General features: G+C 46.5%; 1 protein-coding gene and 4 non-coding genes across 6 annotated transcripts; 1 reads left to right on the top strand and 4 right to left on the bottom strand.

The window, feature by feature from the left end:
* Positions 1 to 34,402: 34,402 nt before the first annotated feature.
* TRNAV-AAC (transfer RNA valine (anticodon AAC)) lies at positions 34,403 to 34,475 on the bottom strand. The gene has a single exon. It is a non-coding gene; the product is annotated as a tRNA-Val (tRNA).
* A 312-nt stretch (positions 34,476 to 34,787) lies between these two features.
* TRNAP-UGG (transfer RNA proline (anticodon UGG)) lies at positions 34,788 to 34,859 on the bottom strand. Its single transcript has one exon. It is a non-coding gene; the product is annotated as a tRNA-Pro (tRNA).
* Positions 34,860 to 38,431: 3,572 nt separating this feature from the next.
* Positions 38,432 to 38,504, bottom strand: TRNAT-UGU (transfer RNA threonine (anticodon UGU)). Its single transcript has one exon. It is a non-coding gene; the product is annotated as a tRNA-Thr (tRNA).
* Positions 38,505 to 39,660: 1,156 nt separating this feature from the next.
* TRIM7 (tripartite motif containing 7) lies at positions 39,661 to 50,851 on the bottom strand. 2 transcript variants are annotated; one of them, XM_063085716.1, is made up of 7 exons: positions 50,059 to 50,851; positions 49,003 to 49,098; positions 45,577 to 45,807; positions 44,878 to 44,900; positions 44,477 to 44,592; positions 43,983 to 44,018; positions 39,661 to 42,198 (listed from the first exon to the last, which is right to left on the bottom strand). In XM_063085716.1, the coding sequence occupies exons 1-7, from the start codon at positions 50,689 to 50,691 to the stop codon at positions 41,687 to 41,689; spliced, it is 1,647 nt and encodes a 548-aa protein (XP_062941786.1). In that variant the 5' UTR covers positions 50,692 to 50,851; the 3' UTR covers positions 39,661 to 41,686. The 2 variants fall into 2 exon arrangements, with proteins under 2 accessions (XP_062941786.1, XP_062941785.1); XM_063085715.1 differs by having other exon boundaries at positions 44,477 to 44,664.
* A 2,135-nt stretch (positions 50,852 to 52,986) lies between these two features.
* TRNAA-UGC (transfer RNA alanine (anticodon UGC)) lies at positions 52,987 to 53,058 on the top strand. Its single transcript has one exon. It is a non-coding gene; the product is annotated as a tRNA-Ala (tRNA).
* The last annotated feature ends 8,941 nt before the right edge of the window (positions 53,059 to 61,999 follow it).

A 61,999-nucleotide genomic window follows, 5' to 3' on the forward strand; every position in this document is an offset into this window, starting at 1 on the left:
TCAAAGAATAAAAGTACAAAGTCTTTGAGATCCATGAGGAACAGGGTAAAGCCTTGCTTATTTGTTTATTTGGTGTCTAGCACATACAAAAAACACACGAAAGTGCTGTGTACATACACCCCTCTAGCAAAATTTGCTACTTTGTGTCACTTTAGTTTCTGTAGAAAGAAAATTGTCTACACTATTTCCCCATTGGAGGATTAAGACTGGAACATTACGACAGAATTTGACTGTTATTTGAAAACTTATTTTCAAATATTTCTATTTGAACTATTTGCATGATTTGTATCCATCTTCTAAGCTCTGTACCAGTCTTTTGTACATATTTGCAATAAATTATCTTTTCCTGGGAAAAATTGTCCCTGTTTATTGCAGAGAGAAAAGAGAGGACAGAACTGGGTTCTTGGAATTAGACTAAACTGCAGGAAGGTGTTTGCTCATTTTCTTCCTTTGAAGATTGTGGAGGGCAGTGGCACTAATAACCACAATTTTTAGGACCATGGTGCATCGACTTTTTTTTTTTTTTTTTTTGGCGAGATTAGATTGTGAATTCAGCTTAATTCTCACAACACAAATTTTGTTGTGAACATCATTATTTCCATCTTACAGATGAGAAAACTGGGGCTCAGACTGGTTAAGTCCTTTGCCCCACTCCCCACTTTTCCTCTCCACCTCCCCATTGGAGGGATTTGTTTGTTGGAGCAGCTAAGATGAGCAGAGAACTTTGCAGGAGGCACCTTTCCCTTGGAGGTTTAATTGCCAGAGGAGGGATCTCCTAAGACTTATGAAAACGGAAGCAAGTTTCCTTAGTCAAAGAGGTGCAACGTTTTTCATTGGGTAGATATAAAACAATTTATTTTTACTAATCCCTTACTGATACCACTTAGGTAGTACCCAATCTGCCAAATTAATGTTAAGCTCTGTAATATTAAATATTTTACTGGTTATTCCTCATTCTTATCCCATCTTTTTGCCCTGTCCAAATTTCAATTTGGCCCAAATTCTCCTCTGTCAGGAAGCATTCTCTGATTAAACCCACACCCACTCAGAACTCTGTAGGATTTTGTATCCCTCAACCCATCAGTTCCTTGAGTGTTTCAGCCAGAACTATGTATCTGTAACCACTGAACTTCTGAAATGGAAAAAAATTCAGAGTTAATCAGCCCCTTTCCAGGGAGGCAGGGATTTGCACTACAATTATACAAACAAAAGTTTTACAGCCTTTGCTTAATCAGCCCAGAGATGGGGGTGTTCCTATTTTATTTTATTTGTGGGGTATTTTTATTTTTTTGTTTTTGGCATAGACTTTGTGTCCTTAATTCATTTCCTGGACAAGGACCAGGTTTTCAGTTGACAAATACCTACTGATCCTTATGAGCACCCAGAAATGTAGTAAATTCTGGATCACAGAAGAGGTCCCACAATATAAAAATTGCTTTACATCTTCAGTTGCAGACTGTGTATGTATTTGTGTAATTTATTAAAGCTAATCTGAAAGCTCCATAAGAGCAGGGATTGTGTCTGTCATGTTCACATTATGTCCCATATTCTGACCCTCCAAGAGTCTAGAAGGAACATCTACTGTTGGGACTTCAGGGGATCGGAGATTATTACCCTCCTCACCAGCAAAACAAGAGGCCACAGGAGGGCAGCAGAGAACCAAGAGTCCAACCAGGCCTGACAATAAGGGATGGGTGCATGTTTGAGTTTCTTTGTGTTTATGGGTTTTTTTTCTTTAAGACACAAGAAATAGTGTGGTGCTAATAACATCAGAGTCAAGGGTTCAGATCCCTATACCAACCAACTGCAAAAAAAAAAGACAAGAAATAGGGATGTTGTTTTCATTTTGGTTTGGTTTTTTAGCTGTTATTATTAAAATGTGGCATCGTGTCATCACTTTCACCTGAAATAGTCAGGGACAGGTGTTTTCATCGAGATTTGAGCTGGGCCTTGAAGAACAGATGTAATGTTAGGTGAAGAAGAGAGGAGTGGAGTCCAGACTATTCCATCCTTCCTATCTGCTGCCCTTGACAAGTTTCTTAGCCTCTCTTTACCTCAATGTTCTCATCTGTAAAATGAGGATAATAGTTGTACCTACTTGAAAAGAGTGACATGACAGTAAAATGAGAAGGTCTAGGAAGGCAAGCACAAGGCCCAGGACACAGAAAGCCTCTATGTTAGTTCTTGCTTATTGTTATCAATATTAGCAAAGGTATAATAGTGAGGATGGGTGTGTTGGGATTTAAGTGGAATAGGCACTGTGGAGGGTAGTAGAAAACATGTGTAGGCAGAGAGGATGGGTCAGATCACAGGGACCTCAAAAATCAGGCAGAGGGGCTTGGCCAGGTAGGCTGTAGAGGAAGGGGCTGGAATAGGGAAGCTGCTGAAGTCCCACCCAAGGACGTCCTAGAGGGCTGAGGTGCTCACCTCTCCATCTGACAACCACCACCGTTCCTGAGTTTCCTGTGATGGCGGCATTTTATGGAATGAAGTATTTGCCTGACTCTAGAATCATAATAAAGCCAATTGAGATCTTTAAATTAAACTTGTTGTAATTTGTCTTATGACACAAGACAAGGGAACAGGAAGAGATGGGATGAAATTGACAAGACAGTGCCACTCCCACACATGACAGATGCAGGCACCCTGCGCATGCATGCACCTGCTGACATGTCAGAAATTTCAGTGGGGACAGGGAGAAGTGAGTGAGCTATGAGCATAACGGAGAATAAATAAATGAATTAATGAAATGAATAAATTTAAGGACTAAAAAAAGGCCTTGCACAGACCAATCCTGAACAGAAATGAACTGAGAAGTCTGACTAACCTGACTACCCTCAAGTCCAAAACAGGTGTGTTTAACCAGGGCCTGGAATCAGGCTTTCAGGAAGAAAAGACCTTTCAGATAAGATCCAGATAAGAAACCTCCTCACCCGCAGAGACTGGAGAAAAGAGGGTGATCTACAGTCAGCCCAGCATTCTACTTCTGGTTTCCCCAATTGTGAAAATCAGAGACAGGGGATGCTGTGGGCATTTGACAAAATGACCTCTGAGGCTCTTTCCAGTTCACCAGGACAATTTATACCAATCTGCACTTTTGCTCCTTGAATTCTTGTCTTTGAGGGCCAGACGATGAGAAAAACTTTTCTGGCAAACTTTCACAGACTCTGTCCTAATGGGAGTGAGCAGGGCCCAGTCTCCCCAGGCCCTCCCTGTCTTCTAGAACATCATGTAGGTCCTCCTGAGACAATGGCCAGCTTTGTCCCAACGGGAGTAGGTAAGCCAGTGGTTGGAATAACTCTAATGATAGATACTTCTCTGAACTCCTGCTGTGTCTCAGGCCCAGGCCAAGGGCTCTGGGGGTCAACAGGTAGGAAGAACAACGCCAGGAGGGGGTACTTGGGAGGCATTTGGGGGTGGGTGCCTCATCACATGTCACATAGGCCACTTCTCCAACTGTATTCAAGAGCAGCCCAGAAGATGGGCTCCTTATCTTGGCCTGATGAAGAGTAGGGTGTTTAGCAGAGACTTTAGAAATAGGACATACTTAAATGCCAGGAAGGCAGGGAATTTTAGAACTAGGAAGGACCTTCTGAAATTATCTCATTCACCCTCTGATTTTACAGATGTGAAAACAGCCTCAGAGATGGGAATGGCTGGCTCATGGTCACACAACAGGTCCCCAAACTCCATGCTTAGGACCCGGGCTCCCACAGTTTGCCAGGCCCGCAGAGCTCTGGAACTAAATTCAAATGGATTTCCAAACCCAGACCAGCCCTGAGAAGGGGCCACCCAGGTGGTGCTCCCCATTAAACAGCTCATCCAGGGCAGAAGTACAGGTGGAAGATGTCCTCCAGGACAGAGTAGGGGCTGCCAGGGGGACATCCCCTCTCCACTCCCCCATCAGTGGAAAGGCCCAGCAGAAAGGGGCAGTTTCTGCTCCTGCAGTGGGGACAGTGGCGCTGCCCTGCACCCTGGAGCTCCTGACAGGTCTACCTGGAGTTGTTGCTGAGAAGATGCAGGGGACACCTGGCTTCAGACCAGTCACTGGTGCTCAGGTGCTCCGGGCTGGGCGTCTCCCAGAGGGAGCAGCCAATTAGCTCAGTCAGTGTCAGCCGGGGTAAGGACTCCCTTAAGCAGACTTGCAGGCTCAGGAAGTTTCCTGAAGCGACCAGGGGATGCTTTATGGTTCCCCAGGGATGCTCCCTCCCCCTGCAGCCCGAGAGTGGCTTGTTGAATGCTCGTTAGAAACTTTCCTGTTAACAAGCCCTGGAGGGAGGCCCGGGGCGTGGGGCTGCGGGAAAGGTGCGGAGAAGCTGCTGTTCCTCAAGCAGGTGAGCCTGAGCAGGCTGCAGAGCGGAGCCGGGGATGACCTTAACCCGTTCTGCCCTGCTCTCCCACCTGGGGATCTACTGAAACAGCTCTGTGAGCACCTGGCCCTGGGTCACATGCTTTTTACGAATGCTTTCTTCCTTAGTTGGAAAACAGCCGTTCAGGCTGCAGGAAATAGGCCAACTCTTAACACTTTTATTCTTCCCTTATCCTTGTTGTTGATACACACGTGCCTCGGCCCAGCCTCTGCCGTTCTGGCCACTGCATCCTCTCAGCACCTCCACCTTCTGTCTTCCAATGTCCATCTGATCCTCCCTGGATACTCCCTCCGGTCAGATCACCTCAGAGGGGCACCTCTCCGTCACAGCGCGCTCTCCATCTCTGTGGGTCTGTAGAGTTGTCTTCTCCGTTGTTCCTCATCCCTGCCCCACCCCCTCTGACTGCAAACCCCAGAGAGCAGGGTCCTTCTGTTCTGATTCCTTCCTGCTGCATCGCCTGGACCTAAAACTGAGCCTGCCCTGGCATGCCTGTTGTTAGTTCAGTAAGCATTTCTGTGGCTCTGCTTGTGCTTGTACATGTATTAATTCCTTTAACTCTCTTCACTGCCCTATAAGAAAGGCACTACTAACATCCCATTTTACAGAAGAGGACCCCCCCCTCCCTCCAAATGATGTGTAATTGTGCCTTGACAGTGAGTGAAAGAACTGACCTCAGCCCAGGTGTCCTTCCAGAAAGCCATACACACTCAACACCACAACTGTTCTGCAACCTTGAGTGCTCATAAACAAAAGGTTTTTTTTCTTAGATTTAAAAAGACATAAAAAATAAAAAGTGAAGCTAGCTCTTCAAGTGCAGTACTTCGCACATCACACCCACAAACACTGCAGTACACATTGACACCTCATGCAGACACACTATTGGGTGGGCATGCTTATTTTTACCATAAACTGGATCATTTTATGGAGCATCATTGCATTTCTGTGGCATGCACTTTTTTCTTAATTGACACGTAATAATTGTACATATTTATGGGGTACAGAGTGATAGCTCAATATGTGTATACAATGTATAATGACCAAATCAGGATAATTAGTATATCCACCACCTCAAACATTTATCATTTCTTTGTGTTGGGAACATTCAAGATCTTGTCTTCTAGCTATTTTAAAATATACAATAAATTAACTAAAGATGTCCTACAGTGCTATGGAACACTAGAATTTATTCTTCCTATCTAGCTGTAATTTTGTACCTCTCCCCATCCTTCCCTCTCCCCTATCCTTCCCAGCCTCTAATAACCACCTTGGCAAATTCTCCATTTTGGCAATTTTGTTTGTTTTTTGGCAGCTGGCTGGTCTGGGGATCTGAACCCTTGACCTTGGTATTATTGGCACCATGCTCTCCCAAGTGAGCTAACCAGCCAACCCCATTTTGGCAATTTTGGATTCGATGGTTTCTATGAATTTTGCAATGGCCACAATCTCCTTCATTTGCTTGGCATTTCATGAAATTTATTTACATCTTTATTATTTATGTAACTACTTTAACTTCACTAAAAGCCATACTATCAATAAATTCAAGTTTCAAAGTGCAAGTTACATGTCTTCTGATACTACATTAAAGCATTGCATAAGTGTGAAGTATGTTCTGGGATACCAGAATCGTTTTGCACACTACAGTTGTCAACTGTGCTACTCCCTGGGAAACTAACTGCTTCATTGTCATGTTTGGGGGTTTGTTTTTATGTTTCAGCATTTTATAACAGCTTTATTTATTTATTTATTTATTTATTTATTTTATTTATTTATTTTTTTAAAGATGACCGGTAAGGGGATCTCAACCCTTGGCTTGGTGTTGTCAGCACCACGCTCAGCCAGTGAGCAAACCGGCCATCCCTATATAGGATCCGAACCCGTGGCCTTGGTGTTATCAGCACCACACTCTACCGAGTGAGCCACGGGCCGGCCTTATAACAGCTTTATTGAGGTATAGTTTACATGTAATAAAATTCATTCATTGTAAGTGTAGAGCGCAATGATTTTTAGCTCATGTATAGAGTTCTGCAGCCATTACCACAATCCACTTTTAGAACAGTTTCATTACCATGAAAATTCTTGCAGACCCATCTGCAGGCAGTCCTGCCTCTCTCCCTCCTTGACAACTACCAGTCTGCTTTCTGTCTCTATTGATGTGCCTTTTCGGGAAATTTCACATAAATAAAATAAATGATAGGAGTGGAACTGATAGGTTGTAAGTTGAACTTTTCTATACCAAAAAGTTAAAATAGGGTTACCATACAACCCATCATTTCCACTGCTAGGGGTATAGACAAGACGATCGAAAACCTATGTCCACACAAAACATTATGCACAGAATGTTTACAGTAGCATTATTTGTAACAGCCAAAGAGTGAAAACAACCTAAATGTCCATTACTGATGAACGGAATGTTATTCAGACATAAGAAGGAATGAAGCGCTCATACATGGCACAGCAGGAATTAACCTCATAAGGCTGTAGCCTGAGATCTGTGCTTTACTGAGCCCTCCAGGTGATGCTGATGTGGCTCCAGTCTGAGAGCTGTTGCCCATAATTAGACAGGCCTTGGGTAGGCTTTGATTCCAGCCATGCTCCGGTAAGACTTGGAAGCACCTGCTGCTCTGCCTTTGCCTTATTTCCAAGCTGTGGACACTCTTCCTTATTCCAGCACAGTGGATCCTGCCGAGGGTGATGCCGTGCCTTATGAACGCCACTGCTGCCAATCTGCCTCACCCTGAGCCTGATGAGGCTGCACAGCTCTTTCTATGTTGATACCTCTGGGTTCTTTTTTCCTGAGAACTTCTATTCCTGTCCTCTGCCCATTGTTTACAAGGTTGTTCAGCTTTTCATACCCCCTCATGTTTTCACAGATGGGTTGCAGAAGGTTAAAACTGAGGTTACAATGGCTTGGAGTGCAGTCCAGGCCCAGCATACAACAGGGGACTCCTGCTCTATCCATACCTCTGCCTCCCTAGGTCAGCTCTGCCAGCCATGGATAGAGACCCAGGACCACACTTCACCAAAAGCCTGTGCACCCAGGCCACCTTTACTAGGAGGGTGCTGTCCACCTGACCTCGTCTCTATCTGCACCTCTCTCTGCCTCATGCCACACTTTCTTCGCCAGCATCTGTGCATCTTCCATGGCTCTCTCCAGCTTCTGCCCCTCTATGCCATCTCTCTCTTTCCCTCCCCTTTCATTTCCAGTTGCTGTGCCTGGAGAGTGTCAAATGAAAAATAGGTCTGGACTTGGGTAAGAAGAGAACATTACAACAGGGGAGGGGGACTATTATAACAGCAAAAACACTCCTCAGGCAGTGAGACCATATGTGTCTCAAAGTTTACACAGAAAGAGATTTTTCATTTGTTTGTTTTGTTTTGTTTTAATAGGGAGAAATAAGGCTAGAAAGAACCGGGTGGGATAGGAGTAAGGATGAGCAGGTGACAGGACGGCTTATCAGGGAGTGTTTTTCACTGGGATCAGTTGATTCTGGGGAGGGACTGTAAAGAGGGTTGCAATGCTGCTCAGGGGTGGGTCAATGTCAAAGGCCTGTGGGGAGAGGAGATGCCTGACTGAAGTTTGGTCAAGTCAAGTTAACAGGCATTTTGTCCAGATTGGTCAGTGTGGACAAACTGTTCAGCTAGTCATTTATGAGACAAACACTTGGAATTTGGAGGGTCCTTGTAAACAAGGGAGTCATCCTTGAGTCTTATCTAAGTCACCTGGGGAAGGGTGGTTCTTTGAAGTAAGCCCTTTCCTGGAACACAGAAGGATGACTGTTTCTTGATAGTCTCTGCTTCCCGGGAGTACAAGGCTCAGGTAAAGTTTAATATTGTCAATATCAGACTTTCTTTAGCCATTCTACCAGAAATAGGCCTTTGAGAAGTTTCCAGTTTAGGTTAGTATAAAGATTGCTGCTATGAATGTTCTTGTACAAGTCTTTTGGTGACTGTAATGGAGTGGATGCTATGGTGCCCCATCTGGATTCCCCCCTCCAAAAAAAAAAAAAAAAACCTGAGGCACCCTTCACTTGGGGAGCATTGCCTGCAGCTGAGACCTGCTGAAGAAATTGCCCTGGGGCAAGGGAGCTGCCTCACAGTTTCACCTCTTCCCTGATAAGCCTCTTCCCTGGGAGCAACCTGAACACAAAGACTGATGAGCACTGGGGCACAAAGGCCTGGCCCCCTCACCTCAACCTCATCTCAGCCCAAACATTCCTGCAGGTTCCTTCCAGATCCACAGCTCCCTGTGGTGTGAGCTGAGGCCTCAGTAGAAACTGCACAACTGCATTGCAGCTCAACTTCTCCTTCTGCCCATTCATGCCTCCCTCCCTCCCTTGAGAGTTTTGATTCCAAGAGCACTCCCCAGAAAACTTCCTGCACACAAATCTGTGCCTCCAAGTCTGTTTGCTGGGAGCTCAACCTAACAGTCACATGTGTTTCGACTGGTCATATTGCAAGGGGTAGCACTGGGACGCCCTGTCCGTTTGAGGTCACCTCTAGTAGCTGCTGTGGCATAGTTAGAGCCAGACCTGGGAGTGGGTCCCATAGTCCCCAACACAATTTGCAGCCTGAGCAGAGTCACACAGCCACTCTGAGTTTCGGTGTCTTCACTGGTAAACCAGAGATAACAGAACCGTGCAATGACTATGATGATCTAGGAGTTGACACCTGCCAGCCCAGGCAAGCCCTTAGGAAGCCCAGATAAGCAGTAGTCAGGACTGCTATGCTGTCCAGCAGAGGCACATGTGCACTGGTCAGGGGCCCTGGTGCCTGGGTGTCTGTCTGGTGGGTTCCTCTCACCACTTCCTACCTGGCCATAACCTTTTCCTGACCTAGTTTCCTCTCCTATAAACTGGAGCTAATCATAGAATTCACTTTCTTGGGCTGTGGTGAGGGTTAAGTGGGTTAAACCAAGTAAATGGCAATGGTAAAGGACTCTGAGGAAAGCAGGTGGGTAGGAGTGTCTCCAAGGGTCTGGAGGGCCTCAGCAATGCAAACCACCCACTTAAACCAGGCCATGGAATTTCAGTTAAGATTGGGGTTTGAATGTTCATTGTGAATACCTGGCATGTAACAGGTGCGTAAGTAAATGGAAGCTAGCATGAAAAAGTATCAGGGATTTTCTATAGGATGAAGATTTTCAGATTCAAATGCCAGCACACTCATTCTTGCCTATGGGACAAAGAAGAAAATATTTCACATTGAGGCTATCACAGGAAATTTAGGCACAGGGACCCAGGGAGCAATCAAGAACCATGACAACTTCTGAGAAAGGAAAATAAGAAGAGCAGCCCCTGACATTTGGAAGCTGGCCTGGAACTCACAGCCAGGCCATGCTCTCCTACTAGACATAAGCAATCCCAGAGAATACCAACCTCAAAGAAGGTTACTCTGACACCATGAGAAAATGGGACAAAGCAAGGCCACTTCATAACTGTGTCCAAGCACAGAGAAAAGCAAGCTCACTATACTGCCCACAAAATACCAAACACCCCCTCCCTCAGCCAAATGAGTGACTGTCACTTCTTTGCCAATTACAACTTTATCTTCACTCTAGTCTTCAGTCCTTATAAACTAGTTAAGATTTACTGAGGCAACCTTATAAAATTGCCCTCACGTTTTGACAGCATTCAATCTAGAGCAAACTCAGACCCTACCCCAAATCACCCAACTAAGCCCAAATCCTGTTAATAACTTCTAACGCCCTCTCACTGAGAGACACCATGCTTCCCAAAGGTGTGTGTTCTGTCTCACTGCAATGAGTGAAAAACCCAACATGTTCAACTTCATCATCTTTGGCTTGAGGGCATCAATACTTCTTAAGCTTCTGGGAGTGTTCTATGTTTGTGGTTTTTAATATCCTTATGTTACCCATTAGTGATCAGTTGTTCAAAACAAAACACAAACACCCTTACACAAGGAAGGTCCATAGACTTGTCCCAGGTGACAGAAGCACTAACAAGGCCATGTCCCCTCAGAAGGGTGGGCAGTCGAATCTGCTTTATTTATTTACTTCCTTACTTACTTATTATTTTTTAAAAGATGACTGGTAAGGGGATCCAAACCCGTGGCCTTGGTGTTATCAGCACCGCACTCTCCCAAGTGAGCCACGGGTCAGCACTTGAGTCTGCTTCTTTAAAAAGAGACAGAAAGCAGGTGGGGGCCCAACAGACACCCACGGAGACTGGCACAACAGGGGCACCCCAGAGTCACCACCCAAGGAATTCTACAGTGAATGAAGCAATTCCTTCCCCTACCAGCCTGCCCCACCTGACTCCTTACATTTTCAGTTTATCTGATTGTCTTAGTCAGCCTATGGCCTCCTAAGTCTCTCTGCCTCTTCACCCCAGAGGAAGGCAACCAACTTCCCTTATCAGTTCAGATGTTGAGCAGACAGCTTGGCTGGTGTAAGAGTAAATAAATTGGTCTCACTCGTCACTTGCTATTCCTCTGAATTTACACCAACTGGGCCATCTAAAACTCAGTCACAGCTTCTGGTTTTTTTGTGGTAGTTATCACTAGGGATAGACAAGCTCTGGTGCTACAATGGTGAGCAGGACAGGCCAGGTCCCCGTTATCATAAGCTTATATTCTAAGAGGAGGAGACAAATGACAAATCAAATGAACTAAGAAGTAAAAAAAGAAGAAAAATAAGGCTAAAAATGTAGAGGCTGTGACAAATCCACAGGGTTTTCTGATAGCTAATCCAGGCAAGAGTGGGATTCAGGAGTTCCTATTTTGGGTTGGTTGCCCAGAAAGAGCACCAAGAGAGAAAGCCAAGGTGCAGAAAGGAAGGGTTTTCTGGGAATAAAGAATAGTAAACAAAGAGGCCTGGATGAAAGAAAGACTTTGCCTTGTTCTAGGAGGTACAGACTTCTGAAGCTCAAAGTGAAGGAAAGTGAGCCAAGATGCCAGGTACCATTCAAGCTTTATTAAAGGAAAAGAATCTGCCAGGCTGTGCTCAAAGTGGGGAACAGCTGGGGGCTGCCCTGAAAATGGGGGACAGCTGCTAACCCATGGCAGTGGGAGCTTATATTGGTATGTTGGCACCAAGAGCTGGCTGATGTAATTCCGGGGTGGGGATTGAGATAGGTCATGGGGATGGAGAGTTCTGCGCATATGGAAATGTCAAAAGTTTCATTTTCTCTGAAACCATGAGGCTTCTTGTAAAAGAGAACGGGAGAGGGGTTTGGTGCTATAGTGGAAGACAAGGCTGATGGCTATTTTGTGCTTATTGTGTGCACAATGGCACCAGTCATGTCCAAGATCCATCATTCCCGCCTTTTAAGTATAAAGAGAAGGGGAAAGGGGTGAAGGTCTCATTCTTTTGAAGCTACTTCCTGCCGGAGATGGGCGAAGATATGGAAAAAAATAAAAGATTTATGTTGGTGGATAAAACAATTAGGTGGCAGGGTACTGGTTTGGTGTGGAGAGGCTGTATTCCTCCAGGGAAGGGTCGCTGGTTCTGAGGGGCTCATATCCTCCTTGCAGGAACAATTCGGCAACCTTTTGGTTGGTGAAAGCGTGCATTCGTTACTGCAAGAAATTAAAGAAACACAAAAGAGACAGGGACCAAAAAGTAGGTTGAGTCCCAGCACAGTTAGGGGTCCTAGTAGGGGCATAAGAAGCCAAGGGTTCAGTGACTGGGGTCACCCCCAAAGTGTGTTTGTGTTTTGTAACCCTTTGCATCTGCGATCAATGCTTGCCTTTAAATGGTTGTTTTGGATCACCCCGGACTCATTTACGTAATAACAGCATTCCTCCCCCAAGAAGAGGCAGGTGCCTTCCTTCTTGACTGTAATGAGGTCAAGGGCCCAGCGACGATGGTTCTGTAAAGCCACTGTCACGAGTGAGGTGACCTGTCACTGGAGGGAGGAGATGCTATCTATACTTAGTTCTTCTGAGAGTTATTGATAGAATTGAGAGGCAGTAGCAGGGCCAGCTATGCCAGTTCCAGTTGCAGGAAGGACCCCTGCCCCAACTAAAAAAGGTACAATTAGTGCCCTACAGGAGTAGGGGCACTTCCTGAGAGGGAGGGGCCAAAGTTAGTCCCAGTCCCGTCTCCATCCCTCCATCTGTCTGGATGGTGATGTCAGGGACGAGCCAAACAAATAGGCAAGAAATGACATTAGGGGGCAGGCAACAGGATAACAAAGCTTTACGAAGGAAATATATTCCGGTTTTAGGGCATGGATGAGAGTTAAGTGAGTGGTAGCGTCTGGTGTTAGTGAGGCAGAGTGTGGGCAGGTCCCATATAACGCTGACAGTCCCCACTGAGGTGAGATTAGAGGAAAGTGAAGAGACGTTTGTGGAAACATTATGGGCTGCATTGACAGGGAGGGGGGTGACCACAAAAAGTTTTTCATGAAGTGGGAGACAGATGAGTAGCTCAGGGACCAGTCTGATTCGCTGAGGACTGCATTGTCCCTTCGGACCTGGAACCTCCACATTCCAGGTAAGGGGGAGCATTGAGATAGGAGAAAAAACACGAGAAGGATGCGGTTAGGGAGCCAAAAGAATTTAAAGGGCACATTGCCACAATGAAATTGCTAAGAAGCGTGCGAGGAGAAATCTTCCTATAATGTTACAGTCTTTTGGGGCAGCACTGGCTAATCCTGTAGTAAGTACTAGAACAGGTAGTATAATAAAGGTTAGGGACACGGGGTGGCATATACTTATCATGTCCCATGGTGGCAAACCCGCAATAGCAGGTTGGGGCCAGTCTTGGAGCAGCTCCTGTGTGAAGGACATGAAGTGGGCCTGCAAGAGTGAGAGGATAATTGCCAGGGGAAAGATCATCCTTCTTCTGGGATTGGGGGAAGAGTGGAGGTCCTGGAGATTTTCAGTTTTGTGGGTCCTAAAATGGATGAAGTGTGAGGAGATGTCCGGTTGAGGGTGGAGCAGGGGGACCCCTCTGGCTTGGTGTTAACAGATCTTTGGGTAAAGTCTCAGGTGCTAGTTTTACCAACGATAAGTGATACCAAGGGGCCTTTCTAGTACTTTCACTGCTGTAGGGGTGGTGAGAAGGACTGTATAAGGCCCTTCCCAACATGGTGGGAGTGGCTTTCAGATTCAGGTTTTAATATACACTTGCTGTCCTGGGCTCAGTTTAAAGTCTGAAAGGGTGGTGGGGAAAGGATGAGGTAATACATGATGGGCCTGTTCCCTAAGAAGATCCCTAATGAGCAAAAGAGTAGGGAGATACTGGCCTAAAAAAGGCAATGAGCTAGAAGGGAGAGGTGTGAGAGTGAAGGGCCTGCTGTACATAAGTTCAAGGGGGCTGAGGCCTGTGGGCTTTTGGGGATCAGCCTGTAGGCGTATGAGTGACTGGTAGGTAAAACAAAACGAGAGATGATTTCTGAGGTGAGAGCATGTGTTACTGCTGTAGCATCCTCTGAAGTGCAGGGAAAAGCCTCAGTCTGTCCTGAAAAGGTATCTGCTAGGGTTAGAAGATAGTGTGTCCTTTTGTGGGGAGGCATGTGAGTAAAGTCAATTTGCCAATCCTGGCCAGGAGTGTACCCTCTGGCCTGGTGGGTGGGAAAGGATTGGAGCAACGAGTACACAAAGGACAGTTTTGAGTGATTTGTTTTAGTATCTTGGCCATGTGTGGAGAGTAATATAAAGGCTGAAGAAGGCATAGTAGGGGTTCATAGCCTATATGAACTGAATTATGGAAATCTAAAAGGATTTGCTCAGCTTGTGTGGTAGGGAGGACACAACCACCAGAGAGAGTATACCAGTTGTCCTTTCTCTGTGCTCCCAACTGTTGGGGGTGTTGTATTTCTTGGAGTGTGTATTGGGATAAGGGCGTAGGGGCTATGAGAAGGGCCTGAGCAGGAGAGGAAGAGTGGGGGGCCTAGTGATTGAGCAGACTGTTTTGCGATTAGATCTGCCAGTTTGTTTCCCTGGGCTATGGGGTCATTGGAGGTTTGGTGTCCTCTGCAGTGTATAACCCCAACCTCCTTTGGGAGTTGTGCAGCCTCAATAGCTTGTATTAGATTTACTATGGCATAACCCACCTGAGGGGCAGGCGTGGAGGTGGCGCTCCCGTCTATGAATGACGTAATGGGATGCGGGGAGATGTGTGGGAAGGGATTGAGAAAGAGGTCTAAAGCCTCCATGCAATTATGTTCTAAGGGTCATGAGTGTTTTGGGATGAGAGTGGCTGGATTTAAGGGAGAGTGAGGTTTAAAGGAGAACTGGGAGTTTTCAGTGAAGTAAGGTGAATAAGTTGTAGGCAGGGAGGGGAAAGAATTGGCTTGACCTTATGGCTGAGAAGGTCTTGACTGTTTGTTATCCAAAAGTTAGTTTAGAGCTTTCTTGTGCTGTAAGAGTGGCTGCCACCAAGGCCCGTAAACAGGGGACCATTCTCAGGCTGTGGTGTCTAGCTGTTTAGAGAGGTATGCAACAGGGGAAAAAATATCTCCTGCCTCTTGTCCCAAAATCTTCACTGCTGATCCTTGGGTTTTGGTGATGTATAGGATAAAAGGATGAGATAGGTTTGAGAGAGATAGAGCTGGGGCTGCGAGGAGAGCGGCTTTTAATCACGGGAAGGGAGAATGAATGGGTTTTGTGGGATCTAAGGGAATGGCAGGATCCCCTTTGGCTGCCCATAAAGTGGCTTTGCTAGCACACCAAAGTTAGGAATCTATAGGCAAAGACACCCTGCAAGCCCCAAGAAAGAAAGGATTTCACCCCTTGTGGTAGGAGTAGGGAGTTCAGAAATTAGACTCTTGTTATCCACCATTATTTCTCTGATGTTGGGGGGGACTCCCAAGTAGGTGACTGAAGGAGAAGAAATTTGGGCCTTCCTGGGAACAATGGATATCCCCTGGTGGGCAGCAGGAAAGTAAGGAGAGCAACAGTGTGGGCCTGTGAATCCTCATAGGAGGGGCTACAAAGGAGGAGGTCATCCACATATTGTATTAAAGTGCTAGAGGTTGCAGGAAGTTCAGATAAGTCTTGAGCTAAGGCCTGGACAGAAAGTGGGGGCTATCCCAAAACTCCTGGGGCAGTACTGTCCAAGTAAGTTATTGGGAACAGCTTATGTCAGGATTAGTCCTGTACTAAATGGTATGAGCTGTTAGGCTTTATAACTGGAAGGATGGGTGTATTAAAATGTGAGTGGGTAGGCCATGAGAGATGAGAAGAAAGGAGTTTGTGTATGATGGTTTTTAAGCCTATCAGGTGTTTGTTAGTGATGGGGTACTGTGGGACATTAGGGGACAAAGAGGGGTTCCGCAGTTTAACAAGGATAGGGGAATGGTGCATAGCAATGGAGGGAGAAGAAGCATCCCATACTAGGGATTAACCTTGTATGAGGGGGAGGAGAAGGTGGAAGCCCCAGGGGCCAGGTCTGGCCAGGAGTATTGTAGCTGGAGTTACAGTGTTTAGGGTAAGAGTAACTTTGAATTTGAAAAGGATGGCCCATCCCAGTAAGGGGGTTGGGCATTGAGGCATTGTTGAGAATTTGTGTGTGAACTGGGTGTGATGTAGGGTGCAGGAAAGGGATTGAGTGATCCATGGGCAGTATTCTGATCCCATGACCCCTACTACTGTGATAGAGGACAGGGCTGTTGGTCCTGCATATTCAGGAAGGATAGAGTGAATGGCCCCTGTATTGATGACAAAAGAGATCGGCTTACCTGCTATGAGGCAAATTACCCTGGGCTCATGTGTGGTGACCTCCATGGGGGCTTCAGGCCCTGGGCATCATCAGTCCTCCACCTAGGCAAAGCCTAGAAGCTCCAGTAGGGACGGCCATGAAGCCAAAGGCTGTGGGTTAGGGACTGGGCCACTCCCTCTCTGGAGAGTGGCACAGTCAGCCCCCCCAGTGACCTGGCTATTTGCAGTGAGGACAGGGCCCAGGAAGTGGTCATGGATTGAGACATGCTCATGCCCAGTGGCCCAGTTGATCACATTTGAAGCAGTTCTCAGGTGGCTTGCCTCTTGAGGCAGCCAGCTTTAGAGTATGTGAGCCACGGATGGCATTAGGCAGGAGCTGGTATTTGACCTGATCTCTTTTATAGTTTTTTTTTTTTTAATATCAGGGGCTGATTGGTTAATTAAATGAGAGTGTAAGAGGGCCATGCCTGCAGGGGAGTTTGGGTCTATACATGTGTATTCATGTAAAGCCTCAGAGAGGTAGGTTAGGAACTCACTGGGATTTTCAGTGGATCTCTGTGTGATTTCTCTAAGCTTGTCATAATTGACTGACTTGTGAGTAGCCTTTTGGAGGCCATAAATCAAGTGTGTGTTCATGTTATCCCAGAGATCCTGATCCCCATGACCAGCCTGGTGGTCCCAATTTGGGTCCGTGCAAGGAACAGCAATGGCTCCCACAGGCCGCCTATTATTTTGAGCATATACCTGAGCTGCTATCCAGGCCTGCTCCCTGTACATGGACTTGGACAATTCCTTCCATCCCAGCCACTTTATGGAGGGGATATAAAGGAGCCAGAGCTGAGGTGGGGTTGTTACCTGATGAAGGGGGAGAAGGAGACAGGTTAAGTGGCTGTGTGGCTGAGGCTGAAGAGAGGGAAAAGTTGGAAGGGCTGGTGAAGGATTTGGAGCATATGGAGGTAGTCAAGATGGCCTGTATGGGTAGCAGAGTAGTCTGATGGATTAAAAGATTAATCTCAGTCCAGAAGGGGAAGTCGAGCATGAGCTAAGAGAATTTGAGACATAGGACAGTTTTGACAGAGAGAAGAACACATTCAGAGATAGGAGAAGGCTCAAACATAAAGGAATCTCTCTGTCTTGCCACTTCAGTGAGTATCTAAATTGAGAGTGTCATCTTTTGGCCATTGGAATCCATTGTAATGAGGTGTTCGAGTTTTAATGTCTCCCTGGAGGCCAAGAAATTGGCCAGAAGATGACCCAAGGGTGTAGAGCATGGAGGTTTGGATCATGAGGATCCTGTGTAGAGGTTGAGAGAGGGTGTGGGCAGTCCTGGTAGAAGAAGCATGCCAACAAAGAGCGTCCTCTTTGGTGCCCATCTTCTTTTCAAGAGGAAAGCCATGACCAGATAATGAAGCATCCTTCAACAGCTGCGGGGCATGAGAAAAGTTCCCTCAGCCAGGCACCTGGGCTTCATAGAGACTGGAGTCATAGAGAGCAGTCGGGGAAACTCGTAGAGACAGGACAGACCCACTGACTCACCCTGAATTGAGGCTGGTGTTGGATGCATTGGTCTGAAACAGCAAAAGTAGAGAGTCCCATAGGCACCTGGTTTCAGCAGGTCCAGGAAGGGTGGCCGGGAGGCAGCAAAGCAACCCGAGAGAGGAGATTGTCTGATGGCATGGCCAAGACCCTTCCCAGGTTTTGGCACAATAATGAGAGAAAGTGAGCCAAGATGTCAGGTATCATTCAAGCTTTATTAAAGGAAAAGAATCTGCTGGGCTGTGCTCAAAGTGGGGAACAGCCCAGGGCTGTCATGAAAATGGGGGACAGCTGCTAACCTAGGGCAGTGGGAGCTTATATTGGTATGTTGGCACCAAGACTTGGCTGATGTAATTCTGGGGTGGGGATTGAGTTAGGTCATGGGGATGGAGAGTTCTGCACATGCGGAAACGGTGAAAGTTTTGTTTTCTCTAAAACCGTGAGGCTTCTTGTAAGAGAGAACAGGGGAGGGGTTTGGTGCTGGAGTGGAAGACAAGGCCAATGGCTAGTTTGTGCTTATTGTGTGCACAATGGGACCAGTCATGTCCAAGATCCAACACAAAGCAGAGGCAGAGAGGAAGCAATGGGGTTAGAGGGCAGGCAAGGCCTTGAAGACATCTATTGAGCCTTCTTTCTAAGTAAAATGTGGATCACTAAAGGGTTTAAAGCAAGGAGGCACCAGGTCCCATATGCAGTGTAAAAAGATCACTCCATGAAAAATCTGTAAAATCCGGATTGTAGAAAACATTGTAGGACAGAGGACCAGGTTTCTACAATAAACTGCAAGAAAAAAGAGAGGAAAAAATTAAACTATGGATTAATAGGCTGGAGACAGGCTAACCAACTGCAATGTGTAGGTCTCTTTTCATTCCTGATTCATACAAACTTTTAAAAGTTTACAAAGTAGTTGGGGAAATTTGAATCATTTTGAGGGGTGGGGGACTGGAAGGCATGATTGACAGCCCTGTGAGGTTTCCAAGTAGTAATGTTCAGTAGGCAGATATTCAGTAAGTAATCAACAGAAATGGGATTCTAGGACCCCAAAATGCCTGCTTGGAGAAACAAATGTCGATTATCAGTAGAGTTGTGATATCTAAAGCCATTACAGTTCGTAAGCAGTGAAGGAAGAGGGTGTGGAGAAGATCACGCCTGACAGTATATCAGCATTCCCAGGAGAATGAGAAGTCGAGGGGAAGGAAACAAGAAAAATGAAGAGGAAGCCAAACCAGACAGCCTCACAAAGTTAGCAGTCATCTGTGCAAGATGCCAAGAGGCCAAGAATGGGGAAGTCTGAGAAGGGCCCATGAGGGTAGCAACCAGGGAGCTGTTAGCAACCTTGACAAGAACAAATCACGTGGAGTGGTAGAGGCAGAAACTAGACCAGAGTGAGAGGAAACAGAGGTAGGGGACAGTGCCCTTAGGAGATTGAGAGATGGGGGACCATCCTATTAGGCCTCATGGCCAGCTTAACATCAGCACAGCCGTGATAAGCAACTTTCCACCCTCTTCTCCCTTGCCCCTCCCTATCTCATGTTAATCAACTTTCCACACCCTACCCCCTTGCTTTCTGAGAAAAACCAGAGTTTTTGCAAAACAGATTTTTATACAAAAATGACCACCCAACACCCTTCCTCTAATTCAAACTTTATAAAACCTTTTTAGTCTGTACAGGGGCAGGAGCTGATCTGACTTGGTCTCCCATCCACGCTGGTGGAATAAAGCTTCTTGGTTAAAATAGCACCTAGCTTGGGTCACCCTTTTCTATGTCTCACCAAACCTAACATTTATTGGCCCCAAGGTGGGTCTGTGTAATTGACTCCCAGACACCCTGGTCACCACAACCCCAGCAAGGTTCGTGCTCTCTCTCTCTCTCCCTGCTTTACCCTCAGGATGGGGCCTGGGACTCCAGGGAAAGACTTTCTCTTGCAACCTGGGAAGCAGTGAGCAGTGGCACCTCATCCCCAGCTTACTCCCAGATCCTGAGTGGCCCTTCATCCCCACCTCCACCTACCCTCAAACCTTCTCTTTCCTCTCTCTCTCTCTCTCTCTCTCTCTGAGATCTCCCATGAAAAGGCGGCATAACTGATGGCAACTGCAGGCCATTGGCAAAGGCTACACCTCGGTACGGTCTAAAGGCCCCAGGATTGTTCACCCCAGTAATCAGTGCCCAACAAAGTGGAAATCTCTCTTTCTCTTCTGCTCCACCTCCACTATCCTGTCCCAAGACTCCAGCCAGCTGCTTTTTGCCACCATACTACATTGCAATTCCTGCATCCAACATAGGCCATTGATCTCTGCTTAGGTGAGTGAATTCTTGTTTCCCTCTCACACGGGAACCCATTCACAGACAGTCCACGACTGTCCTCAAAACTCCAGTGTGAAGGCCGGCCCGTGGCTCACTTGGGTGAGTGTGGTGCTGACAACACCAAGCCAAGGGTTAAGATGGTCATCTTTTTTTTTTTTTTTTTTTTCTTTCTCGTGACCGGTACCCAGCCAGTGAGTGCACCGGCCATTCCTATATAGGATCCGAACCCTCCGCGGGAGCGTCGCTGCACACCGCACTCTCCTGAGTGCGCCACCGGCTTGGCCCAAGATGGTCATCTTTAAGAAAAAAACAACCCCAGTGTGGGGGTGGCAGCTCCCCTCTCAGCCACACTGGTGGTGAGGCACCTCCGCACTTAGGGATGCCAAGTGTCATTGGTTTGCCTGTCACTCTCAGATCCTCACAGATTTCTGGGGACAACTGGTCTTTGCTGAGAATCTCAGGGTCTTGAATTTCTCTCACCCCCCCAAATTTACATTTTCACCTCATGGGCAATCAGGTCTCATACTCCTCAAGACACCCCTTTGTGGTTCCTTTTCCATAACCTAAAGACTATTGAACTTTCACCTGATATTCACCCAAAATGGCTTATTTACTTCTGCAATACTGCCTGGCCACAATACAAATTGGACAATGAAAGCAGGTGGCCAGAACATTGCATTTTTGATTTCCAAATTCTCCATGATTTAGAAAACTTCCTCAGTTGCAGTGGTAAATGGTCTGAAGTCCCCTATGCCCAAGCCTTTGTTTAACTTCATTCTCACCCCCCTCTCTGTCATGCTTGCATCTATCTTTTCTCTAATCTCACCTCATGGGGACTGTCAGCATTGTGCGAGGCCTGCTCACACTCTGCCTTACTAACACCACCAAATGCTACCACTCACCCCCTCCTCATCCATGCCCTAAAACCAGAATATATTTCCTTTGTAAAATTACATTATCCCATTGCCTGCCCCCAACGTGATTTCTTGTGTATTCATTTGGCTCGTCCTGACATCACCATCCAGACAGATGGAGGGATGGAGAGGGGACTGGGATTAACTTCAGCCCCCCCTCAGGAAGTGCCCTCTGCTCCTATAGGGCACTAATTGTACCTTTTTTAATTGGGGCAGGGTCCTTCCCGCAACTGGGACTGACATAGTGGGCCTTGCTACTGCCTCTCAATTCTATCAAAAACTCTCAGAAGAACTAAGCATAGATAGCATCTCCTCCCTCCACTGGCAGGTCACCTCACTTGTGACAGTGGCTTTACAGAACTATCATCGGGCCCTTGACCTCATTACAGCCAAGAAGGAAGGCACCTGCCTCTTCTTGGGGGAGGAACACTGTTATTACATGAATGAGTCCGGGGTCATCCAAAACGACTTAAACCATTTAAAGGCAAGCATTGATCACAGACGCAAAGGCTTATTAAGCACAAACACACTTTGGGGGTGGCCCCAGCCACTGAACCCTTGGATGCCCTGGCTTATGCCCCTACTAGGACCCCTAACTGTACCTCATCCTACTTTTTGGTCCCTATCTCTTCTGGTGTTTCTCTGGTTTCTTGCAGGCATGAACACAGGCTTTCACCAACCAAAAGGTTGCCAAATTGTTCCTGCGAGGAGGAGATCAGCCCCTCAGAATCAGCGACCCTTCCCCAGAAGGATACAGCCTCCTCACATGCAACCAACACCCTGCCACCTAATTCTTTTACCCGCCAACATAAATCTTTTATTTTTTGCATATCTTCGCCCATCTCCAGCAGGAAGTAGCTTCAGAAGAATGAGACCTTTGCCCCTTTCCCCTTCTCCCTGTACTTAAAAAGCAGGAATGATGGATCTTGGATGTGACTGGTGCCATTGTGCACACAATAAGCACAAAATAGCTGCCAGCCTTGTCTTCCACTCCAGCACAAAACCCCTCCCCACTTCCCTTTATGAGAAGCCTCATGACTTAAACAGAAACCCTTTTGCTTCTGCAGTTCTCCACCCTAGTCGCATAGCTTCAGCATTAGCATAATGCCCCTCTTTGATGGTATCAGCCAGCCCTTGGCGTCCTATATAAGCTCTACCACCCCCACATCTGGTGCTGTCCTCCATCTTGCGGGCAGCCCCAGGCTGTCTTCCACTTTGAGCACAGCCCGGTAGATTCTTTTCCTTTAATAAAGCTTGATTAGTAGAGGCATCTTGACTCACTTTCTTTCAGGACTTCAGACCATTTACCATTGCTACTGAGGAAGTTTTCTAAATCATGGAGAATTTGGAAATTGAAAGTGCCATCTTCTGGCCACCTGCTTTCATTGCCCAATTTGTATTGTGGCCAGGCAGTGTTGCAGAAATAAATAAGCCATTTTGGGTGAATATCAGGTGAAAGTTCAATAGTCTTTAGGTTATGGAAAAGGAACCACAAAGGGGTGTCTTGAGGAGAATAAGAGACCTGATTGCCATGAGGTGAAAATGTAAATTTGGGGGGGATAAGAGAAATTCAAGACCCTGAGATTCTCAGCAAAGACCAGTTGTTCCCAGAAATCAGTGAGGATCTGAGAGTGAGAGGCAAACCAATGACACTTGGTGTCCCTAAGTGTGGAGGTGCCTCGCCACCAGTGTGGCTGAGAGGTGAGCTGCCACCCCCACACTGGGGTTTTGAGGACAGTCGTGGACTGTCTGTGAATGGGTTCCCATGTGAGAGGGAAACAAGAATTCACTCACCTAAGCAGAGATCAATGGCCTATGTTGGATGCAGGAATTGCAATGTAGTATGGTGGCAAAAAGCAGCTGGCTGGAGTCTTGGGACAGGATAGGGGAGGTGGAGCAGAAGAGAAAGAGAGATTTCCACTTTGTTGGGCACTGATTACTGGGGTGAACAATCCTGGAGCCTTTAGATCATACCAAGGTATAGCCTTCACCCATGGCCTGCAGTTGCCATCAGTTATGCTGCCTTTTCATGGGAGATCTCAGAGAGAGAGAGAGAGAGAGAAAAGAGAGGGTTTGGGGGCAGGTGGAGTTGGGGATGAAGGACAACTCAGGATCTGGAAGTAAGCTGGGATGAGCTGCCACTGTCCATTGCTTCCCTGCTTGCAAGAGAAAATCCTTTGCTGGACTCCTAGACCCCACCCCGGAAGTGGGGGGGGTGAGAGAGAGGGAGCTTTGCCAGGTTCATGGCAACCATGGTGGCTGGGAGCCAAGTACCCATCCCCACATTGGGCGCCAATAAATGTTAGGTTTGGCAAGATGAAGAAAGGTGACACTTGGGCCAGACACTATTTCAGACAAGAAGCTTTATTCCACCAGCATGAAGGGGAGACTGAGTCAGATCAGATCCTGCCCCTGTACAGACTAAAAAGGTTTTGTAAGGTTTGAATTAGAGGAAGGGCATTGGGTGGTTGTTTTTGCATAAAAATCTGTTTTGCACAAATTCTGGTTTTTCTTGGAAAGTAAAGCGGCTGGGGTAGAAAATCGATTAACATGAGATAGGGAGGAGCAAGGGAGAAGAGGGTGGAAAGTTGCTTATCATGGCTGTGCTGATGTTAAGCTGGCCATGAGGCCTAATACTAGGATTGCCACATAGCAAGGAGGAAAGGACAGAACTCCCTCTCATCCCATTTCAGGGTCATGTTTTAACAAGTTACAAAACAAAAAGATTTAAGAAACTTGAAAAGCTTGTTCTGCCGGAAGACACTCCCATATGTGGTTCTCAGGTCTTTAATCATGATAAGCAGAATTCAAAGATGGGCCCCAAGATTCTTACCCTGGTATACACTTCCTGTGGAACTCCCTTCTTTTTTTTTTTTTCTGGACAACTGGCCAGTAAGGGGATCTGACCCCTTGACCTTGGCGTTATATCACCCACACTCTAGCCAAGCTAACTGGCCAGCCCTGAAACCCCTTTCCTTTGAATGAATATGTAACTGGCTGAACAGAAATGACTCCATTTTGTTAAACTTCTAAATTAAAAAGTTTTTTTTCTGACTCTTGTAACCTGAACTGCATAGCTTGGAGCTGGACATTAGAATACAATGATTTTTGTTCAAATGATGCTAGAACATGATGATTTTTTTTTTAAGATGACTGGTAAGGGGATCTTAACCCTTGATTGGTGTTGTCAGCACCAGGCTCTCCCAAGTGTGCTAACCGGCCATCCCTATATAGGGATCCGAACCCATGGCCTTGGTGTTATCAGCACCACACTCTCCCAAGTGAACCATGGGCCGGCCCTAGGATATGATGACTTTTGCTCATACTGTACACAGAATAATTATAGAAGAAATTATTAACCCAGGTGGCCATCTTTACTGGCTTACTAACTAGGTCTTTTTGAGGTTAACAGGAAATGAATCCATGACTTGACTTCATGGAAGATGGTCACCATGAATCAGCTCCCACCCGAGAAGTTCTTTGATGTTTATTTGCAATTTTATGATTATGCCTGCACATCCCTGCTTAGATCACCTTGAATCGGTCACCTACCACCTGTCCCTATAAAAACCTTTGGCAAGTCTGGGAAAAGGGGAGATGGTCTTTGAGACATGAGTCCACCATTTCCCCAGGCTGCCAGCTTCCTGATTAAAGGCTACCTTTGCTTACACCAAAACTTGTCTCTCAATTATTGGCTATTGAGCAGCAAGCAAATGGATCTTTGGAATTTCAGAAAATAATATGATTGGGATATCACTCTCACAGTCATGTTATATTTTATGAAAGAGGGGATTTTGCAGTTGTAATTAAGTTTCCTAGTCAGGTGACTTTGAGTTCGTCAAAAGGGAAATTATTCTGAGTGGGCTTGAGTTAATCAGGTGAACCCTTTTAAAAGAAGGTGTAGTGCCAGAGATATGCTGTGTACTACTGGCCTCAAGAAAAGAGAGCTCTAGTTGCTGAGAGCAGCACCCAGCTGACAGCCAGCAAGTAAATGGGAATTTCAGTATTTGAACCATAAGGAACTGGATTCTCTGCCAAAAACCAGGGAGACTGGAAGATAATCCCAAGCCTCAGATGGCATTGCAGAAATGGCCAACACCATGATTTCACCTGGTGAAATATGAGTAGAGGACCTTGTTAACCTGTACTCAGTCTCCTGAACCACAAAAACTGTGAGATAATAAATTTGTGCTGTTTTGAGCTACTAAATTTGTGGTAATTTTTAATGCAGCAATGAAAAACTAATTCAATAGCTTTTCCAATTAATGAACTCATATTTTAAAAAATTTTTGCAAAAATGTTTTTATTGTGTAAAGATTCTTACATGTGCAAAGGTCTTAAGTGCACAGCTAAGTGAATACATATACACATCACCCAGATCAAGGCAGAACATTTCCAGCACCCCAAAAGTTTCCTCATGTCCCTTCCAAGTAAGTACCTGCACCTCCTTCTCCCAGGTAACAGGGTTTCTAACTTCTGTCACCATAGATTAGTTTTGTTCATGCTTCAATGTCATATGTATGGAATTAACAGAATACAGACTTTGTGTCTGGCTGAATTTGCACAATATTAATCCATGAATACTGTTTTTTGTAGCAGTAAGCTCATTATCATTGTTGTAATTATTCTATATATGACTATACATGATTTTATTTATCAATTTTAAAAATGTTGGACATTTGGACTGTTTCCAGTGATAATGAAAGAATATGCTCTGACCAGGTCAGCTAAACTATAGTGTCTTGGGAGATTTGGGATAAGCCAGCAGTCACACCCACCTGTCCTAGGAAATGTTATCATATGATCATTTTACTTAGAAGCAGCTGTAATGGTGCCAAAAAGCCATAAAAATTCGGAGGGCTATCCTTCTACCTCTCCCTTTTGATTTTTCCCCTTTCTTGTGATTGTAAAACGCTAAGCTCTGCTGACCATTTTTGGAGCATTTTCAGGACTACCTAATCTATGTGTCTCCCCAATTACAATTAGCATATTGGGTCAATAAGTTATTGGGTTTTTTTGTTGTTTTTTTTTTTAAAGATGACCAGTAAGGGGATCTTAGCCCTTGACTTGGTGTTGTCAGCACCACCCCCTCCCAAGTGAGCTAACCAGCCATCCCTATATAGGGACCCGAACCCATGGCCTTGGTGTTAGCAGCACCACACCCTCCTGAGTGTGCCACTGGGTCGGCCCAATAAATTCTTGTTACATATATTTGTCCTCAGTTTCTTTTCAGGTCAACACCAGATGTAAGTTATTATGGATAAAGCTGCTGGGAACATTTCTGCACATGGATCTTGTCATTTCTGTACTCATTTCTGTGGAATCGCTCTGTCGCAGGGCAGGATACACTTTCAGTCAATCTAAGATTCGGTACACCTAACATCTGTCTTGCCCTTGTTTATACAAATGAGTGTGGAGGGTGGAAATGGGGGAAGACAGTTTGAGATGTATTCTTTAGCAGATTTTAAGCTCAGACACCAAGTTCTTCAGGCATCTGGAAAGCCAGACTGAAGATCATTGTTTTTGCAAAATTATCCATGATTATCTAGATCTTTTGTTTTTACTTTAAAAGTATCTTTTAATCCTCTTAACAGTCTCTCACAGAGAAGAAGTTTTTAATCGTGGTTATCAATTTTTTTGTAGGTCCTAAAGGTTTTCTCCTACTTTTTTTCTAAAAGTTTTATAGTTTTAAGTTTTACATTTAAATATGTGATCTCATTTGAGTTAGCTTTTGCATAGCTGTGAGGCTTTGGTTAAGGATCACTATTTTGGCTAGGGATGTATATTCTTTTGCCTATAGATGCTCTAGCAGCATTTGTTGAAAAGGCTATCCTTTCTCTACTGAATTGCTGCTGCACCTTTGTCTAAAACTAGTTGGGGAGATAATACTTGTGAATGACATATTCAACAAAGGACTTGTAGCTGGAATATACATAGGACTATCAATAATCAACATTAAGAAAAAATCCTCACCATTAATAGAACGAAGGGGGATAAAAACCACATGATCATCTCAATTGATGCAGAAAAATCATTTGACAAAATTTAACACCTTTTTTATGATAAAAACATTCAACAAATGAGAACATCAAAGGACACTATCAACATAGTAAAAAGGCAACCCACATAATGGTAGAAAATAATTGCAAATCACATATCTGATAACTGATTAATATCTAGAATATATAAAGCACAACTACAACTCAACAACAACTACAACTACAACTCAACAACAAGAAACAAAGTACTCAATTTAAAAATGGGCAAAGGAATTGAATAGACATTTCTTCAAAGAAGATATACAAATGGCCAGCCACCACATGAAAAGATACTTAACATTACTAATCATAGAAAAATACAAATCAAGACCATAATAAGATACCACCTCACATCCATTAAGATGGTTATTACAAAAAAAACAAACAAAAAAACCTCAGAAAAGATCCAAGTGTTAGTGAGAATGCAAACAGACTGATGCTCTTGTCAATTGCTGGTGGGAATGTAAAATGGTACAAACACTGTGGAAAACAGTATAGTGGTTCCTCAAAAATGTAAGCACAGAATTACCATATGATCCAGCAATTCCACTTCAGGGTATATTCACAAAAGAATTGAAAGCAGGGACTTGAACAGATATTTGTATACCAGTGTTCATAGCAGCATTATTCACAATAGTCAACAGGTGGAAACAACCCAAGTGTCTATCAAGGAATGAGTGGATAAACAAAATGTGGCATATACACACAATAAAATACTATTCCCCCTTAAAAAGGAAGTTAGTTCTGATACATGCTACAACATGGATGAACCTTGAATATATTATGCTAAGAAAAATAAGCCAGACACAAAACAATTAATATGGTATGATTCCATTTATGAGGTACATAGAATAGTTAGATTCATAGAGACAAAAAGTAGAACAGTAGCTACAAGGGACTAGGGGCAGAAGGGAACAGGGAGGTATTGTTTAATGAATATAGAATTTCAGTATAGGATGATGAAAAGTCATGGATAGTAGTGATGGTTGCACAGCAATGTGAGTGTGCTTAATATCACTGAAATGTACACTTTAAAATTGTTAAAATGGTAAATTTCACATTATTTATTTTACTAAAATTTTTGAAAGAAGAAAAAACCAGTTGCTATGGTTTGACTGTGTCTGCCAAATTTGTGTTGATTGGAGGTGGGGCATTTGGGAGGTAATTAGGATTATATAAGGTCATCAAAGTGGGATCTCCATGATGAGAATGGTGGCTTCACATAAGAAGAGGAAGAGAGACCTGAGCTGGCACAGTCTTGCCCTCTTGCCATGTGATACCCTCTGCCATGTTAGGATGTAGCAAAAAGGCCATAACCAGGTGCCATAGCCTTGGACTTCCTAGTCTCCATAACCATGAGCTAAAAAGATTTCTGTTTATTATACATTGCCCAGTCTCACGTGTTCAATTACAGCAACAGAAAATGGACTAAGACACCAATTCATGTAGAAGATGGGCAAAAAATACAAAGAGACATTTCATGGAAGAGGAAATATAGGCAGCAAATAAGTACATTAAAAGATGCTTAACATCACTAGCCATTCAGGAAATGCACATTAAAATTGAGGAAAGATATCACTACATACCTATTTGTGGAGTATACATAAAGCAAATGTATTTCACAGGGCCTGGTTTTCCAAAGCCTTGCAGTTCCCAGTTTGGCCTAGCTTCTTAAAAGTACATATAAAATGTTAACCTTGCAGGGGACAGAAAACTTTCCACAAGCTAGTCTCTCTTGTAAGATAAAGAACTGTAGCACAGCAAGGTTGCTGGCTCAAAGGACAGACAGGTTACTGATTGATATGTAAAGACACTGGGAAATTGCTGTAAGAAGAGAATGTTTGCTAAGATCAAGCTTTTGTTGGTGGATCAACCTAATTTCTTGAAAATTGCATTATGGAATGTCACCTTGCTTTTCTCACTGAATGTTACCATCTTCTATTGTTAAACTTGTTAAACTATACTTAGCAAAAAACCCACCTATGTTCTCTTCCTGTAACTTCCTGGTCTGGAGAATAAATATGGGAAGAGAACCCCAATTAGTGATTAATTTCCCAAATGGAAGGAATGCCTCTGTCTTAAGGGTTCCAGGAGATTAACCCCTTTTCAGGGATTCTCACTGCTCAGAAGAGATGGGATTTGAGTAATCGTTGGTGACTCTGTCACCCAGGGGAAAGGGGGTGACAAATCCGTGGGAGGCAAAGCAACACTTATTATAACAGCTAAAATAAAAAATAGTGATAACACCAATGCTAGCAAAGATGCAGATAAAATGAATCTCTCATACAATGCTGATGGAAATACAAAATGATACAGTCATACTGGAAAAGTTTGGTAATTTCTTCTAAAACTACCAAAAATGCACTTAGCATATGACCTAGGAATTACAGTCAAGCATTTATCCCAGAAAAATGCAAAGTTATGTTCATGCAAAAACTCATACATAGATATTACTAGCAGCTTTATTCATAACAATGAAAAACTGGAGACGGTGCAAATATCTTTCAACAGGTGAATGGTTAAACACAGTGTGGTACATTTATAGTACATTTATTAAATACTACTCAACAATAAAAAGAAATGAACTATTGATACAATTGGGATGAATTCCAAGGGGACTGTGCTAAATGAAAAAAGCCCCCTACCTGCCAGCTACAAAAAGAAAAAAAAAAAAAAGCCAATCTCTAGGGACCATATTCTGTATTATTACATTTATATGAAGGTACTTCAAAAAGTTCACAGAAAAATAGAATTAAAAGATAATATGAATTTTTTCATGAACTTTTTGAAGTACCTTCATATAACATTCTTGAAGTAACAAGATTGTAGAGACAGAAACAGATTAATGGCTGTCAGGGTTCAGGGCTGGAGAACAGGGGAGATTGGAGGGTTGTGTGAAGTTATGAATGAGAAGTCTGAGGGAGCCTTGCAGTGACAGACCGTCAATTTCCTCATTTTGTTACTGTACTATAGTTATGCAAGATGTCATCATTGGAGAGGACAGGTGAAAGGTGCAAGGAACCTCCTTTTGAATTTCTTTGCAACTTTCCGTGAATCTATAATTATTTCAAAGTAAAAGTTTCTTTCTTTTTTTAAGTTTTAAAGATCCCAGATTCCAAATCAGAATTCTCTTGTTAGAAGTTAATGCTCTGGGCCGGCCCGTGGCTCACTTGGGAGAGTGTGGTGCTGATAACACCAAGGCCAGAGGTTCGGATCCCATATAGGGATGGCCAGTTGCTCACTGGGTGAGTGTGGTGCTGACAACACCAAGTCAAGGGTTAAGATCCCCTTACCGGTCATCTTTTTTTAAAAAAAAAAAAAAGAAGAAGAAGTTGATGCTCTTAGTTGGGAAGATGGGGAAATACTAATGGCAAGAGCTGTCTGGGGTCAATTCGTGATTCCTCATGGTTTTACAGACACATTTCCTAATCCACACTGGGAACTTCACTGTGTGGCAAAGATGGTCCCAACTGAATGGAAGGTCAAGTTATTAAAACATGACATCCTCAGCTAAGAACATCTCTGCATTTGTCTGAGTCCTGTAGGACACACACATGGGATTAAGAGCAGACATACAGCTATATAGAGTTATGAGAATCATACTGCAATCTTTACATTAGGGAACCATATATCAGGAAATATCTTCACTGGGAGGCAGCAGTAATCCCAGTTTATTCTACTGTAGCACCAGTTACCCTCCCCTCTTTGAATATCCCATTCAAAGGCAGGGCCAGAAACAGAAATCAGACTCCTTCCATCTTCTGGAATTTGAGCCAGCCACTCAAACAAGGTTTGGGAAGATTTAATGACACAAAATATGTTTAAACAGCATGATTTAAATCTGTATCTTCAGCAAGATCATAACTAAGGATATAGATATACTGGTGCAGGGAAAAATCAACAGAAAAACAAATGAAGATTCCTTCACCAAATATTGATTGTTATTTCTGAGTAATGATTTTACAGGTAATTTTTTTTCCTATACATTTTCCTATTTTTTAAAATAAATTTAATGAATTTTTCTATCAGGAAAAAAAAATTTTCCATACAGAGTGCAATCAAACATGTTGTTTTTTTTTTAAATGATGACCAGTAAGGGGATCTTAACCCTTGACTTGGTGTTGTCAGCACCATGTTCTCCCATGTGAGCTAACTGGCCATCCCTATATAGGGATCCAAACCCTTGACCTTAGTTTTATTAGCACCATACTCTCCCAAGTGAGCTGCAGGCCAGCCCAATCAAGCATGTTCTGACAGAAGTCCTCTCAAGACCAGATACCTAGAGCTGGAAAACTTGTTTAGAGGGTAGAAACTTCAGGCAGCATAACTGCATAGAAGGAGGCCTTTGAGAACAGCAGCCAACACGATCACTAAAGAAACACTTCTGAATATCAGTGCCAAGGCCAAAACGTTATAGATTTTTTAAAAAATGGGAGTGGGTCCCAAAACCAGGCACACCACACCAGCACCTCAGGGCCCACCCAGGGACCTGAGGCATGGAGAAGGGGACTAGAACTCCTGCCCACAACCAGGCACACCGCCAGTGCCTTGGGTCCCAAGGCATGGATCCAGGGACTGGACATGCCCCACAACCAGGCACACTGCCAGCACAATGGAGCATGCCAAAAACACTACCTCCATGTGGGTGGCCCACCACAGCCACTACTATAAGCATACCTGCCTCAAAAGTGGCTAGATGCCACAAACACCATGCAGATGGTCCGCCAGACACTGGAGTGCATTGACACAAGAAGAGTCACCAGCAGAGATAAAGAAAAGAAGAGGACATCTCTCTCCACAAAGCCCATTTCAGAGTGGCAGAAGAAGCATCTGCTCTATGATAATATTGGGGGACCTGATCACACCTCTCAGCATTGGACAGATCATCTAGGCAACAAATCAACAAAGTAACCATTATTCTTTCAGAAGGAGAGAAGAAATCTAGGGTAATTAGAGGGGGAAGGGGGGAGAGAGGAGAATGGGGAGAGATTGGACAAGGGGCATAAAGAATAATTATGATTTGTAAAAATATATATGCTAGTAATATTGATTTGATCAACGTATCTCAATGTTGAACCCCCAAAATATGTATAACCAATTTTGATTCAATAAAAATTAAATTAAAAAAAAGAAAGAGCAGAAGTTTAAAAAATAATAAAAATTAAAATGGGAGTGGGTGTGCAGGTTTTCTCCTCCTTTTTTAGTTTATAAAAACAATACACACTCACAGTTAAGAAAGAAAGAAAAAAAGTGAGAGTGTAGAAAGTTTCCCCTGTGCCCATGCCCACTCCCCAAAGTGGAATGGCAGAGGCAACTTCTTGAGAGTCCATCCCAAAACCAGATCATCAGGTCTGCTCTATGAAGCCCAGTCTCCAGACTTCCGGTCAAGATGGCAGAATAGACTGTCCCCAGCATCACTCTGTCCCACAAAACAACTATTAAAAAGCAATGACAACCAAGCTGGGGCCACTAGAGCTCAGGGGAAGAGGAGGAGAGACCTACAGAGTGCATGAAGGCCAGAGAATCCATGATGAGAGAAAGAAACCTCTCCAACCATTTTGAGCCCCAGCCACTTTCAGGCTGGAGCTGCTGAGTGCAACAGCAGGAGCCAGCAAAAGCCACAGCTGTGCCCTTCAGATGAAGTGGCAGGGGAGAAGAGGGCCTTAGTAGCCCCTCAGGCCAGCAAGACCACTAATAGGGTTCCTGTGGACCCACATAGAAGTGAGGAGCCACACAACTGAAAAAAAGGAGCCACTCAGAGGCCAGTGAGTCATTGCAAGGGACTGGTGTACAGCTCGTCCCATGGGAAGTGTTTGCAGCAAGGGCAGTGGGGGAGACGGGCCCACCAGGAGAACACTGGGGCACAGCAAGGACAGCTGATCTGCCCCCCAATCAGCATAGGACCAGTCAGAGGAGACTGGTCAGTAATACAGAATTGCATGGGGTGCAGTTTGCTGAAAAGACTCAGGCCCAGGCCAGTGTTTCTACACAACCAAGTTGCATTGGATTTCACTAAACCCAGAAGTCCTATAAAGTCAACCATTAAAACCTGAGCTGTACAAACAGCCTTCCTCAGGGAATCAACAGCAAAGCAGCAATGTAGCTCAACTACAGAGCTCAAGTACTGGTCTCCACAGGAAGTTCCCCGACTTTAGAAGTAAGCAAAGGACAACAAATTAGTTCCAGTGTGGCGTTTAAGTGGTGGGAACAGCAAATAATTCAACACAGAACTGAAAGAAAAAACAGAGTACCCACAACCAGAGACAAAGTTTGATATTAACCATTAAAGGTCTCATTTCACCAAAGTACATCTATAACACCTAGAAGGACCGTAAGTCTGCTGGTCTCCCAAGCCAGAAAGGGGGGACAACCAAGCATACCACTGGAGCCATGGGCCACCTGGGGTCCTGAAGCATGGAGTGGGGACCAGATCCCCTCCCACAACCAGGCACACCATCACCAGCACCAACTAGGTAAGGAGCATGCCGAAAACATCACCTCCATGTGGGTGGCCCACCACAGTCACCACAATAACCATGGCTGCCACGAAAGCAGCTAGATGCCACAACCACCACGCAGATGGCCCACCAGCCACTGGAGTGCATTGACACAGGGGAGTCACAAGCAGAGATAAAGAAAAGAAGAGGATGTCTTTTTCCACGAAGTCCATTGCAGAGTGACAGAAGAAGCATCTGCTCTACAACAATATTGGGGGACCTGAACACACCTCTCAGCATTGGACAGATCATGTAGGCAACAAATCAACAGAGTAACCATTACTCTTTCAGAAGGAGAGAAGAAATCTAGGGTAATTAGAGGGGGGAGGGAGTAGGGGGAGGGGGAGGGGGAGAGACTGGACAAGGGGCATAAAGAATAAGTACTATTTGTAACAATATATATGCTAGTAATATTGATTTGATCAACATATGTCAACGTTGAACCCCCAAAATATGTATAATCTATTGTGATTGAATAAAAATAAAATAATAAAATAAAAAGAAGCAGCAGCCCAGTTTCCACGCGATGGCTCTGTCCAAGCGAATCCTGCTTCCTGCTGAAAGGGATGTCGTTCTGCAATGACCTGTAGATTCATCGCCGTGTTTGCTCAAGAACCTTGGGGACATTATGTTGAAGGATTACACGTAAAGGTTTCCCCACCGCCACCTAATTAAATTGCGTGGCCAAGGGATCTAAGGGACTAGATTATGGCTCCAGTCCCTTTGGGGGCGAGGTTCAAATTCCACCGCTTCCCAGCCGTTGGATAGTGTTACCTTCTCCTCCCTACCCTCCCCGCAATGGATTACACACAGGAGGACTCAAAACGAGCAAGCCAGTCCTCGCAATGCCACATACGCGGGATGTGGGGTTACGTTTGGTAGCAGGCGGCTCTGCCGTAGACCGAATTCGTTCCCGTCCTTCCGCGCTGATATAGCAGACAAAGGAGATGCGTTTAGGTGTTTCACAGGTGCCCATGGTTGAGGCAGGAAGGCCGAGGTATGGATACCTTTCCAACCTTCCTAGGAGACCACGTGGACATAGCGGTGGGTTGTCCTGAACGACTCTCAGCTTTTTCTCAATGTAATAGATTCCAATCGGTAAGTAAAACGGGAACACTGTTTCCGCCCGGTTTCGAACCGGGGACCTTTCGCGTGTTAGGCGAACGTGATAACCACTACACTACGGAAACCCGCTGCGTGGAGGATCTTCTATTATTACACACATTACTATTCAGGGACTCTCAGGTGTCACTGGAAACATGTTCCTGCGCCTAAGGGAGGGCCCTAGAACTCACATGGGCAGAGAAACTCGTGCACGGGCTCTGTGTCCTATCTCTCAACAGCGACCCTTGGTTACTGGCTGTTTCACCCACTCTCTTATCCGCGCTCTTCCCGACCCTCAGCTCTCTGGGAAATCTTGATGGTGCACCCCTTCGCAAGAGTCTAGGACAAAAACAATCAATGTAACGAGATCTTCGTACTTATCAACAAAAAAGCTATGTGGGCTCGTCCGGGATTTGAACCCGGGACCTCTCGCACCCAAAGCGAGAATCATACCCCTAGACCAACGAGCCAGCTGACGTGGTGTCCTTTGGATCTTTCCATAGTGCTATTCTCTGTGCATTAAAGTACCGCCTAAAAAAATGGGTTTTATCTCTGGAAGTTTTGAGCCGCCCTCAGGGTTTTGGAGTTCCTCAAGCAAAACCTATCCCTACTCATGTCCACGCCATTAACTCAGCCACAGGTAGCTTGGCGCTACGTAAATGCTCCGTGTCCCTTGACGCCTCTGAGATCTCTTGGAATACGAATGAACGCCTCTGTGCCGGGGACACTCGAGGAAGCTGGAAGGGCTGGGCGCCCCCTCCCAAGAGAGCCCAAGTAAGGCGCGAATCTTGAAGATCGGGGGCGGGGCGCAGACTCAGGGCGAACCGGAGGGTTCCGGAAGAGAGCGCCGTGCTTGGAGAGGGCGCTGGAACGGCTGGGTCGTGAGCCGCGAGAGGCGAAGAGAAGCCCAGGTCGTCCCGTCAGACTGGCGCGCCTGGTGTAGGGGCGGAAGGTCGTCTTTACCGTTTTACGAAAATATAAAAAACAATACAAACTTATTTGTAAAATGTTCAGAAAATGTAGGAAAGTGTGAGGCAGAAATGACCGGTGATCGGGAAGCGGCTCTCTCCCGGGTGACGCTGCACAAAGTGGTTGGTGCGCAGCCTCAGAGACGCCGACGCGTGCGCGCGCACACGCACACGCACTGCCGAGGCCTGGTGCCCGAGCTCCTTCCTCCGCGCGGTCCCCAGGATTGCCCCCAGGGGCCTCCTGCAAAGGGTGAACCCGAGGCGCCAGCTCTGCGGGATTTCTTCCCCTCCCTGGCCTCGGACCTGCTTCACCCAAAGGGTTTTAATTGCACTAGGTTATTTAGTAGTAAAAAATAGTGATTCAATTCCCTGCTGTAAAATTCGCCATAACCCACTCAGAGCTGGGCCGCTGGTCTATTTTTGTGTCACCGGCAGAGTAATTTCTTACAGAGATGGCTGTGATGAAACAGTACTGGAGACGGACTGTGGTTAACCTACCCTGAGGGAAAAAATGCTAATTTTTCCCTTCTAATTCTCGGTGATCTTGCTCCGCCTCTGCGCTGACCGCTCCACTCACTCTTCTCTGTCCCTTCCACGCAGGGCTTCCCTGGGTTACATCCTTGGCCTTTGGCTCTTCCCACGATGAATATCCCAGGTGAGCTGACTCACCCAAGTGTCCGTCCCACCCCGAATAGCCCTCCTTCAACCCAGCCCTCGCACACACTGTAGAGGATATTGACTAAGAAGTTATTAATTAGATAGAATTAAGATACATAAATTTTACAAGACCAAAGTCCTTAGTTGAGGAGGCCAAAGCCTATAGTTAGGGGGCCAAAGCCCAACCCTTTGGAAAACACGTAGGGATGCTGAGATTGAGAAAGACCAGAAAACTTACACGGGACTAAAGCCTTTGATGCAGATAAGAAAATTGAAGCAGAACGGGTATTGTTCTGGGGGCAGTTGCCCTTAGTACAGCTAGACCTAAATGATTAGAAAGTATGTAAATTAAAATCTGCAAGGATATTCTGTTAGATTAGTTAGTGCCTGGGGGACGTTCCCCATCTCGCCCTAGGCTGTTCCTTTGAAATTCTTAGGGAGTTAGGCGCTTTGGTGATTATCTCATTGTTTCTTTTTGTATGTCACATAGCTTAGTTTTATGACTCCTTTTGATGGTATATTGCTTGATCTGTTTTATTGCTTTGATCTCTACATGCTTAAATGAAGTTTGTCACATAGCCAGCTTATGTTTTCACTATGATTGATTAACCATCTGTTTTTCTTTTGTGACTTTCTTGTCTTTACAATAAAAGCTGAAGCAAAAACTGACTTGGGGCTGTGCCTTGCTACTCCTTCCTGGAAGGAGTCGTCTCGGAACAGTCCCTTCAGGCTATCCATCGCTCTTAACGCTTGCGTCTCCGTCACTCTGTGAGAGGTGACAACACACGCCTCTGCCACCAGCGGTACAAGGGCGTGAGCCTGGGAACCCTCCTTCCAGCACGTCACCTGGATCCGGCCTGATTCTGATTCTGCCAGGTGACCTGTGAATGTACTCGGCCGCCCTTCCTTGGGCACGGCTGTCATGCCCAGACTCTGGATCCCCCTGAGTGCATGTCCTGAGGTTAATTCACCAGTTTGTTCAACTATTATCGGGGACCACCTGCCACCACCCCCACCCCACCCCCACACACACACGCACAGACACACACACACCCTGGAAATCTACGGGCTTAGTGGAGAGGGTGGCTATATTTAAGACCCGTTGTAGGTCGCCGTTGGTCCCTGCGATCCGGCTTTTACATTAAGGTAAAATTCCTGTGGAGCCGGCGCTTTGGGGGTGACGAGTCCGAGGATCCCAGGACGCGTCCAGGTCTTGACCCCAAATCTTGGCTCTTTGGATGGGAGCGGGCCTGGATGAGGGAGGGAAGCGTGTGCCTCCTGACATGGGCCATTGATACCTGTTCCCTCCTCCATGCACCCCACTTATTCCATTCACTCCTCTTCTGGCCTCAACCACTACTTCTACGTCGAGTGGTTTTCTCTCTGGTGTACTGGGCGCGAATTCTGTTTTCGAATCCTGAGCAACCCTGGAGCGGTGCCAACAGTTGGCCAACCCCCCATGACTCGCTCAAGGTCTCTGTGAGGTTTCCATAGGCTGCAAAGAAGGCTGCAGCGATTTGGGAATGCTCCGCGGCACCGGGCCATGCCTCTGCCAAGGCCGCCAGGGCGCGTTGTGCCCGGGAAGGCTGCGGAGGGAGGGTGCCCCCAGACCCCCACCAGGCCTGGTCCTGCACATCGGGCAGCGCCCCGGTTGTTCAGAGGACTTAGCCTCATTTTGTACACCTCACTTCTGTCAACAGCATAAATTAATAAGTCAAAGTCCTAAGGTCAGCATACATCAGTTGTGTAAATTTTTTGTTTAAAAGAAACTAAATGCGTTAAAAAAAAAAAAAAAAAAAAAAAGACTGGAAGAGAATGTGACAAGGCTACAGCTTTTATTTTTTAATTTTTTTATACCTCCCCCCGCCCCAAGGCTATAGTCTTTAGACCCGGCTGTCACGAATGTGGACGTTTGCACATTTCTTTACATAATTCCACAGAGAAGAGAAACGAATACTTAGTAGGAACCAAGAGGCCAAGGACACAAGGCCGCCGCGGGCAGAGCAGCAGACCTAAAGCTCAGTGCGCGTGGAGGGGGGAAGACGAACGCGGCGTGGGCAAGGAACGCGTTAATGTCGTCGTCTCCATCCTTCTGAGTGGATTCCACCCAGCAAAGGATGAGAGACTAGGGCGAGCCTTGGCCCGAGTGGCGACAGAAGAACGGAGAAACCCACCATGAGCTCGCGGAGGATCGCGGGACAGAGGGCGCACGGGGTCGGACAATCAGTGCTCGAAACGAAAGGAGGTAATGGGTCTGGCTCTTCAGCAGATGACGGGAAGGTAGAAGGAGAGTTGGGCGGCTCGTACCTGAGGGGCAAAGAGGAGGTAATTCCGCCAGGATCTGTCCTCCCAGGAAGGCTCACCTATTTTCGTATTTTCTGAAAGGGATGAAAAAAATGTGGGAAAACGCCTCCCCTAGGCCCCAGCGAGATTTGAACTCGCGACCCCTGGTTTACAAGACCAGTGCTCTAACCCCTGAGCTATGGAGCCAACTACACGCTGTTATCCTGCACACTAGTGGTTGACGATGCCGCCGTCACCGCGCAGCCGCAGACTGACAAATTAAGGAGTTGGATAATGAAACTGGGCCGGTATTTTTCTGCCCAACAGCTGCCGGCCTCGATGGAGAGATCAGTAAGTGTAGGTGCTGCAACCCAGCCGTAAATCCTGGGAGAGAGCCCTGCAAGACAGATCCGACATTCCGCGCGCGCGGGGGCGTGCGGCTGGCGCAGGGGGCGCCTACGGCGGGCGAAACTGTGAGGAGCGCCGGGAACCTTAGATGGGGCCGGCTGGTGTTCAGAGGCGAGGGCAGGACTGGGGAGCCGGGGCTTTGGCTTGTAGTGTTAGGATGAGGGTCCAGAGGTCAGGGCTACAGGAATGGTTAGGGTAAGGGTGTCAATAGGACTGTCCTGCGGCGAATCCAGGTGCGAGCTGTTAAGGTGGGACCTGGAGTGGGCTGGGTAGTGAATGAGGGAGCAGTGGGGAGATCAGGTCAGGGTGTTTGGAGGTGCTGGACCCAAAAGGACTGGGTCAAGGCGGGTGTAGGTGGGGCGCTTAGCCCCTACCTCACCTTTGGGTGAATAAGGAAAAGGCAAACCTGACGGAGTGCCTTGACTGAGAAACTGGTCTGTCAGGGCCGCTAAAGGGCCCATGAGGTGGAGGACAGAGACAGAGAATGAGGGCCCAGGTGAGGGACAGGATTCCTAGCCTGGCAAAGGACAGAAAGTGGTGCTGCAGATGGTGGACCTTGGCCTGGTGGCCCAGCCTGCCCTATGGCCCCTGCCAGGCCAGCTGACTTGGGGCACAGGGTGGCCAGGCCAGGCCCGTCTGGATGCTGAGGAGTCTGGTGGCAGGGGCCTGGGTTCTCAAGGCTCTGAAGCTCACAGAGATCTGGGACTAACAGGTGGGGTAAGAAGGGACCAAGTTAGGCTAGTCATTGTTCTCAGAGAGCCAGGTGTCTCAGAGAGCTTACGATCCCAAAGGATGGCAAAGGAAAACGCACACACACATACTCTCACACTAACATGTTACATCCAAGTCACTGCACTGCCCTGGTGACCATGAAAAGAACATCTCTTCCCCTCCACAGGCAATTATTATGGTAACTGTTGTTACATCTCTTTAGATATTACAGATATCTATGTAGTTATCTGCAAATACACATTCTCTGATAGATGCACAATTACATCCGCAAACATAAAAACTGAAAATATGCATGTGGACAGCCACCCCCGCAGCACCCAGCCTGGCCCTACAGGCACATATGGCACCTCCACTGGATGTCTCACCTTCTGTGGCCTGTAGTATATGTTGTGATACTCAGCACAGTTATTAGATGGTACAAAAGGAATTGTGATAAAAATCAAAAAGCTATACAAACCGAAGTCATGCATTTGAATCCCTCTACTGGCCAACTGCACCCCACCCTGCCTCCCCACCAAAAAAGCTTTACAAAACCCAGATAACATTAGGGCTTGATGATAATATTAGGCAATTTAATTAGCAAATGAATTTTAGAAATGGGTTTTCCTTGTGGAAATCAGTGCTATTTAAATATGTAGATTGGCTACAGTGTTGTAGAGCTACTCTCCATTTATGAACAGTACAAAGGACTCACCCTCTGGAGTAATGCAGTAGGCTGGCTTCTTAAATGGTCCTGTCCCCAGCCCCCAGCCCATAGGATACAGGATTCTTTTTTTTTTTTTTTTTTTTTTTTTTTTGGCACTGGCTAGTACAGGGATCCAACGGACACAGGATTCTGATTGCCTGAGCCTGGTGCTGTGTCCACTGGGTCTGCCTCTAGAACAGTATCATGCCTGCCCCATGAGAACCCTGTATGCAAAGTGTGCTTGAAGCATCTCAAAGGACAGAGCACTGAAACTCCATGACACTTGCTGACTGGACTATTTGACTGTCACTGTCCCTATTTGCCAACACATCTGTCTAAACAACCTATGCAGAACAGAATTAGGTCTGATACTGGCATTCATCTAGCCTAGTAGCCAGGTAGTGGGAAAAACCTATGGTCCTTATCAAAATATGGGGTGGTTAATCTTTAACAACAACAACAAATCAGTAATAGGGTATGGCTAAATTGACCTATGTCTGTTTGCAGCGCCTAACCCTATATACATGCTCATAAATGCCCTCTCCAAAATCCACACATTCCTTCCCACCACCACACCCCAAATACACGTGCATATACTCCTTACACACATAAACACACATGCTCATTCACACTGGCAGAAAACCTTGCTTATACTTGTGCTTCTGCAGTCAGACCAGGGGAGATGAGAATGAGCCAAGCCACCCCTAGAGATGAGCTCACTGTCTATATTTCCATCTCCCCAATGTCCCACTACCACCCTCCTAGAAGCCCAGCCATCCAGAATCTGGGGAACAATTAGCCAAGGGGATAAAGACGCTGGCCAGGTGAATGCCCTCCAGTGCCCAGGCTGAGCAGGCCTTGGCACCAGGGTGCTCTGCTATTGGCATGCATTTGGCAAGTTCCAGAAAGGGCCTGTCAGGAGCATGTTTGTGCTCTGTGAATTTCTGTGCTGGTGCTAATTACACCTGTAAAATTATAAGTGCCAACTTGTGTTTCAATGTTCCAGAACCTTTGATCTCCTTACCCAAGCAAGTCTCTACTTTGGCACTGGAAAATGGGGGGGTTAGGTATCTGTGAGGACATGTGTTCATTGTCACTGTGGTTAAGGATGCACATATCACTCTGCCATCAGGCTAAGGAGTACTGGAGAGTAGCAATGCCTATATGCTGTTGCCCTGGGCTTTTCTTTCATGTACGGGTCAACGGTCTCCTTCCAGTTCTGGCCCAACTGTTGTCTGAGCTGGGAGTACAGTGCTTTTCCTGAGTAGATGATGTTGTCAGGCCAACTGGATCCAGAGGTCTCCTGACCTCTCAAGGCAGAGCTGGCAGCTGTCAAAAAGGTAAAGCAGAAGTGATAATGAATCTGGCTGGCCCAAGCCCAAACCTGCCTTCTTGCAACTGAGGACAGCCACTGGACCAGAGTTTGAAATTGTTCTGTAGCAGTCTCTCTTGGGCAGCCTGGCACAGTAGTATGGAGGGCATCATCCCTTCCCATGGGTAGCCAGGAAGAGGAAATATTTTCCCATAAGTGATCACCCCTTCCTGAGATGCCGGGCAGTCCGCCTCAAGGCCAGATTCGCAAGTAGGTGCCAGTGGAGCAGACAGAGAAAAGGGGGAACACACGCTCCTGGAAGTTGACTCGGAAGGTGTAGAGGTGGCGCATGTCCTCCACTGCGTAGAAGGACACAGCCCCCACCTCCAGATCCAAGGCCACCCGCACGCGTGACAGGTGCCCACAGCTAAGGGGTGTCCGCTCAGGGCTGGTCACAGCCCAGTACTGCCCGCTGTTGAGCTGCAGCGCCCAGACGCCCTCCTCAGGGGTGAAGGGTGTGAGGCCCTTGCGGCGCACACTCTCGCGGGCCACGCCAAAGGCCCAGCCATCCTTGGAGCCCACTTCCACCTCCCAGTGGTGCCGCCCAGAGGAGAAGCCGCAGGATGCCAGGACGCGGGTGTTGGTATCGAAGCGGTGAGGGTGGTTGGGCAGGTCCTGGGCCCGCTGTCCAAGGCGCACACTCTTAAGATCCAGGGAGAGGATGAGGCGGGGATTGGCTGTATCTGGGTCCAAGGTGAGTTCCACTGTGGGGCAAAGACAAGGAAGAGATGTCCCCATGCAGGCCCCTTGCATAGCCCCCCTCTTCTCAGGGCCATCCTCCCGCTCTTCTTTGCAAACCTCTCTCCCCTTCTTCCAAGAATCCTTCCAGTGTCCAGTGCCAGTGCCCAATCAACTCTCAGCCCTCTGCTTCCCAGGTACTTTACTTTTTTTTCACTCAACAAGTACTTATTGAAATCAGACAAATGCAATGTGTGGGCCTGATCTGGATCTCAGTTCAAACAGTTCAACAAATCCAATTTAAAAGACAATTGGGAAAAAAATTTAAAAATTAAAAAAAAGACAATTGGGGATATTCGATCATTAGATACCAGAAAAAATCATTCATTATTCTATATGTGATAGTGGTTTTGTGGTTATGTTTTTTAAAAAGTCTATCTCTTTAGACATAACATACTAAGATATTTATGGAAATGATCTGTTATCTGTGACTTGCTTTAAAATAATCCGGTGGGGGTCGGGGTGATTAGCTCACTTGGTTAGAGTGTGGTGCTGATAACACCAGGGTCAAGAGTTCAGATCTCATACTGGCCAGTCACCAAAAAATAAAATAAAACAGTGGGAAGAGGTGGATTATTTTATTTAATAATAAAAAATATTAGCCATGAATTGATAGTTGCTGAAGATGTATGATGGGTATGTAACATTCTCTATGCTCTTCTCTCTACTTTTAAGTATGTTTGAAATTTCCCATAATAAAAAGTTAAAATATGCACACTTATTGTGAGCACTATTCTAGGCCCTGGGAATACCACAGAGAACAAGACTATAGAGTATCCCTGTCCTTCTGTAGTTTCCTGTCTAGCAGGGGGAGAAAAGAAGCTACAGGATGACAGGAATACTGGATTGTAAATAAATAGGCAATAAAATGATAAATACAGAAGACAAGAGGAATCAAAAGAGCAGGCTGTCATTTCCACTACAGGGGCCGGGGAAGACCTTCACTGAAAAGGTGTATTTGAACAGAGACATAAAGGAAGTGAGGAAATCAGCCATGTGGCTGTCTGTGGGAAACTTGTTTCAGGCAGAGTGGTAGCCAGTGCAGTGCAAGTGTGTGCTTCGTGCATCTAGCAGCAGAAAGGAGAGTCTGTGGCTGCACAGAGTAAACCAGGGGGAGAGTGTGCAGTGAGGCCAGATCCCTTGGGGCTCTGAAGGGCCACCATGAAGACTCTGGCCTTTACTGAGTGAGATATATTATCGCAGGGCTCTGAGCAGAGGATGGGCATGGTCTTACTCAGATGATTTAGATTCCACCCAGCTAAACTCTGACTTAACTCAGTTGTCAGCATCAGAAATATGTACTCTCCCCTTGGTGCTGGATATCACACACTCCAGAGCTCTGCAGGAGTGAGAACCACCTCCTTTCCTGTCTCCAGTCTGCCCTTGCTTCCCCTGTCCCCTGCACATAAACGCCATCCCCAGGAGAAGTCTCCATATGTCTAGGAGTGGGAACAGGGGACAGAGGCTCATCCAGGTGATGAACGAGCCTTCCCCAATCTAAATATCCCAAGGCACAGGGCACTCCTGCTCCTGACCGCCCACAGCTTATAGGCCAACTGGCCCCACTGCCACCTGCAGAAGTCAGAACTGCCCAGAAGAGGACCAGGGGGAAAGGGGAGCAGACTGGCAGAGTTGCTGAGACAGGGGTGGAAGGAACCAACAGGTGCAAAGCTCAGAGAGACAGTCACTAGCAGGCATTAGGTTCTCTGTGTGGCCAAATAATCCTTACTATCACAGCCATCATCCCTACCTTTCTCCTCTTTCTCCAGCTCTTCACGAAGATCCTCTGAGGAGGAGAAACAAAGCAGAGTATGCATGAATGACATGGGAGATGGTCTAGCAAGGACACCACCTCTTCCAACATTTATACACCAACTGACCACTCATTCCCCCGATACTCCAGAAGCCAAGAACTGATGCACAGGCACTGGGCCAAGCATGGGGGGTGTGGACGAGGCTAGGGAAAACACCCAAGTATTTTGATCTACCTCTCTCCACTTCCCCCTCTTCTGCCCAGAGCTGGTCTGAATCTGAGCTATCCCTCCTCAGCCCTCTTTCTGCCCCAATACCCCTCCACCCTGTCTGTCCCCATGGGAAGCTACATGCCCTGGGAGTCCTGAATAGATTTGCCACTGCCATCTCCGCACACCAATCTGGCCTTGGCACACCCTTAGAACCCCTGAACTGCAAGAAACATTCCATCCCTACCCACAGTGCATGGCCCGCCCCATACTCAGCCCCTACCTTTGAACTTCTTCAGCAACCCCTTTAAGACAAAGGTCTTGAGGGAAACATTCCAGACTTTATTCTTCATCTCAGAAGAGACAGTGGTTGGCTTGGCACCAGGCACATTGCTGCACCTGTAGGACAGGGACCCTGAAGAAGGCCCACAAACACTATCTGGGCTGTGACAATTCAAATGGTGAGGTCCTCTTGGCAGAAAGAGGTGGAAAAAGGAGAGTTAGACCTTGTGCGGGAATACTCATGGGCAAGACAGGCAGACATTTGTGTTGGAAGGTACCCATGTAAGGAAATGGGGGCATCAGGAGGTGAGCAATCAGGTGTGGGAAATGAAGAGAGACAGCTCAGTGGAAATAGAGAAAAGCAAGCTTAGAGAGGCCCAAGGAACTGTTAGGTTCACTCACCTGCTTAGTGTGTTTTTAAATTCCTGGAAGGAAAGATGAAAGAAAACCAAATCAGTATCAGGTTTTAAGAAAACAAAACTTTCCCCTTGCCATGCCCCCAAGAGAATAAACCCTCAGCAGGCGTACCATGCCCCACTATTGCATAGGCACTATTGGCAACGACTCCAGCTGTGGCTGGCTCCTGGGTATCTCATCAACATGACCCTTACCACAGCTCTGCAAATGCTTGCTTTATTGCAGAATCATCACTGAAGCCATCTGGTGGGACTCAGTGTTACCTCTGCCCTCAAAACTATCTGAGACAAGTCACAGCCTTTATGCAACAACTGGTCACTCAGACCAGTGTCTTTGAATGACTGTTCTTGACCCATTTGTGGTTTGTGAAGTTTACCTAGTGGATTGTGACTATTTATTTTAAATGAAATAAAATAGAATAGAAAACATCAAAGTGCATCACATGTAACAAAGGTAATGAGTCTTTTGTCTCAAGCATGTGTATACTGGAATACAATGTGAGATATATTATCATGGCTCATGGACAAGAAAGTTTTATCACATCCCTTTAGACTTCCAACCCCAGGAGAATCAAGGCACCTCTTTCCAGTCTCCTTTAGCTCTAGATCATGTGATTCTATTAAACAGGATCTGATACTGTTCTCTAGGAAAAATGACTCAAAGCCCTGGCTCAGCCATACTCACCTGGAGGAAGTCAAGGTCAGGCTTTCGAGCTGTCTCCTGGATATGGCTGCTGATCTCGGAGAGCTGGGTGATCTCACCACCAAGCTGGGCCAGGTTCTCATTCAGCTTCTGTGTCACTTCCAGGGACAGCTCCTCCAGGCGGCCCAGAAGCCGGCCCTCCTGTTCCACCAGGAAGGCCCGCAGCGTCTGGAACTCTGCCCCCACCTTCTCTCGCTCTGCTGCCATCTGCTTCTGTCCCAGGAGAAGGAGAAATTGGGGAGGTGAGGGGACTTGGGTGTGGAGACATAACATTTGGACAGCAGCCTCTGAATCATCCCACAGGGCAGAGTTCCATCTTCCTCATGCTTTGGGGATCAGAGGCACACCCACATATGCAGGCTGTTCACACACTCTATTTTAAATATGCTAACACTGTGCAAGCTACAGCCTCAACACATTCTTTGCTCTTCCCCTGCCACAGATGTGTTCCTGTGTCTCTTTGGGCTTGGGATCTATCACTTAGACTAGGGCAACTTCAAATTTCCCCCAACACTACCCAGGCTGCAGTTTCCTCATTTGAAAAGTGGGAGTGATATTTTAGTGCCTCTTGGGGCCACCATAAAGATTAAACTAAGGTTGGGTTTTCTTCCTCACATACATTTATTTCATTACCATCAAACTTTCACTCTTTACTTTACTTCTTTTTATTTTTATTTATTTATTTGGCAACTTGACCTAGGTATTATCAGCTCCAGGCTGTACCAAGTGAGCTAACCACCCAGCCCTACTTCTTTTTTTTTTTTTTAAAGATGACTTGTAAGGGGATCTTAACCCTTGACTTGGTGTTGTCAGCACCACGCTCACCCAGTGAGCTAACCAGCCATCCCTATATGGGATCCAAACCCGTGGCCTTGGTGTTATCAGCACCACACTCTCCCGAATGAGCCACAGGCCAGCCCAGCCCTACTTCTTTTTAAAGAGTACCTTTTCTGTTTAGCAATTATGATGGTAACACATGCTCAAAATACAGAACCTGGAAGAAAGAAAAATCTGATAACAGTGGCCAGAGGTACCAGCACATCCACAAAGATTTAATATGGTGTGTGCAAACTTGATATTCTGTTCTTTCCATTAACAACATACACTCCTGTGTTTCTTGACACTCCTGATCTCTTGATTTTTTATGTGAACATACGTTTGGCAGTCGGCATAATATAGTGAACACAGCCTCTCATGGCCAGTGACAAGTGAGAAGGATTCTGTCCCACCAGGAGAAGCCTGACTGTCAAAGTTCATCTTCCCTGAAAACTCTAGGGAAAAGGAGGGGATGGCTGGAAGAGGAAACCGGGTGGGGGTGAAGTCAGAAGACCTGGGTTCAGGCCAGGCTTCCCACAATGCTCCTGCCTTCCCTTCTTCACTGGGATGTTGAGCAGCAGCAGCAGCACCGAGCACTTTACAGATATTGACTCCCTCAACCCTGACAGCATACTAGTGAGCTGGGTACGTTTCTTATTCCATTTTACCGGTGAGGAGATAGAGACAGTAAGTAATAAGCCAAGATTCTAACCCAGGGAGTTTGACCCCAGATTCCAAACTTCTCATAACTACATTATATTGCCTCCCAGGAAAATAACAAAGTGAAACAGTATTTGCCAAAACACTGTAAGTCAGGGTCTCCCAGCCTCAGCATTATTGACATTTGGGACTACATGATTTATTGTCTTGGCTGTCCTGTGCATTGTAGGATGTTTAGCAGCACTTTTGTCCTCTACCACTTAAAGCCAGTAGCACCCCATCCAAGTGTTGATAACCAAAAATATCTCCAGACATTTACCAAATATCCCCTGGGGTGAGGGCATTTTCTTCTTCTTCTTTTTTTTTTTTAAAAAAAGATGACTGGTAAGGGGATCTTAACCCTTGACTTGGTGTTGTCAGCACCATGCTCTCCCAAGTGAGCTAACCAGCCATCCCTATATAGGGATCCGAACCCATGACCTTGGTGTTATCAGCACCACACTCTCCCAAGTGAGCCATGGCTGGCCCTGTGGGCATTTTCAAATAAAAGTATTCATTTTCCTTTTTATCATGAAGCAATAGTTGTACATACTCTATCTTAGTTGTTTCACTAAGCAAGTGCTTTGTAATTATAAAGACTGTGTGGGCCAAAGTGGGGGTGGATGGGTAGGTGTTGGAAGAGGACAGAGGTGGAAGGAACTAAGCAATGTCATGAGGAGTCAGGTCAGAGACAGAGAAGGAAGGGCCCATGCTCGGGAAGGGCCTCTGGGTCATGGATGTAAAATAATGGCTGAAGAGCTATACACTTCTTTCTCCAGCAGAAGAGGAATGAAGACCTGGGAGTTGGGGGATGGGGTGAGCTCTTCCTTGTGGAGTGAAGTGAATGATCAGATAGGAGGATCTGGGATGCACATTGGATGCAGGTGTAATAGATGCAGTTGAGGGTCAGGAAAGGACACTAGGATATCTGAATTCAAGGTTCTTTCCCTGTCCCCTCCTGACCCTGAGGATAGGAGGGTTCTCAAGTTCCTCTTCCTCCAATTCCCAACTCCAAAACTGAATAACCTTGCCCTAACAGGCCCTAGTAGATCCTTTTATTTTTTCATCACCTATGAGGGTACTTCACAAAATTTGTGGAAAAATAAAACTAAAAGATAATACAAATCTTTCTATGAACTTTTTGAAGATTCCTCATATTTATTGAGCTAGGAAGTGAACTTGTCAGGTATAAAATAAGTCAGTTACCCACGTTTGCCCAACTTAACCCAAATGAGCCCCATTTCACTTTCCTGTTCCACTCTAAGAGCGAGGTGGTATAATATAAGGTCAAAGTTTCAGATCCCGGTACCTGCCAGCTGCCAGAAAGAAAAGATATTAACCCAACTGGATGGTAGCGGGAGTGGATGGTGCTGGGTAACCTCGGCTGCACAACAAGGGCTGCGGAAAACCTGGTCCCCAAACCTCCTCAGAATATGAATGTGTTCAATTACAAGATGTTTCCATAGGCCCGAACTGGTGAGTTATGTAATATTAGAGTGACTATACATCCTGATTCACTGGGACAGTTCCAGTTTAAGCCAGCTGTCCTACAATGATTATTCTAGCACTCTCTTTTACTGTCAAAAGCTCTGGTTTGTTTTCCTAGAAAGATTTGTATTATCTTTCAACTCTTTTTGGTCGGTACAGGGATCCAAACTGTGACTTTAGTGTTACAATACTGCACTCTAACCAACTGAGCTGACCTGCCAGTTCCAGGAACTTTTTAAGGTATCCTCACATAATATGCACACTATTGTCTTTCTAAAAATCCACCGTGCTGTTTCACAGGCACACACTCCAACAGCACACACACATCCCTGGCTGTGAGTGGCCCTCTGTTGTACCCCGCAGGAGGCCCACATGGTTGGGGGGCAGGGGTAGTGCCCTGCTCACCAGGAGCTCCTTGCTCTCCTTCTCTTCAGTGGACCGGAACACCTCATAGTCCTCCAGTTCCTTCTTCAAGACCCTCAGCCTGGACTCCAGGAGCTCCTGAGGGTGAGAAGGGATACTGTGGGAAGAGAATTCTGGAAACCCGCACATGTGCCTTCCTGGAGCTATCCAGGAGAAAGGGAAGGTACTGCTCATTGAGGAGGAGGACGGGTAGAAGTCATCCCTGGACGTCAGGATGGATATAGTCTGTGCAGGCTACACCCATGGGGACAGAGCAACTGCAGGGTAACTTCAAAAGCCCTGGGTCTCGCTTCCGCAAGAACATCTGCTGCACAAACCAGGCTGAAAAACAAGCCCCCAACAACCCAATCCACCCGTCCTCTCCTCTTCTCTCCTCCCCCCACCAGAAAGCCCTTTGGGTAGGAGGGTCAGAGCAGGGTAGCGGAGCAAAGAAGACTGAGGACTGTGTACCCGAGGCCTCCTCACACACCACCGCTGAGGCTCTAGCAAGGAAGCAGCACAGAGAGAGGCGCCCATTATCGGCAGTCTTGGCACAGCCCAGAAGGCTCTAAGGCTCTCTACTTAATTCAGGAGCCCCCCTAACCCCACCTTTTGGGGAGGCTGTGCCACTCGGCCCCACGAGGTAGGGACTTTGAGCAGAGCCACGCTTCAAGGAAGGAGATAAGATTGGGGGCAGCAGGTATGTGGGGGTGACAGAGTCTTCCTGCGAATGAAGAGCTGCAATAACGCAGACGCGGCTAGAAGCCAGGGACAGACAGAAAGAAAATTGCCAAGTCCGTGGGGGGCGTCGCGCAGGTGGCCCAGTAGCCAGCCCAGAGGGAAATGGGCTGTGTGGGGGACGGGGGAGGTGGTGTGGGGTGACAGAGGCAGAGCCGCAGTCAGCCCGGGAAGCAGCGCTGGGCAGCCTGGGATAGGAGAAAGGAGGCAGGGGCTCACCTGGGCCTCCTGCCTGCCTGTCTGCCGTCTGCACCGCGTGCGCGCGAGGGGTGGGCCAGGGCAGGAGCTCCCAGGGACCGTCAGGGTACGGCCTGCGCTCACCTTGGCCTCCTGCACCGCCTCATCGAGCGGAAGCACAGCATGAGCGCGGTGCTCGCGGGCGCGGTCGCACACTACGCAAATGGCTCGTCCGTCGTCCTGGCAGTACAGCTTGAGCGGTTCGCCGTGCTGCGCGCACCGGACGGCCGCCTCCGGGGCTGCAGCCGCCCGGGTCCTGCGCTCTCCCGGAGCGGCAGCGGGCAGGCTGAAGCGCTTCAGCAGCGCGGCCACGGAGGCCAGCTGCAGGTTGGGTCGCAGCTGGCAGGGCCGCGCGGGCTCGCGGCACTGCGGGCAGGGCAGCGCTCGGGGTGCGGCTGCGGCCCCCGCGCCACCGCGCTCCCAGCAGCGAGCGATGCACGCGCGGCAGAAGCTGTGGCCGCACTCGACGGACACGGGGTCGCGGAAGAGCTCTAGGCAGATGGAGCACGTCGCCTCGGCCTGCAACTCTGAAGCCAGCGCCAGCGCCTCGGCTCCGGCGCCCGGGCGGGCTCGCGGCCCCACCGCCGCCATGCGCGTCCTTCGAGCACCGAGGTCGGACGGCGCCGGGGAGGCCACTGGTACAGTACGTGGCTCGGAGTGCGGCGGCCCCGGCTGGCCTCTGAGCGCCCGCTGGGAGAGGAAGGGCGGGGCTGACATTAGGCAGGCCGAGACTTGAGCTGACGGGAAGCCCGGCTGGGGAGCCGGGAGGGGAAGGTGCACGTTGATGGCTCGCCAAGGGGCACGCGGCGACTCAAGTGTGGGACAGCGCCCTGCGCCCCGGCTCTGGGCGTCCCTAGCCCCTGTCTTGGCCGGCGGCCTCCCTCCGTCCCCCTCCCTCAGCCTCTCTAGGCCACCCCAGCCTAGACCCAGACAGCCGCGGGAAACGGGCCACAACAGGTTGGAGCGCAAGCCCCGCTGGGCGCCACTCCCATCGCAGGCCGACCCAGAACGGCCGGGGCAAGGGCCTGGCGCCCGGGCCACAGTGTCAGGTTCCCGCAGCGCCGGTTCGTCTCGGCCTCTGCTGAGCTAAATTTAGGGTCTAGAACCTGGCCCTGGACCTTCACCCCCAAGTGTGGCCTCGAATCCACTTCTGTAACTACCTTTCCCGCTACTGTCCAGCCCTCTTTATTCTTTATTTAGTTTCTGGACAAGTAATATATATTTACAATCAATTTTCCCACTTTATTCGGTGTTGCTCCCCCCTTCAGCCCCCCCAAAACCAGCCCTATCATCCCTTCAGCTCGTCTTCACAGCCCCCTCCAGAGCTGCCAGTATTATCTGCTTCCACATCGTCTTTCCTCACTCCCTGTGGAGGCCACTCAGGTCAGGATTTTGCCCCCACTCTCCTCGGAAACCGCTACTGCCAATGTCTGCGATTCTAACCCAAAGGCGAAAACCTCACCTCACCTGCCTTCCCATGCTCCTTCCTTCTTGACACCCTTTTCCAGAGCCTTCAGGACACTACATTCCCGTGACTTTTCTCCCACTTCTTCCTTGTTAGCCTCCGCTGTGGTTTCCTCCTGTTCTCCCTTCCTCTGCTCAGTCCTTGGACGTGTGTCTATACTCACTCCCTTGTGGTCTTTTCCACTTTCTTGGCTCTCTCCCTGCTGATAACTCCACGATACACATCTCAGCCCTCCTCTGCTCAAAATCCTCCAGCAGCTACCACCTGTCTCGGAGTAAAACTCACAGTCCTTCCAGTAGCCTAAAAGCCCTACGCGTTCTTTGTCCCCATCTCCGACGTCCACGTGTCTCTTTCCTCGTCTCCCACCACTCTCCAGTGTTGACTTCATTCCAGCCACATGGGCCTCCTTGTTATTCCTACAACATGTCACAAAGACATATTTCGTGGCTTTTGCGCTCACTGTCGCCTTTGTTTGGACCCCTTTTCTCCGGGTTACTTGCAAGGCTCACTTCCCATCTCCATCAAGTCTTGTTTCAGCTATCACCTTGTCAATGAAGACTGCTCAGACCAGTCACACAGTTCAAATCTCCTCTTGCCACATTCTGTCCCTCATCGCTAGCTCTATTTTCTCTCTAGCACTCTGTCTTCTCTGGAATGCGATCTCTAAGAGGGGATGGATGGTGTTAGGTTTGTTTACGGCAAACCTAACAGTTTCTAGAGCAGTTTCTAGAGCAGTTTTGACACAGTCAGCAAGCTTTTTTTTGGACTGAACAGATTTATTTAATTATTACTATTTTATCTTTTATTTTTTAAAGTTTATTTATTTATTAATATTATCTTTTTACCTTCTAAGATGTTGTTGTGGAGCAATTAGGAGGTAGAGGGAGAGGGAAAGGGGTAAGGAAATAGGGTGGGAAGAGGAGGAAGGAGGGGCATGGCTGAGGCCCATGGCACCCACCTCATTCCGGCAGGGGAGACCAGGGGGCTTCCAGCGGGACTAAACAGATTTAAACGTAGTTAAAAATTCAGAAAATACAGAGCAGTTCACAGTGAAAAGCCCGCCCTTCGCCTACTCCCTAGTTTTTTTCTCCGTCCCAAGCAATCAGCTTTACAATTCTGGATTCTTTTATTTAAATATTCAGTATTTTACTATCTGAACTTCCCCCTTTTACCCAAAAATTATGTATAATCAATACTTCAATTAAAAAAAAAAAAAACTTCCGCCTTTTAAAAACAAAAGGTAGCATCCTGCACACAGTCTTCCTTACTTCTCTTTTTCGGTTCACGGTTCATTTTGGGCTTCGTGCCTGGTGATTCCCTCTCCTTTTCTCACCGCTGTTCCCAGGTACTTTTCCGGGCCCTGCCCTCCCTCTGGATGTCCATTGGTCAAGATCCGCTCGTCTGGAGTCCGCTGAGGGCCCCGGAGTAGCTCCCCGCATTGCAAATGGGGGTTCTGCGGCTGCGGGGATGTTATTCTCGCTGGTTGCGATTTCCCCGCACCCTACTTCAAGAAATGACTAAGAAAGCATGGGCTAAAACGCGGGAGTGGGGATGTAGCTCAGTGGTAGAGCGCATGCTTTGCATGTATGAGGTCCCGGGTTCGATCCCCGGCATCTCCAAGGAGGTCGTGCGTCCCGTTTTCTTCTTTCCTTTTTCTTTCTTTCTTTTTCTTTTTTTCTTTTCTTTTTTTTTTTTTTTTTTTTTCTTTTTTCCGTTTCCTTTTGCTTTATTTCCAAGTTTCAAAATACTCTGGTATTTACAGAGCGCTAGGGAAAATTCGAGAGGGTGGAGTCTAATCTGCGCAGGTTGGAGACACGCCCTCGTCCGAGCCTCGGGAACTGCCTTTCTCCCCTGACTGAAAATCCAGAGGGTGAACGCTCCGGTGTTATCAGAATGTACACGTTTTTCCTTTTCCGTTCCATTACCTCCGTGCTGTGAGCTTCACTGCGGACGGAAAAAGGCTGGGTCGCTCGTAGGGTAGAGCAAGCACAAGACGGAAGCAAGTGGGAGGGGCTGTCAGGCACCCACAGCAGAGTTTGAATTTCCCGGACTGCCAAAGCACTTCAGTGGTTCTTTCACACCCGAGTCAATCCAGCTTCAGACGTGTCCCTGAATACACCCCGAACCTAGTCTTGAAGGTATAATTGTTGATCTTCTCCTCCGGGTATGTCCGGCTAGCTCAGTCGTTAGGGCGTGAGACTCTTCATCTCAGGGTTTTAGGTGTTACCCCCCGCTTTGGGCACGGAGTTGTTTTGACCCTCAAATTTACGAAGATTGCTCATACCGACTAAACGACCGACTCGTTCAGAACCTTCATGTGTGCAATATTCGTTTGGGTCTTTTGTGGGTATGACCTCGTTTTTTGGTTTATCTATCCTTTATTTGGTAACAAAATTAGTTTCTTTTAATTTTGATAAAATACACATAAAATTTACCATTTTCTGTTGCATTCTTCTGCAACCATCACCACCGTCTATTTCCAGAACATCTTGTTGCAATCAATGCTGCAGTTAATAAGCATGTAGCAATTGTCATTTTGCACTTTTGCACTTATATCTGTGGGGTTAATTCCCAGAAGTGATATTTCCTGGGTCAAGGTTTATATACGATTGTTATTTTTTTCTTGATTGGTTTAGCTGAAGAGACGATTATAATTTTATAGAAATAGGTAAATCGCCTGGCTGCAGATTCTACAGGCTGTTTCCTCTCACTAGCCATGAATGAGATTGCCTGTTTCGCCACAGCCTTGGGGTCAATGGCTGCTTGAACAACAAATTGATACATGTGACTCCACTCCGTAAGATTGCTGGGGTCCCTCACTTCCTGTCCTACAGGATAATAACCACTTGAGGACCTACGGGGTACCATCTAGCAGGGAAAAGGACTCTTATTTTGCCCCTCACAGGGGTATACTCAGATGAAAAATTTTGAAGGTTACAGTGTTCTTTTCAGATAGAGTTTCTAATCCTATTATATATGACAACATTGTTTTTTTTCTCTTTTCAGGCCTGTTTCTATGGAGGCTATTATAGTCTCTTCACTTGCAAAGCCAAGACATCACTGGAAAGGTCTACTCAGTTATTTCTTACTCTGTAACTTTCTTACTTGGACAGGAAGAATCCAACCATATATAAGAAATCAAGTCTGTATGTGATTTTCTATTTGGTCTTGGAGTTATATAGGACATATATACATTATTAGATCATGGATGTGTTTTGTGAAGTGATTTACAGGAGTGAGTATATATAACTTATATGTAAAATATTAAGCAACCATCTACTTGAATATTTTCATTTAAAAACCTCATTTGAAACACAAAATTATCTCCAGGTTTAATATACTAATGGCTATTATCTAACTAGTCTAAAAATACTCCTATATCTCTTTCTTTAACAGACACTGGTTTCCTTTTATTAAACTTGAGAAAGTCATTCTTCCAGGGTCTGTGTAGCATCAGGAGAGATGGCTCAACCATCACCAAATGCTCACCTCGTCATTTTATTGCTGTTTATATCGTATCACCTTGGCTTATGGGGGCAAGTCTCCCAGGTAAAAGGCAGGTCTCAGTTACATGTTGGTGTTCTTAGGAATATGCATTTGGGCAATGAGGAAACCAAAATGCCAACAGAGCAACATAATTCTGGAGAACTGCCTGCAAAAGGATGAGTGGCCAAAAAGATGACCCAGAATGATCTGCTCTCCATTCTGTGTCAGGACCAATTGGGTTAAAATCATTGCATGTTTTGGGAAAGGCTTGCAGTTTATTACCACTGTCCTTTGAGATGTATTGTGTCTAAGGGTGAGGGGGGAGACTTTTGAATATGGAAAAGAATACATACTTGCTTTGCAATTGCTATTCAATTTATTTCAGTTGTAAATGTTAAAGCCTAGTTTTCTTAAGACTTTAAATTTAATTTACAAATATTGTTAGTTTTCTATAAAGTTAGTAATTTTTGAAGAACAATTCCTTTCACTGGTTCCTTCATGATTCAAGGCTACCAAATGGAGTCATCCTGAATGTCTAAGCAATTGGTGATATTCTCTTAGACATTTCAAATTACAATTACAAACTTCATATTTCTGAATCCTCATTTAGTGGATGAGGAGATGGAAACACTGAGAGATGAGGTCACACAGCTGGAAGTGAAGAACTGGTGCCTGAACTTTGTTTGCTGTTATAGACTTCCTGATCTGTAAATTCTGGGGCAGTGAACAACTAAGTATGAAAGAACAATGTAGTGTATTGAATTATGTCCCTCCAAACTCGCTGAAGCTTGAATTGTGTCCCCTAAGTTCCATGTATTGGAAACTTAACCTCCACTGTGACTGTTAAAAAGGTGGGAAATCCTATTATGGTAATTGAAAGGTGAAGCTTTCAAGAGGTGATTGGCTTATAGGACCATGCGGTAGTGAATGGATTAAAAATGGTGGTCAGAGACATGGTTCTGAGGGCTTTAAAAGAAGAGATTCTGTCTCTCTCTGGCTCTCTGCTCTCTCTGCTTTCACCATCTCACAATGTGAGATCCCTGGGTCACTGTCGCCACCACCAGATGGACTTTGAACTTTCCAGCCTCAGAAACTGTAAGCAATAAATTTCATTTTCTTTATAAATTACCCAGTTCCGAGTATTTTTTTATAAGTAACACAAACAGACTAATACAGAAAATTGGTACCAGTGAGTTGGGGTGTTGCTTATAACAAATACTGGAAAGGGTGGAAGCGGTTTTGGAACTGGGTGTTAGGCAAAGGTTGGAGGAGTTTGGAGGACCTACAAGAAGACAAAAAGATGAGGGAAAGTTTGGAATGTCTTAGAGACTGATTAAGTGGTGGAAAGCAGAATGCTGATAGAAATATGGACTGTAAAGACCATTCTAAGGAGGTCTCAGATACAAATAAGAAGGAGTTTGTTGGAAACTGGGACACAGGTCACCCTTGCTGTGAACTAGCAAGGAATTTGGCTGCATTCTGTCCATGCCCTAGTACTTGGTGGAAGTTGGAACTAAGGAGTTGCAAACCAGAGTACTTGGCAGAAAAAATTTCTAAGCAGCAAAGCATTAAGGAAGCTGCATGGCTACTTGTAACAGCCTGTGCTGAGTTGTGGTGGCAAAAGCATGACATAAAGCCAGAATTTAAAAGGGAAGCAGTGTAAAGATTTAGGAAATTTGCAGCCTGGCCATGTGGTAGAGAAGCAGAGAGCATGCAATGGTGCAGGCCAGTGACCATTAGCTAAGGAGATTAGTGCAAAGAAAAGGATTATCAAGAGAAGGAGAAAAAGGACCTGAAGGCATTGTAGAAGCCTCTGGAGCCAACCCTTCCATTTCAGGCCCAAAGACCTAGGGAGACAAAATGGTCTTGGGGAACAGGTCTGAGTTGCCCTCCACAGGCTTGCTGCCCAGGGCCATCTTGGGAAGCTGCTCCCCACACCAGCACTGTTTTGGTTGCTCCACCTGTGGCTAAATTGGCTCCAGGTGTGGCTGGACCCACAGCTTTGGAAAATACAAGCCAGAAGCCTTGGCAATGTCCAAGTGGTGTTAAGTCTTCAGGCTCACAGAATGCCAGAGCTGTGGAGGCTTGGGAGCCTCCATCCTGATTTCAATGGATGTATGGAAAAGCCTGGGGACCCAGGAAGAGATTTGTTGCAGGGGTGGAATCACCACAGACAACTTTCACTAGAGCAATGCTGAGTGGAAACATGGGGTTTGAGTTGCAGCAGAGAAACCCCATCAGTGCCATGTCTAATAGAGCTGTGAGAGCAGGACCACCATGGAGACCCCAGCTCTGTGGAACTACCAGCATGGAACACCAGCCTGGGAGAGCTGAAGTGTGGCCTACAATCAGGAAAGTGATAGGAGCAGAGCTGCCCAAGGACTTGGGGATCTGACCTTCACATCAGCATGCAGAGGAGGTTGAACATAGAGTCGAGGTACCTGATTCGCCAGCACTGAGATTTAATGCCTGCCCTGCTGGGTTTCAAACTTGCTTAGGTCTTGATACCCCTTTCTTTTAGCCTATTTCTCCCTTTTGGAATGTGGAATATGTACCCTGTGTTTGTCCCACCATTGTGTCTTGGAAGTAGATAACTTGTTTTGAATTTCACAGATGGGACCTGATGGAGTTTGGATATGTTGTCCCCACCAAAACTCATATGGAAATCTGATCCCCAATGTGGCAGTGCTGGAAGCTGTTTGAGTCATGGGGGCAGATCCCTCATGAATGGATTAGTGCTCTCCCTAGGTGGGAGGAGTAATGAGTGAGTTCTCACTCTATTAGTTCCCACGAGAGCTGGTTGTTTAGAAGACTCTGGCACCTCCTCTCTCTCTCTTGCTTCCTCTCACCATATGATCTGCTTGTACCCACTGGATGCCTGCTGCTTTCCACTATGAACAGAAGCATCCTGAGGCCCATGCCAGATGCGGCTGTCCCAGAATCATAAGCCAAATACACCTCCATTTTTTATAAATTACCCAGTCTCAGGTATTCTGTTAAAGCAGCACAAAACAGACTAATACAGAAAATTGGCACCAGGAGTAGGGTGTTGCTATACAGATACCTGAAAATGTGGATACAGCTTTGGAACTGGGTGTTAGGCAAAGGTTGGAGGAGTTTGGAGGACTCAGAAGAAGACAAAAAGATGAAGGAAAGTTTGGAACATTTTAGAGATTGGTTAAATTGTTGTGACAAGAATGCTGAAAGAAATGTGGACAGTAAAGGCCATGAAGATGATGAGGGCACAGGTAGAAATGAGGAACTTATTAGGAATTAGACAAAAGATAACCCTTGCTACACCAAAGCAAGGAATTTGGCAGCATTGTTTCCATGCCCTTGGATTTTGTGGAAGGTGGGACTTAAGAGTTGTGAATTGGAATGTTTGGCAAAAGAAATTTCCAAGCAGCAAAGCATTGAGGAAGCTGCATGGTTACTTTAAACAGCCTACTTTGAGTTATGGTGACAAAGGCATAATGTAAAGCCAGAATTTAAAAGGGAAGTAGAGCATAAAGATTTGAAAATTTGCAGCCTGGCCATGTGGTAGAGAAGCAGAGAGCCAGAGAAAAATGCAAGGATAAAGCAGAGAAACTGGTTACTAAAGACAGCTTGATAGTGAGGTAGCCAGATACTAATAACCAGGACAATGAGGAAAAAGCCCTAAAGTCATTTGAGAAGTCTGAAAGTGTGCACCACCCATCACAGGCCCTGAGGCCTAGAAGGACTGAGTTGTCCCAGAGGACAGACCTGGGGTGCAGCTGCCCCCAGGAACCACTCCCTGCATCCCAGCTCCTCTGGCTGGAGCAGTCCTGCATCAAACGGCCCCTTCAAGTGTGCTTCATGCAGCAGCTCTGGAGAGTAGAAGCTTGAAACCTCAGTGGTGTCCACCTAGCGTTAAGTCTGGAGGCTGGCAGGATGTGAGAGCTGTGGAGGCATGGCAGCCTCCACCCAGATTTCAGAGTGTTGTGAAATGAACTCAGCAAGAAAGGCTCCAGACATTCAGGGGAGTTGGAGAGTCAGAAGGTTTATTACACAAGTGGGACCCAGGTGAACTTTTGTTCTGAACTCCTGGGATCCCAAGCATGAGTTTAACAGGGTTTTTATAGGCAAGTTTGGCAGGATCCATAAACATATCTTAGACAAGCAGCTGCTGGTTTCAGCTCCTTCACACCCATGTGACTTAGGTGAGCAGGCAGGATTACAGAAATGGGGGGCAGGCAGGCAGGATTACAGAAGCAGAAATGCTGATAGGCAGTTGATTATTAACTAGGCTGAGTTCTGGGGTCCCTGGGAGATAAGCACATTTAGTTACAGAGGCATTTTACAAGTTACTCAGAATTTAGTTTTGAATTTTCCCAACAAGAGGATGTATTGAAAAGCCTGGGGGCCCAGGCAGACACCTGCCACAGGGGCGGAGCCAAAACAGAGGCCATCTACTAGAGCAATGTGAAGCAGAAACGTGGGGTTGGAGCCCCCACAGAGAGCCCTCACCAGGGAAATGTCTAGTAGAGCCAAGGCAGCAAGGCTGCCACCAGGACCCCAGAACTGCAGGGCCACTGGTAACATGCAACACTGGCCTGGAAAAGCTGCAGGCACCAGTGCAGCCCAGTGGCAGAACTGTGGAAGCAAGGCTGCCTGAAGCTTTGGGGGTCCAGATGCCCAACTGTGCCCAGGATGCAGGACTGGGAGCTAAAAAAGATTATTTTGGACCTTAAGACATAATGATTGCCCTGCTGGGTTTCAGACTTGTTTGGGGCCTGTTTCTCCTTTCTTTTGGCCTATTCCTCCCTTTTGTCTTGCTTTGCCTCCCATGGATTTGTCACCCCTTTTCCCCTGGGTGACAGAGCCACCAAAGATTACTCAAAGCCCATCTCTTTTGAGCAGTGAGATGCCCCAGAAAGGGGTTAATATCCCAGAGCCGACAAGCATGAGGCATTTCTTCCACTTGGGAAATTAACCACGAATTGGGGTTCTCTTCCTGCATTTATTCTCTAGACCAAGAAATTACAGGAAGAGACATAGGTGGGGTTTTTGCTAAGTACAGTTTAACAAGTTTAACAATAGAAGCTGGTAACATGCAATTAAGTTGATCCACTAACAAAAGCTTGATTTTAGCAAACATTCTCTTCTTACAGCAATTTCCCAGTATCTTTACATATCAATCAGTAACCTGTCTGTCTTTGAGCCAGCAACCTTGCTGTGTTACAATTCTTATCTTGCAACAGAGACTCAGTAGCCTGGGGAAATTTTCCTGTCCTTTGCAAGGTCAATATTTGAAACGGCAAGGCTTTGGAAAACCAGGCCCTGTGAAGTACTTTTGCTTTATGAATCCTCTACACTTTTGGAATGGGAATATGTACCCAATGTCTGTTCCACCATTGCCACCATTGTATCTTGGCAGTAGATAAATTTGGTTTTGATTTTTACAGGTTCACAGATGGAAGGAGTTTTGCCTTTGGTCTCAGATGAGACTTTGGACTTTGGACTTTGGAATTTTAAGTTGGTGCTGAAAAAAGCTAAGACTTTGGGGACTGTAAGAATGGAATACTTGTTTCTTGTCTGTGAGAGGGACATGACTTTTGGGGAGTCAGGGATGGAATGATGGAGTTTGGATATGTTGTCCCCACTAAAACTCATATGGAAATCTGTCCGCCAATGTGGCAGTGCTGGAAGCTGCTTGAGTCATGGTGGCATATCCCTCGTAAATGGATTAATGCTCTCCCTACGTGGGGGGAGTAATGAGTGAGTTCTCGCTCTATTAATTCCCACAGGAGCTGGTTGTTTAAAATACCCTGGCACCTCCTCTCTCTCTCTTGCTTCCTCTTGCCATGTGATCTGCTTGTACCCACCGGCTGCCTGCCGCTTTCCACTATGAACAGAAGCAGACTGAGGCCTGTGCCACATGCAGCTGTCCCAGAATCATAAGACAAATACACCTCCATTTTTTATAAATTACTCAGTCTCAGGTATTCTGTTAGAGCAACACAAAACGGACTGATACAAGACCTTGAACTTTGGACTTTTGAGTTGAAACAAGTCAAGACTTTGGGGATGGAATGAATGTATTTGTATGTGAAAAGGACATGAGTTTGGGGGGGCCAGGGGCAGAATGTAGTGTATTGAATTATGTCCCCCCCAAACTCACTGAAGCTTGAATTGTGTCCCCCAAGTTTCATGTATTAGAAACTTATCCTCCACTGTGATGGTTAAGAGGGTGGGAAATCCTATTATGGTAATTGAAAGGTGGAGCGTTCAAGAGGTGATTGGATGGTAGGACCCGGCAGTAGTGAATGGATTAAAAATGGTGGTCAAGGGCTGGCCGGTGGCTCACTCTGGAGAGTGTGGTGCTGATAACACCAAGGCCATGGGTTCAGATCCCCTTACCAGTCATCTTTTTTTTTTAAAAAAAAAAAAGGTGGTCAATGGCATGGTTCTGAGGGTTTTAAAAGAAGAGGAGTTTCTCTCTCTCTCTCTCTCTCTCTCTCTCTCTCTCTCTCTGCTCTGCTCTCTCTGCTTCCACCATCTTGCAATGTGAGACCCCTGGGTCACTGTCGCCACCACCAGATGGACTTTGGACTTCCCAGCCTCAGAAACTGTAAGCAATAAATGTTTTTCTTTTTAAATCACCCGGTTTCAGGTATTTTGTTATAAGCAACTTAAATGGATGACAAACGACATTGGTACTTTTTGTAAATGTTAAGCTAATGCAGCTGACCTAACAAATTTTGCCATCACTGGGCTATTTTTCATTATGCTCCGGCTGCATTTAAGATGTAAGAAGCTTTAAAAATTGATATACCACTTTGGTGTTTTATATATTTGACTTTCAAATCTGGCAGAAATTCTGGGAAAGGAGCTGCTTGTCATGTGTGTAAGTCTGTCTGTCTGTCCGGTGTGTGTAATCTTATTTTCCAGGCGTGGAAGCATGCTGTTTTGCGGGGAGCCGATGTATGCATGTCTCTGCTGACATTTTGCCTGCCAGGAGCTCTAGATTGGGAGCCCCGAATGCCTCTCCAGATGCTTCTCTGAAGCCTATGCTGCCTTTCTTTCCCCTGGTTCCTTGAAGAGGTCACCTCT

The sequence above is a fragment of the Cynocephalus volans genome, chromosome 2 (assembly GCF_027409185.1).
Source record: "Cynocephalus volans isolate mCynVol1 chromosome 2, mCynVol1.pri, whole genome shotgun sequence".
Taxonomy (NCBI): Eukaryota; Metazoa; Chordata; class Mammalia; order Dermoptera; family Cynocephalidae; genus Cynocephalus; species Cynocephalus volans.

Coding starts and splice junctions, on each gene's coding strand:
- TRIM7 (XM_063085715.1), bottom strand. CDS start 50,691: ATGTCAGCCCCGCCCTTCCTCTCCCAGCGGGCGCTCAGAGGCCAGCCG. Junction 45,808..49,002: donor AGGAGAGCAAGGAGCTCCTG/GTGAGCAGGGCA, acceptor CTCCTGGGACAG/AAGCAGATGGCAGCAGAGCG. Junction 44,901..45,576: donor CTGACCTTGACTTCCTCCAG/GTGAGTATGGCT, acceptor CTTTCCTTCCAG/GAATTTAAAAACACACTAAG.